The 72,089-nt window shown below is 39.3% G+C and overlaps 1 protein-coding gene across 2 annotated transcripts; it reads left to right on the forward strand.

The window, feature by feature from the left end:
- The first annotated feature begins 24,339 nt into the window (after positions 1-24,339).
- LOC149844579 (uncharacterized) lies at positions 24,340-32,403 on the forward strand. Of its 2 annotated transcripts, none has more exons than XM_089994875.1 (7): positions 24,340-24,951; positions 26,411-26,551; positions 26,666-26,779; positions 26,868-27,041; positions 27,307-27,422; positions 27,528-27,637; positions 32,188-32,403. In XM_089994875.1, exons 1-6 carry the CDS (start codon positions 24,451-24,453, stop codon positions 27,613-27,615), a joined length of 1,134 nt encoding a protein of 377 aa, XP_089851001.1. In that variant the 5' UTR covers positions 24,340-24,450; the 3' UTR covers positions 27,616-27,637; positions 32,188-32,403. The 2 variants fall into 2 exon arrangements, with proteins under 2 accessions (XP_089851001.1, XP_089850998.1); XM_089994872.1 differs by lacking the exon at positions 32,188-32,403 and adding an exon at positions 27,681-27,937 and having other exon boundaries at positions 24,341-24,951; positions 27,528-27,609.
- Positions 32,404-72,089: the final 39,686 nt, after the last annotated feature.

A 72,089-nucleotide genomic window follows, 5' to 3' on the forward strand; every position in this document is an offset into this window, starting at 1 on the left:
GTAATGGCTGGGTTTTGGGTAGGGATGAAAATGAGTCGGTTCCAGGATGATGGTTTTGCAATTTTTGGCTGTTCCGGATCGGACCGAATCTGACTCCCCCACGTATTTAACTGTTCAGGATTAGAACCGTTTGCATCCCTAGTTTTGGAGCCTTTTTTTGAAGGAAAAGATGAATTTTATTCAGAAAAAAGGATCAGAAAGCAACTACAGTTGAGGGCTCAACCATGGGGTAAGTCGGCACAATTGCTAAAAATAAGCCGAAGCCACAATATATCGGAGGATGGACGCAGGCCTTTGATCATGTAGAAGACATAAGATTATATTTAACAACTTGCTTAGGAGTATAGAAGACATAGGTAAGAATCTAATAAAATTTTGTGATTCTCAGAGGTCCATACCTCTGATTAGGAGCATGAGAAAAGTGTCTGTAGCAAACATGATTGAATTATCTAATCTTCAAACTTGTGTCCTACCTTATTTTGCTTTGCAGACACTCGAGTGTGAAAGTGACTAAAAAAAATGCTCAAGATGGATTATGGTAGCCGAATTCGATTTCAAGGAACTTTAAATCTGCTGCTTGAGGGATGGTTGGTGCCAAAGAGAATCCTTTTTTTCTTTTGGGGGGGAGAAAAGATTATTCAATCATATTAAATCAAAACAGAGAGAGGTGTGATGAGATATCACGTCCCGTTCAGCGATTACATCAAAAGAAAAACATGACAGCTCCTAACTAGGAGCATTACCACGCATCCGCTCCTTGACCTCCCAATGAACCAAAGGGAATTATTTTGAATTGTCCAAATTTATTTGGTTCTCCAAACATGTTCCAAGGGCTGCCATCACTCTCCGATTTGCTCTGGGTACGTAACAAATTTATGACTCGGGATCTGTTTCAAAGAATGGTGGTGCCGCTCTCAGGAGTTTGTGTGATGTGTATGAGAGAATCTGAGACAGTTGATCATTTATTCATCTCATGCAGGGTAACCATGAAGATTTGGAAGCAAGTAGTCTATTACTTTGGGAGATGTAAAAGACCAAAGGGGGTGCTTGGCTTGCTCATTGCTTTGGTGGGGGAGGAGGGCTTTAGAGAGAAGTCCATTCACAAAGCTTGGTTGGTGGCTTTCCAAACCACTATTCGCGAGATATGGGAGATTAGGTGTGGAATTTTTTTCCAAAATGTTATGATTTCTGATGAAGTTATAACTTGCTCTATTTTGAATGAGATTCGGGTCTAGGTTCTTGGGATTGCACGAGGTCAAAATCATGAAGCATTTCAGAGGTGCTTTCATGCAGGTTGATGGGTAGGACCAGATCTGGCTGGGGTGGCTCAAAGTGAACATCTCTATATATCATTTTTACTATAGGTTGGAGAATTGGCTAAGCAATTAGAGATAGCGCGGAAAACAATTTGTACTTTAGTGTTTTGAGCAGTTATTTCAGAGTGCAAAAGTTTGGAAGCATATATCAAGTCTAATTCCAAAGGAAAGTAAGGCAAGAGTCCTCAAGACGGAATATATATTAATGCTTTAAAAAAGAAATACAAGAAACACAAAGAGAGTTGAGCGCAAGGCAACCAGTGGGTTTTGGTGAGGATTGTCCTCCATTGACAACCATCAAGAAGGTGCTCTTGGGTTGTGCTATCTTAGTGGTAGAGCCGTAGAGAGGAAGACTTGGCTGCACGCATGCATCGATCATGTTGGTTAACTGAATGACAGGTGTTTTTGTTCATCTTTGTAGTTTTGCATATTTGTTTGATTCTCATTAATAAGATAATCTCTCATCTTGTCTTGTGGTTGTCTGCTTATTTGATTGTGTTTGTGTGATTTATGTTCTCTTTAAAGCTCGATTGGATCCGAACCTCATACCAATCTTGCGTTTGGGCCTCAAAACCACAACACAACAATATAGTTGCTGCTACAAACAAGATGTTGGAAGGGCATGGTGCTCGCTTCCAGGAGATGGAAGAAATTATGATCAGTTTAGCTTATAGCTTTGATCATTTCTTATGCTGCTTGGTTGCCAAGAAACATAACTATTTATATTCCTAGCTGTTTGGCAAGATTTGAGGGATTGTAAAGAGGCCAACTCTGGAAAGATAAGCCCCTAGATTGGTTACCAACTTTACATTGAAAATTGTTTTGTCATGGAGGACTTGGCTAACTAAAACAATGCACTCTTGTATGCACCAGGCTCTCTGGGATTGATCGATTACCTTTATAGCAGAACCTCTTGAAACGATTGGCTAATACCTTGCTATTATCTTAAAGATTGAGCCCAACAGGGATACAGGTTGATAATCCAGATGTCTTCAGCTCTTGCAAGTTTGGGTATCAAGATTAGGTTTGAGTTTGCAAAAGCCTTCAAGATTACCCCCTTGTCATGAAATTTACTATACATTTATTGCCACCCTTTAGATTCGACCAGAACCACTTGTAAACATCAATCAGAAAGCCATCCAGACATGGAGGCTTGAGTGGCAAAAGCGACCAGAACCTCTCCCACTTGGAAAACATCTTGGAGGCTTTATTATCATCCTTCGACATTTTACCAGTCACTCAGACTAATGGGACTATACTGATTCTTCTTTTTTCTGACGCACATTGGAAGAAGAATTTGGTATTGCTATCACCCCATCTCAGCCAATTCATCCTCTATCTCTGCCTACAATTCCTTTCTTCCCTAAGACGCCATTCCTTAGCTAGCGACACAAGCTGCTAAGTCCTATCCAATAGCTACTAAGGATATTTCAATGCCATTTGAACTCAAATCAAGCAGTTTCTCTTCCCATGACCGGATCGATTGAAATCTTACAACCCCATTCTCTTTAAACCATGCTCGGATCTTTTTCTACAAATCATCAAGCGTCAGGTATAGCTGATATGCACTCCAGTTCCCGTGCATTGGATCATCTTGCCTAAGATGAATCCACACACAAAGTTGTAGAGAAATTAAGATAACAAAAAATATGCGGAAGCAATATAGGATCTAACAAAGGCACAATCAAATCACAACACAAGGGTTTACGTGGTTCGGTCAACACGACCTACATCCATGGGGCACGGAGAGAATAATCCACTATAATGAAAGTAGAGAGTACAATGTAGAGAGTACACCGTCCAATAGCTTGCCCAAAGTTAAAGATAATAACAACAAAGAAATCACAGGAAGAAATGAATACAAGATTACCTCTCAGGTGCACAACTCGAGTCAAAGCCCACACCACAATCAACACCTCTCTCTGAGGATCAATGCGTGGTGACGAACCTTCTTCCTTTTTTTTTCTTCTTTCTACTCTCTCTCTCTTACTTCTTCTCTCTATGCACACTGCACACAGCCACTCTACCCTTCTCCTTTCAGCACACAGCCTCTGCACCCCTATTTATAGATGGCATAAAGTCTTCTAGATATGAACCTTCTAGAAGTGAGCCTTCTAGACTCAATCCAGAAACCGAAGGGGTTTTAACCCTTCAACTTCCTGCATTAATGGGAGTTAGGTGGCTATTCCACTTCCCCACATCATTAATGATGGATAGGGTTGACCCTTCAACTTCTCCTGCATTAATGAGAAGTGAGTGGCTATTCCACTTCCCCACACTATTAATTAGGGATAGGGCTGGACCTAACAATCTCCCCCTCCAGCCCAAAAGGATACTCCAATTCAACTAATCAACTGAAGTTCATGCCGACCAATTGCCGACATGTATTTTGTTTCTCCATCGGTAAGGCCTTTGTCAGCATATCTGCACCATTATCATTTGTGGAGATCTTTGCAAGATGAAGCAAATTTTTCTCAAACACGTCTCGGATCCAATGGTACCTGATATCTATATGCTTTGACTTTGAGTGAAAACTCGGATTCTTGGCGAGATGAATGGCACTCTGACTGTCGCAGTACACCAAGTACTTGTCTTGCTCAAAACCCAACTTCATCAAGAATTTTTTCATCCACATCATCTCTTTGCAAGCTTCTGTAAGAGCAATGTACTCTGCCTCAGTAGTAGACAAAGCAATACACCTTTGCAATTTTGACTGCCATGACACAGCCCCCCCCTGCAAAAGTGAGTACAAAACCAGATGTGGACTTCCTCGTATCAATATCTCCAGCCATATCTGCATCTGTGTAACCTGTCAAGACAGGTGATCCACCACCAAAGCTTAAATAAACTTTGGAGCTCCCTTTGAGATATCTAAAGATCCACTTTACTGCTGCCCAATGCTCTTTTCTTGGATTTGCAAAGAATCTACTAGCAACACCTACTGCATATGCGATGTCTGGTCTCGTACATACCATCGCGTACATCAAGCTTCCGACTGCTGAAGCATAAGGAACTTTCCTCATTTTCTCCTTTTCCTTGTCACTTGATGGACTCTGCTTCGAGTTCATCTTAAAGTGACCTGCAAAAGAAGAACCAACTGGCTTTGCATTGTTCATACTGAACCTGTCCAACACCTTTTCGATGTATTTCTCCTATGATAACCATATCTTCTTGGTTTTTCTATCACGAGAGATCTGTATGCCCAATATTTTCTTTGCTGGCCCCATGTCCTTCATTGCAAAGGTCTTACTCAGTTCCTTCTTAAGCCTGTAAATTATAGACATATCTTTTCCAAGGATAAGCATATCATCAACATATAACAAGAGAATAATAAAATTCTCACCGAACCATTTTATGTAGACACAATGATCTGCAGCCGATCTATTGTATCCATTTCCAGCCATAAATGAATCAAATTTCTTGTACCACTGTCTTGAAGCTTGCTTCAGCCCATACAAGCTCTTTTTCAACCTGCATACAAGATTTTCTTTACCTTTGACTTTAAAGCCTTCTGGTCGCTCCATGTATATCTCCTCCTCCAAATCACCATGGAGGAAAGCAGTCTTCACATCTAGCTGCTCAATCTCCAAGTCCAGGCTAGCAGCAATACCTAGAGCAACACGAATAGAAGACATTTTAACAACAGGAGAAAAAATCTCTTCAAAGTCAATACCTTGCTTTTGACTAAAGCCTTTCACAACCAATCTAGCTTTGTACTTTGGTTGAGAACATTGTTCTTGAGTCTTCAACCTGAAAACCCACTTGTTCTTCAAGGGCTTTCTGCCTTCTGGTAGTTCCACCAAATCATAAGTATGGTTCTTCTGCAATGCATCCATCTCATCGTGCATAACTATTAGCCATTTCTCTTTCTGCTCACACTCTTGTGCTTCCTAGTAACTCTCTGGTTCACCTGCATCAGTAACCATCACATACTCATGTGGAGAATACCTTCTAGAAGGTTGTGACTCTCTGGAAAATCTTCTCAGTTGGGGTTCTGGAAGAGGTTATTCTCTAACTTCTTCCTGCTCAATATGGCCTGCAGGTAAATCAACATCCGCCTCTACATCATCTTCCTGCACTGTTCTTCCTTCAACTTGTGCCACTGAAGGAGTAACTGGATCTAAGTGGATAGATCCACCTGCAGAAGTCTGAATTGACACCTCTTTCTTGATATCTTTAAATGTCTGGTCTTCAAAGAATACCACATTTTTGGATCTGAATACCTTCTGCTTCTTTGGATCCCATAGCCTGTAGCTGAATTCGGCATCACCATATCCCAGAAAAATGCATCGTCTCATCTTATCATCAAGCTTGAACCTCTTTTCCCTGGGGATATGTGCAAATGCACTGTATCCAAATACCCTCAGGTGCTTGTAAGACACATCCTTTCCTGACCATACCCTATCTGCAACATCATTTGTTAAGGCATGAGCAGGAGACAAGTTGATCACATCAACTGTTGTCCTTAAGGCCTCGCCCCAGAATTTCTTTGGCAGCTTGGACTGTGCAAGCATACACCTGATTCTTTTTGCAATTGTATGATTCATCCTTTCTGCAATTGCATTGTGTTGTGGAGTACCTGAAAATGTCAACTCATGGCGAATTCCATGAATTTTACAATATTCATGGAATGGACCTGTGTACTCGCCACCATTATCTGACCTGATGCATTTCAGTTGTTTTTCTGTTTCTCTCTCAACCATAGCATGGAATTACTTGAATACATCGAGGACCTGATCCTTGGCTTTCAGAGGGTATGCCCAAACCTTCCTGGAGAAATCATCTATAAAAGTAACAAAATAAAGTGCACCACTAAAAGTTTTTACATCAGTAAAACCATTAACAATTTTTGTTCTCAGAGGACCACAAACATCAGTATAAACTCGCTCCATAATGTGAGGTTTTCTATGAAAGGCATTTCTAACAAAGGATACTCTATGTTTTTTACCAGTTAAGCAATGAACACATGGGTTTAGACGTGTACCTTTTAACTCTGGGAGTTGCTCCCTCTTAGCAAGAATCTGCAAGTCCTTCTCACTCATGTGACCTAATCGACCGTGCCACAAATCAATAGAAGAGTCCTCAGTTGTATTCAACGGTCCCTTGCATATCTTGCCTTGCATCTTGTAAAGAGTACACCATCTCTTTCCTCTGGCGTGAACCAATGACCCGCTGCTGAGTTTCCACTGTCCTTGGCTAAAAACACTGCTTCTGCCCTCTTCATCAAGCTTTCCTATTGAAAGCAAATTCAACCTCACGTCTGGAACATGTCTGACATCCTTGAGCACCAACATGTACCCAAGACTGGTCTAGAGATGAATATCTCCAATACCTACAATTTCTGACATTCCTGTGTTTCCCATTCAGACAACACCAAAATTACCGGTCTTGTATATACTGAAATATTCTCTCTATGGTGTGGCATGGTACGAGGCTCCTGTGTCTATGACCCAATCTGTATCCTGACATACACAAATACATGAATCATTAGTAGTAGACAAAATCACAAGCTCACCTTCAACTGTGGCTGTGGTATCTTCTTTGGTTTCTGATGATTCTGTGTCTTTTCCTTTTTTCTGATTTTTCTTTGGCTCTTTGCACTGATTTTGGAAGTGTCATTTCTTTCCACAATTGTAGCAAGTGATGTCCTTCCTTGACTTGAACTTGCTCCTATATCTGCGGTCATTTTTTCTGTCCTTTGACCGACCCCTGCCTTTGGATGAACTCACCATCAATCATTCACCAGAATCCTCATTCAGTGATAGTCTTCTCCTAATTTTATTGGAAATGAGCGTACCTCTGACCTCTTCCATATCCAATGTTTCTTTTCCATAAATTATGGTTGTCACAAGATGCTCATAAGATGGTGACAATGAGGTTAGTAACAACAAAGCTTTATCCTCATCTTCAAGTTTAACATCCAGACTAAACAGACCAGCAATAATCTTATTAAACACACTAAGATGGTCAAGAATGAGAGTGCCTTCCTTCATACGAAGACTATAAAGTTGTTTCTTGAGGTGTAACTTGTTGGACAAGTTCTTGGTCATGTAGAGGCTCTCTAGCCGCAATCACAATCTCGCTGTTGTCCTCTCTTTCATCATGTCACACATGACTTCATCTGATAGACACAACTCAATCACACCAGCAACCCTCAAGTCAAGATCATCCAATTCATCATCGGTCATGCTTTCTGGCTTATTCGCCTTCCCGACAAGAGCCTTGTGCAACCCTTGCTGTGCAAGAAGAGCTTTCACCCTTCTTTGCCATAAGGAAAAGTTTCCTTTGCCATCAAACCTCTCCACCTCAAACTTAGAGCTAACTGACTTAGAAGACATGATTTTCCACGAACCTGCTCTGATACCACCTGTAGAGAAATTAAGATAACAAAAAATATGAGGAAACAATATAGGATCTAACAAAGACACAATCAAATCACAACACAAGGGTTTACGTGGTTCGGTCAACACGACCTACATCCACGGGGCACGGAGAGAATAATCCACTATAATGAAAGTAGAGAGTACAATGTAGAGAGTACACCATCCAATAGCTTGCCCAAAGTTAAAGATAATAACAACAAAGAAATCACAGGAAGAAATGAATACAAGATTACCTCTCGGGTGCACAACCCGAGTCAAAGCCCACACCACAACCAACACCTCTCTCTGAGGATCAATGCGTGGTGACGAACCTTCTTCCTTTTTTTTCTTCTTTCTACTCTCTCTCTTACTTCTTTTCTCTATGCACATTGCACACAACCACTCTACCCTTCTCCTTCCAGCACACAGCCTCTGCACCCCTATTTATAGATGACATAGAGTCTTCTAGATATGAACCTTCTAGAAGTGAGCCTTCTAGACTCATTCCAGAAACCGAAGGAGTTTTAACCCTTCAACTTCCTGCATTAATGGGAGTTAGGTGGCTATTCCACTTCCCCACATCATTAATGAGGGATAGGGCTGATCCTTCAACTTCTCCTGCATTAATTAGAAGTGGGTGGCTATTTCACTTCCCCACACCATTAATTAGGGATAGGGCTGGACCCAACAAAAGCTCTACCTTGCATATCGCTTTTAAACAACATTTGAAGGTGGGGAAAGACGGAAAGATTCTATTTTTTTTTTTAATTTATAACTAGAAGAAACTGCACCCGGCACAAAGACCTGGTCGTGGTGGCTCAGCTTGCCATACCTACGGTCATTGTGGCGACAACGTAAGACTCCAAGGCCAGGACCCCTACTCTAGGGGCCTATGCATGAAGATTCTATTTGAAATATAAAACATTGAATCTTTTCATGTTATCTCAAAAGAGAGAAATTTGTGTATATAAAACTTGAGCACGATTTTGTACATTTTTCACATATATAAAAAAATTTCTCCACCTGAGACTGCGTTTGGAAGTTGTCAAACTTAAAATTTTGAAAATCCACATCAGATGAAAAGCATGGGACACACAACTATGAAAAATTTCAACAGCATTTCTCTCCACATCTCTAGTTGGAGAAGTTTTTTAATATGTATGAATGATGATATTGTACAAAAACAAGAAAAACTCTCTGGAGTCTGGCATGAAATAGCATAAGAAGATTCTTTTAAAAACATTCTATGGAGATTTTTTTTCATTTTTTCCCAAGCAAACATAACTTAATAAGTTACAGAAGGGTTCTACAGTCCTATCAAGAGAGCAAAAGGGAAATTTTTGTAAACGCACATGAAGTTTTGGAGATAATAAAAAACAAGCCTAAGTTTCTGATAGTGTTACAATCACACTTGACAATTTTTCATGGTTAATTTAAAAGGTCTACAGATCTTTAAGATTACCATTAAATGTGTGCTAAAATTACCATTTTACCCATTTACAAAGCATGAGAGAAACTGCTATGAAGAAGATTGCACAAGTCACACGACTAACTGAGGATCAGAATAACAGACCTGGAACCAGAACTAGTGCTATATGAACCTTCACAACACGAACCCATAGGACACAATGCAGTCTTGCTTCCTGCATTTCAAACCCCATTTGCTAATGCCAAAATACCCCTCTTCAATCCAGGAAAATTGGTGCATGGTTCCTTAACGATTGGTTAAAATGTCAGCAGAAAACTTATTGTTACAAATTAACGACAAAAACTCGACAGACAAATAAGATAGCCATAAGAAAAAATTATACAGTGAATTTGAAACCCTACCTACAAAATGCCTCCTCCCCAACAATCTTTGATCAGATTTTGTAGATAGCTTGACTTTCCTTGGTTCCCTCTGAATACCAAATATACGTGATAACTCGGACCAAGTTATAGAAGCATCACTTAAGGGGGTTTTGCTTCATTGTACAGGGTTTAAATTAACAAAAAAACTACTGAGATTCTATTGTTATGTGGACCAAATAAAGGCAATTTTAGGGAGCAGTTTTTCATGCTCTTTTTTATGAAAGAGACCCTCTTATATTAAAAAAAGAGGTTCGCTTTCCCAGGGGATGAAACAAACATCTCTATAAAAAATATATGATTCCGCCCACATAATAAATGGAAAAAAAGTAGCTTTCCTATCAAAATGGGTTTTCACCTCCCACCATGGAGGGACACTTTATCTCTTCGGTAGAGAAAGTGCCTTTCCTTGGTTGGGAGTGAAAGAAACACCCCTTTAGGGCCCCTTTGTCACACACATTCAGGGCAGGACCATTTTTTTCCTAGATTGGGCGTAGGGGTGTCAGCTCGAACCAAATCCTATAGGGTCTGGGTATGGTGATAAATAAGAAGACCAGATTAAGACTCAGGTCAAGACCCAAAGGTCCGATTAATACATGAACCCCGGAATAGTTTGTGAAATTTTATACCCGACCCGAGTTCCGATTAAGACCCACAATGTTCAATGTAAAAATGATAAAAAATATGGTTTTACTCGGTATGGTCTGAGTCTGGTTCATGTAGTTCTTATCGGGCTCGGGTATGGTTTCTTTTACGGTGAATCCGATTAGGCCTGGGTCCGGACCTGATACCATACCCAAAAATCAAGGTCAAGTCTAGTTCCACCTGGGTCCAAACCAAACCTGACCTGTTGACACCCCTAATTTAAGGTGAAACAAATGGGAAACCTTTAACACAAAAGAAGAAGACTGTTTTAAGGGTATCTAATAATTTTAACCTATTAAATTAACTTGGGTCAGTGATAACCTAAGTTAAATTAACATAAATGCTTTTTGTAATTTACAGAACATAATCTTAGCATGATTTTGATGATATCAAAACTTAGGTGCCTTTTTTATTATCACTAAGATTTAACATGTTTGCTAAGGTTTCAAAGATTCAGATTCTCATAAATGAGAGAATGAATCTCATTTACACAAACAACCAAACATCAGAAAATGAGACTCTTTGCAAATGAGAGTCGTTTTTCGATTATGTGAGATTCAGGAAAATTATTTAAGACCTCACGTGATTCTGAATCGTATATCTCCAAAGTCAAACATACTGGGCATATTTGGTTGATGTGATTTGAAGTCATGATTTCAAATCACATATTCTACCATGTGATTTGATCACATGAGAGTCACTTTAAATGTAATTTCAAATCACATTCCTTCTCTTATTTGCACCAGATTCCAAATCACATGTTTGGTTAGTTGTGCAAATGAGGTTCATTTTCTCATCTGCATGAGATTTTAAATTACATTTGAATGCAAAAAAACATACCTCAAACGTAAAAGTGCATGAGATGACATTTCCCTAAACTCTAGACCCTAAACACTAAACTAATGTTATGCGACGTTCTTTGCTCTTAAAGGAAACATAGTAAATAATAAACCCTAAACCAGTAATCGCTTAACGATTGAGCAAACCTAAGTACAAATAATGGTAACTTTATAATCGCTATACCTAGTAATCTCTATTACATGAATCACTATATATAATAAACTCAAAATTAGTAATCGCTATACGATTTAGCAAATGTAAGTATAAATCATGGTAACTTCATAATCACTATACCTATTAATCGCTATACTAAGTAATCACTATCAAAAGAATCACTATAAATAATAAACCCTAAACTAGTAATCACTATACGATTTAGCAAATGTAAGTACAAATCATGGTAACTTCATAATCACTATACAGAATAATCACTATTACAACAATTGTGATACATAATAAACCCTAAGCCAGTAATTGCTATACGATTTAGCAAACGTAAGTATAAATCATGGTAACTTCATAAATCATTGTTACTTCAAACGTACAAATCGTTGCTTCAAACGTTCAAATCGTAGTAGAAATTGCACCCTACATAGTACATATCGTTGTAACGTTTGGAATACATAAGTAAAGAAAACTTGTACGATTTTTCAAACTTAAGTTTATGTAGTCTTGTCAATTTTTTAGTGGCACTTTTGTGTTACACTTATTAATGAAAGAATTATATAATTACAACAAAGAATGATAGATTTACAACATAGAATTATCGGGATACACAAATCACATAATATGTTTATTCACTAGCACTTGATGACTCAGATGGACATACAATTCGTCTCTTTCTTAATCTTGTCAACAAAAATAGTATGCTTCTATGATGAAGATGATAGCTTGGACTCTAAGAGAGAAAACTCTTTCGATTTTTTTGGCTTTTCTCATATTTTTGGATTTTTAGAATATTTTGATCTTTTTGATTTTTTTTTTTTACTTTTTTGAGGTTTTTGATTTTTTTTTTGGTTTTTTCAAAAGACTATTTTACAAAATTCAAGTTTTGAAGGCTTGCCTCGGGCCGTGAAATGATGACCTCTGCAAGAGATCTTTCCTCCTTCATATCATTATAGTTCTGCCCTGACTTGTGATTGTCTTATTTTGAGCATGTTGATCTTCTTTAGAAGAAGAGAAGGAAGGACTTGGATTGCTACACAACTTCTGAGGTTCAAGGCTGAGTTGATGCATAGGGAGAGCTAATCCTATGTCTTTTGCCATGAATAGACCTCCTATTGAGAAGATGATGGTAGACCCCTTCAAGATCCATGATAGTTTTTCCTTTCTATCCTTTTTCTGTTTAAACCCTTAATTTTGTAGCTTAGACCTTGGGTTTCCACTTTGGGCGCTGCTGGGAGAGTCTCTCTTATACTTTGTTGACTTTTTCCTAAGCCCTTAAAAGGTTGGTACCCCATGCACAAATCAATTCTCCATTCATTGACACATTTTTTCACATGTTGATATAGGGAGTGATTCTTAAGGTGAGACTCATCTATCATTTCTCTATTTTTGAAAGCCTTGGGCATTTTGGAGTGGTTTATGATTGACACTTGGCCCAAACTGGTTGGTGTTATAGTCATGACCTTGATGAGCTGATTTTTTCTTTTTTTGGTACCTATGAGTCTGTCCCTTGAGTTTGAACAATGTGGGCAATATAGAAAAATTGTCCTCTTCTGTTATGGATGGTATGATTGTTGTTGGGTGGGTCTAGGAGAATCACACATATCCGATGGTCTTCCCATGAGATTTCTTTTCTTTTATGAGGAATCTATCTTTCTTGTACCCTCATCCCTCTTTGGTAACCTATTTATGGAGTCACAAATAGTTGCTTAGGACTAACTTTGCATGTGAGGGATCAGAGAATGTAGATCACTGAGTTGGCAGGTGGTTCTTTCCCAATGACCTTTTATGAAATTCAATTCTCCTTTTTTTCACAAGCTTGGAACTCCTCTTCTGTGTTGTGATTGTGGGATAACTCTTTAAAGATGTCTATGTCATTGTTTTCATGATTCTATTGTTCCTTATCGACAAACAATTCACCACTATCAATATTATCTTGTATGATGTACCAGAAGATAATGCATTCTTCAGTATCATAACTCACTGCTTTATGATATCAACAATATTTAGATGGGTCTTTACCCTTCATCTGTGGTGGGTCTGACACTTTTGACAATTTGCCTAGACCATCTTATAACAGAAGATCTAGGACCTGTGATTGTACTTGTTTAAACTTTGTGAACCTCTATTCTCTAGTTCATTTCATGTTTCCACCATCCTCACTTTCATTTGAGTTTGCCTTCTTTGGGGCAATTCTCTGGTTGCCTACCTTCTGACCTTGATTGTCATTTTTCTTGGAAGTCTATCTTGAGGTTTGAACAATATTGACCTAACCCTTGGATGAGTCTAATTTCTTATAGATGTTGTCCCTGTTGTGCTTTAAAAACTTATCATCCGCTCCTCTCATGATGCTTACCTTAAAGGCAATAGCCTTCTTGATGAGTTCGACATAGGTTTCATATTTAGTCATACTTATAGATCAGAGATTATGAGAAGTTGTTCATAACTATGACCAGAGCTTGAGAGTCAGAGATTGACTCATTTATTCTATTGGTTGTGGATTGTCATCTATTGATAATCTCATTGACACTTTCCTTATTTTTCTATTTTAGATCATACAACTAGCTTACGGTGAGGAGGGATTCAACGTTAAAGCGAAACCACTCCATAAATCGGTTGATGACTTGCTTGAACTCCCTAAAATTTTGAAGGTTTAAGGTGGCAAACCATTCCAATGCCTCTCCCTTCAAACTTCTAGAGAACCAATTGATCAACTACTTATTATTGTTATGATATTTGGCCATTCTTCCCATTAACAGGGTAAGGTGAGTCTTTAGGTCCCTTTTCTCACTAAACTTCAAAAACTTGTCGGGAGTATCATTGTCATCATCATCCCACCCCTCAGATAAAAAGTCCTTCATGAAATATTCTTTTCGATCCATATCTATATATCTCATTCTGGTGCTGAGGTTCTAGACCATGTCTTCTAGAGACTTTATTTTTTTGTCCAACTCTAACAATGTGGTTGGCTCAGACAAGACGAGTTAATAAGGGTTTGTGGAGTTTCATTTCTCAATTAGACACTTGGGACTCACCCCATTGGTTGTAGCTCGTCATATTTTGAGTCCTGGTCTCTCTTATCCATCATGTAAATCTGTGTCTCTTCATGTTCAAATTTTTCGACTCTTCTAGCCCTTTTTTCTCCTCGTGTCTGTTCTTGGTCAAACCTTCCTTGGATCTCTCTCATTCTCTCATCAATCTTTTCTATGCTCTGTCTTGCCTATGCTAGCATGTCCCCTTGTCTGGATTGAACTTTGAAATATAAGGTTCTAAAAATTTGCCTTTTGGTAGATTCATTAGTGCTAGAGTTGTTTATCTCGTAATCTATATGAGGACATTTATGAGATTGGTGAGGGTGCCTCCCTTTGGATCAGGCTTTAAAATGCAAGGTCATAGAGATTCGTCTTTTGGTTGACTCATTTGTGCTAGAACTACCTGTATTGTAACCCTCATGAGAACCTTTATGAGATCGATGAGGGTACTGATGTGAGTTGGATCCAGGGAACATCACAATCTTTTCCCTTTTTTGGCCATCCATATACCCATCAAGAATGTCGGTATGTGTCATTTCTTCAGGATCCTCATCGAATATGATGTTTAGCATCATATGAGATATCATCTTGTATGTGGGATTCTCCAAAGGTGGTTGATTTGGATTTAAAGTTTTTATGTTTTGGATAAGGTATTCATTTTACCCCAAGCAATTGATTCACACAAGCCCAAACAAACAATGCGAGATTTTCAAAACCAATAGATACTCTAGTTCATCTTAAAGTCAACTTCACGGATCTAGTAAGCTTCTTCTGGTTCTATGAATTAGTACCACCGATATACCCAAGCTCACTGCTTAAGAGCACTAGTGAGAGGTTGCATAGATTCAAATGATAAGACATGAGATTAAAAAAAACCCAATAAAAAACCCTAAGAGGAGAGAGGATAAAAAAAATGAAGAGCATATATTCAATCAAAGAAGGTCTCAATAAAAAAGAAGCTTGCTTGAAATTATATTTTCCTCATTTTTAAGTGGCATGAATTTTGTCCAACAAGTGTTTCAAAAATCTAAAAAAAGAAAAACCTGGGACAAAATAAAATCTACAAGAAAGGACATAAGATAGTTGACAGTGACCAGGGATGGTAGAGCTCTGGACAACAAAACCTGGTCGACAATTGAGCCTGAGATGGCTAATCCTCGGATGGCTAAGCCTAGGACAACTAAGGTTAGAAGACAGAGCCTAGGACAACTCAGCCTCAGACGACATTACTTGAGAGGACAAATTAAACCTGGGAGAGGGGTCTACAGATGGTACTGTGCCTGGGATGACACAACCAGTAGAAAGAGAAGACGACCGACCCTGCTTGGGATGACATAGCCTGTAGAAAGCGAATGGCATAATCTGTGGATGACAAAGGTCTAAAAGACAAAAGGGGTTTTGGACGTTTGAACCTAAAAAAACCAAAATTTGAAGGTTTTGGGCTTGTTAAGTATCAAATCCTCCTGACAATGCACTTTTAACTATGGAAAGACAAAAAAATATGATGTTTCATCGTGATTGCTAAAAACTCTTGATAAAAATCTATAGAAGAAAAGATTGGCTGACTCGAATTTCGCTAAAATCTTTTTTGAAAGATGTGGGGACATCGTTTGCAAGCTCAAACCGTCCTTTGCCTGATGGAAAGGTAAAGCAAAGGCACATTAAAATTTTGGATGTAGGATAAAGATCAAATATGTATAAGTATCTAGAGAAGACCCAAAATAAAAGAATAAACTGATTAATTGACTTGAAAGATTACCTTTTTCATACTCTAGGGTCTGTTTAGCTTTTTAGACTCTTTTTGGTTCAGAAAAGTTATTAAAAAAGGTCAACTGCAGTCGCATATTACTTATTCCAAAGACAAACTAAACCAATTCTGGCCTATTGGACTATGAAATTTTGTGTATAAAATCATCGCTAAAATAATAGTGAACAGACTGAGAGGAAGCGTGGAGCGTATCATAAGCCTCGATCAACAAACATTCTTAAAGGGTTGCAACCTGCATGAAAGTGTATGTTGGCCCATGAAATGGTGGACTCGATGCTGTCTGGTTGCCTATGGTCCCCTGACAAAAAAATGCCATATGGTTGCCAGGGAACACGTTATTCTGCATATTTCGAAAGAGTGCACGACAGTTCGATGGAGGCATCTATGTTGCTGGGTTCCTCCAAAACCAGGTTGGATTCAAGCAATGGCTTGCGGTATATTTCACACGGCATGGCATTTTGGCTGACCACACGGGTCACTTACTTAGACTGGATGTTGTTCTTTGTGAGGCAGTCTATCAGTCAAGGAATGATGCATTGGGCCAACATTCTCAGACTGGTGGCTCCCAACTCCAGAATCATTTTAGAGAGTGGTAGGGTGGATCTGATCGTCTAATGTTAATCAATTTCTAGAGGGTAAGCTCCATACTCCTCTCCTTCCTTCGAAGTTGTCCACAATTTTGTATAGTTTTGACAGATTTTCTGTATGTAAAAAGCTAAATATAATTCTAATCTGGTTCTTGGCCCAAGTTGGCCAAAGGGGATTCAAAAAATCATGGAAAAACCACCCCCTGACTGGTTCCCTTTGGGGGAGGATGTATAAAACCAAAGTTTTTTTTTTTTCTTAATGCAAGCTGGGTAGGTGTTCGCTTAACACCAGTGGCACGCTACAAGGCTCTTTGAAGCTTTCAAGTGGAAGCAGATTAGGTCATGCTGAACATGAGCGTTTTTAATTTGCTCATGCCGACATCGTGGCCATTCAATTTGCATTTTAAAAAGCTCAAAAGTCAACAAAACCACGTGGCATTCATCCAAAATGCAAACAGACGGCCACGATGTCGGTATGAGAAAAAACGCTCATGTTCAGCATGACCTGATCCGCTTCCCTTTCAAGTAGCACATAATTGGTTCAAGCAGGCTTAAACAGTATATACAGTTCAAACTTATTTCCAACAACAAATGAACCTACAAACTAACCAGGGGCTCACATAGGTACTGAGTAGGAGTGTCAACGGGTCTGGTTTACCCAGACTCGAACCAAACCTTATAAGGTCTGTGTATGGTGATAAATAAGAAGACCCGATTAAGACCTGGGTCCAGACCCGAAGGTCCGATTAATACATGGACCCGAGTATAGTTTGTGAAATTTTATACCCGACCCGAGTTCTGATTAAGACCCACAATATTTCAATGTAAAAATGATAAAAAATATGGTTTTACCGGATATGATCCAGATTTGGTTTATGTAGTTCTTATAAAGTCTGGGTCTGGTTTTGCTTATAGAAGACCCGATTAGACTCAGGTCTGGACCCGATACCATACCCGAAAATCTGGTCTAAGTCTGGTTCCACTTGGGTTCGAACCAAACCCGACCGGTTGACACCCTAGACACGAGACAATGTGTACAATATAGAAATTTGGAGAGCAGAACTATAAATACGAGGGGTATGATATAAATCTTTTGAGAAAAATGAGTACTGGAGTACAACTATAAATACACACATGAGAATGTACGACTACCCAATACCAATACAAATCGGTTCCACTCATCCCCAAAGTCATCTGTGTCTTCGTGCCCCTCGTTGGGATTTCATTGGTGCAAGTTATGTTGATCAAATCTAACTGCGATGTGAAATATACCGATCATTTAGTGAAGATTGACACTTAAATCACTGAAATTTAACTTGTGTTGATCCAAAATTAGTATAGGAGAAATCTCTTCCTCCAATCCTCTCAAACCTGATCACAAAAGAGTTAGGGAAAATCAAAAGAGAATTTAAAAGAAATTTGAGGAAAATTGAAAGTAGGTCATTGAGACCAGTGTTGTGAGAGGCGTACGCCTCAGTACCTGAAGCGTACGCCTCAGAGGCGAGGCACACGCTCAAGGTACTGAGGCGTTGCTGTGATGCGCCCCTCATCAACCTCCGACCAGTTGTGACCACCGACCACCTGAGTTGCTGTGCTGCAGATGCTGCTCAGTCTTCTCCGACCACCGGCATATCCCTCGCTTCCGTACCAGCTGGGCGCGTGGTCCTTCTCTTATTGCCTCCCCTCCCACCGCTTCACTTCCATACCAGTTGTGAGAGGCGTACGCCTCAGAGGCGAAGCGCAGGCTCAATGCCTGGCTTGGCCTCATCGCATTTAACAACCTTGATTGAGACCCTCTTTGCTAATCTCCAAAACTCTCCCAATGTTTGCTTTGATATATAGAACCCTTATTTATACTTAGCTGATAACGAGAATTCTTACCCAATCATGCTTTCCTCAAAAGGGAGAAGCATGGAGGAAATTGGCTTCTCATATGTGAGAAGTGTGTTTCCTATATTATAGGAAGCACGTGCTTTCCCACTTTCGCCTTTATGTGGTGTGTTTTTCATGTTAATATTTATTTTTTTCGCTTTTCACTCACCTCCTTGTTTCCTTCACACATCTTAGGTGCTTTCACAATCACTTCCAAACTAATCCTGCTTGATGCTTCCTACTACTTCTTAACACTTGCTTCTTTGCTTCTGCTTCATGCATTACTTTTCAGATCTGTTTTGCTTCCTAGTAACTATAGTATTAAATGAGACTAAATAGATTTGGATATGTTACCAGAGGATGTACATCTTGCATTGGTATTTGATACACCCTGGCATATCGCTTACCAGGTGTACCAGTACCAGATATTGGTAGGAAACTCGTATCAATTACTTGAGAAACATGCACCATTTTTATAGAAAAACATTTCAATTACATTATAAATGAGTATAAGTTCATTTATATTAGCATTTTTTCATACAAACAATTTTATTTTATAGACATTGTTTTACCTAAGATTTTTAAATATTATAATTTATAAAAAAAATTTATTATATAATAATGATTTATTTACATATCATATTTAAGTATTCTAATTTATAGGTATCTTCATAAAAATATATACTTCCTATCAACTTTTTATAAACTCATACCAACTTTTTTAGAAATTCTATCAATGTTGATTAGAAACTCATATCAATATTTTTTCAAATAAAAACATACCCGAATCATGCCCTCACCTATCTGTATCAGTACTCATAGACAAAAGTTAAAAATGATAAAATATTGTTTTTCAAAAACTTGCAAGAATTTGATTTTTTTTCACAAATCTCTCATTTTTTGGCAAAATCTTGGCAATAAAAAAATTAAAATATATAAAACTAAATTTTATAAAAAAATATTCATAAATAAAAACATGGATTTTTCATGATAAATAGCCTTTTAAAATGTAAATATTGTGTTTAAATCACGGTATTTATGTTTTTCGTAAATCTCACGATATTTTGAAAATCTCGTGAGAATTTGCCGTTTTAAACTTTCAGGCAATTACTCACAATATTTTCCCAAGATTTTCATAAATCTCGTGATATTTGTCACTAGTCTCGTACCTATTTCGGGCAACTAGGTCTTGGACTAAAGGGTGGGCGCATGTGTGTGTGTTTATGTGCGCGTGCACCTGCACTATAAAGATCAATTAGTCTCTACATTTTGGACATGGGTCAATGGAACGATTTGATAAAAATGAGTGGGCTATATTTTATTTCAAAAAATAAAAAGAAAATAAAAAGAGCTGTCGCCTTGAAGAATGAATACATCTGTAAGTGTCATTGGTGACACCATATTTGTCCTTTTTCTAACATGGATAGAGAAATAATTTTTGAATTCAATAACATAAAATTTGAATGCAAAGTTTAGGGTAGCTATCACAACTTGGACTTTGTTTTTGTTTTTTTTATTTATAACCCCAAGAAACTGTACCCAGCACGAAGACTTGGTCGTGCTGGTTCAAACTGTATTACCTGTGATCATCGTGTCATCAGCGTAAAACTCTGAGGCTAAGACCCCTGCCCTCGGGGCCCATGCTGGGTAGAGGTGGCAATTGGGTCGGGTTGGCGGGTCAGCATACCTCAACACGAGCCCGACCCATTTATTAAATGGGTCGGCTGTGGCAAACACGAACCCGACCCATTTATTAAACGGATAACCCAACACGACACGATTAACCCGTTTAATAAACGGGTTGGGTTGGGTCGTGTTAGCGGGTCGGGTTCGGGTAAACGGGTTGATGGGCGGGTTGGCGGGCTGGGTTCGAATAAATGGGTAAACGGGTTGGCGGGCGGGTCGGGGTCAGGTAAACGGGTTGGCGGGTCGGGTTCGTGTAAACTGGTTGACCTGCTCGCCTAACCTATTTATTAAACTGGTCAGCCGGGTTGGCATACCCCTAACACGAACCCAACCCGTTTAATAAACGGGTTAGGTGGGTCGACCCGTTTACGACATGAACCCGTTTAAGCCAAACCCGAACCCGGCTAAGAAGCGGGTGGGCGGGTCCTGTCAGATTTTGCCACCCCTAATACTGGGTGTTGGCTTGTGCAGACGAAAGACGTCCATAAAAATAGAATCTTCAGCACCCACCAAGGCCCCAACCCATTACGCCACCTTCCCTTGGGGCAATTTTTTTTTCTTTGATAGCTCGGAAAAGACTAGGGCTGGAAAACAAGCCGAGCTGCTCGTGGTTCAGCTCACCATGAACTCTTTCGTGTTCGGTTCACGTAGCTGGCGAGCAGAGTCACAAGCAGCTCATTAACAAAAAAAATGAGGCGAGTACGGACAAGCTAAATGAGAAGTTCAGCCATCCTCCCATGTGTTCCAATGGTTTGTGAATGAGGGGACGATGTAGGAAAAATGGGTGAAAAAAAAAATGAAAGAGGTGGTAGAGAAGCCACCCCGTCCTCTCTCTCGTTTTTTTCACATTTTTCCACTATGTTTTTCTCATGCTACACAAACAAGCAAAAATTTTCTTTTAGAAAACTTCTCATATCATCTTTTCCTACGAGAGTTTTCCGCGCTTCCAAACATGCCTTTGGTCGCTTTAAAACTTGTTTTTCTTCTTTATTAGAAGATGTTTGGGAATTTATATGGCCTAGTTCCAAAAACTATTAAGAGAACTGCTTATGCTAAGTCTACATGCAAATAGTTATGTTTTGGTTCAGCTATAGAGTCCATACTTAATATGAATTACCGAGACCCGAATCCATGCACTGCCGGATCTATTTGTACTTTACCCAGATCCAACAAAAATTCAAAGTCAGTATATTTAACAAAATCTTATCAATAGGTCAGATCTACAACAGACATGGCCCATTAGCATCAATGCCACATTTTGGAAGTTAGCCTCATGATGATGACAATGATCTTATTAGCCAATAACCTATATGTGGATCTCCAGGATGCTATGTTGGCATTGGGACCCATATGTAGAATCCACCAGCAGCTTTGACAAGGAGACCCTTTAGGTTTTCCTTACATTATTCATCTTCACCACAAAAATCTACTAGTCTTCCAATTATCGAAGTCTTTTTTTTTTTTGTGAAGGGAATATTGTGTTTTAAGACAAAACACGGGGTGCTAAAATCCAAACATCAGAAACCATGAGCCAACTTTTGACACAAAAGATCAGGAAAAAAGAAAAAATGAGTGTTTGGGTTAACAAGTCTAATGCATTTTTCATCCATCTTTTTTTTTAGATAATTCAAGGGAAAAACTCCCCCCACCACCTACCTCATTTTTGCTGGCCTTCGATTGGTAAAACTCTTGAGGTCCTCCCCGCCCAGGAGAGTATACACAATTAGATCTTGCGCGGCAAGGAACGCCACCCGTGGGTTTCAAACTTGTGAAGTCCAGTCAACTAGGTGACATTAGCAAGTCGCCCTTACCAGATGAGAGGAGCCATTGTGGGCTATTTCATCCATCTGTTGGTAGATGGACTCATTGATTGAACTTTCAACAAGTTTCATAAAGTTCTTTATGGTACCAAATCTTTTTTTGTTCTTTTAGAGTGGAGAAACCATAAATATGATTTCAATGTTTCATTTTAGGCCTAACCCCAGCTTGACTTAAAAACAAAAATTTGTCAGTACAAGACCTGCAAAACAGAAATATAACTAGTTAAAATAAATAAACACATACATTTTATTTAAACTCATTAATAGAGAAAACGAAGTGAAAGTTTCACATAAAACCAACTATTTATTGCACTACATATAGTGAGTGGTAGCTGCCTGACCACTTGTTGAGCCTACCACAAGCCTATCAGGCTTTGGAAGAATTTTTCTTAATTTTTTCTACAATCTGACCATACAAATGTGATCTACATACTTGAATTTATATGCAACTGACTCTTGGATCATTCGATTATGACACTCAGTTAGGTTTTTATAAGATTTAAAAATCAACGGTCTATAATTTTAAAAAATATTCAATGCCTAAAAAATCATCTTTTTTATTGAAAAAACATGATCCAAGTGTCATTTCCAAGGTTGTTAAATGCGATGAGGCAAAGCGAGGTGTTGAGCCTGTTATGAAGCGAGGCGTAAGCCTCGAGGCGTTGAAGCGTAAGCTTCATGATCAAAATAAAAATTCTATATGAACAAATAACTGCACACCTCCATTGATGAACATAAGCATAAACATCATCTCTGGGCGATAGAAACAAATAAAATCAGTCTGAATCGGCCAATTTAGATCGAATCGGCCCTCACCGATTTGAAACAAAACCCGATTCATTACACTGTCCAAAATCTTTCGATTTGGGGAAGAATTTGCTGAGGTCGAATCGGATATCGTTTTCAACAAACAAACAATAAAAAGAGAAAGAAAAAAATCACAAAGCCCAGAAGGTTCCAAGATAAGATCTTCATTGAGCTGGAGATCAGGGATTCTCAGGCAGCCAAATCCTTCTTCAATGCCTCAACCTTGCTCTGCAAATTATCCCGGTCCAACTCAAAACCCTACATCTTGTTGTGGAGCTCATTGATGTAGGAGATGGCATCACCGAGAAGTGATGCCTTGTCCATCTTTGAGACATTGGGGACGACAGTTCGCAGGGCATAGAACCTCTGGTTCAACTTCTCCCGCCTCTGCTGCTCCACCTCCACATGATTCAGCGGCTCCACCCGCCCGTTGGCTGGCTTCCTGCCCCGCTTCCTCAGTTGCTTCTCGAGATCCACCCGACAACTTTCTGCCTCCCGCACCGATGCCTCGAGGTCGGAGTGGTCCGAGTCTCTCCCCGACTTCACCCTGGATGGAAGGATGATCGCAGAGGAGAAAGACAACATTTCGTCTTTAACATTGCCGTTCCTTGACAGCCCAGAGGCCGGCCGCTTCCATTGCAGCTGCTGGCACCACCAACATCGGCTCCAACGAGCCGCCAAAAGCTGAGGTTCCGGCCACCGCGCATCGAAGATGGAAGAGTAACATGATGCATACACTTTTGAAGCGAAGCGCACCTCGACGCGAGGTGTGCGCTTCAAGACTCGAACACCTCACTAAAGCGCCTCGATACCTTAAGCTTGTGCTTCGCCTCTGAGGCGTACACCTCTCACAACACTGGTCATTTCTTGGAAAATCAAACAACCCCCCCCCCCCCTCACACACACAATTGGTAAGGGCCTGACGGTCAGGCTTAAAAGTGGTCAGACAGATACTACTTTAATTATATATATATATATATATATATTGGATTTGTATTTGAATATGAAACAAGTCCAACCCGCCTGTATGTCTTTAAAATACATGTTTTCAACCTACTTCTATCAAATCTGATAGTGCACCATGAAGCAGCTGTTGACGCCATTGGATGGTATTTTCAGCAAAGGTCGATGCTGTTGACCGCTTCAGCAAATGTCGATGCAATGGCCTAGCTTAAACGAGTCGAGCCCGAACATAAGGTGTTTGACTCGGCTCAGTTGGGAAGAGCTCGTCTAAAAATTATACATATTTTTACGTACAATATATATTTTAGGTATAATGTATAAAAATGCATAATAAATAAATATATATGTAACATGAAATGTTTTTAGATGAGTCAGCTCATTTCATTCAAGAACCAGCCAAACTCGATTTCCTTTAGGCTAAACACGAACACAGCCAAATCCAGTGGTAAACAAGTCGAGCCCCAACACGCCCAGTTGGGTTCGTTCATTTACCAGCCGAGAGAGAAGGTTGGCAGGGACCCTACATGAGGACCTGGGTAGCAAGTAGCAACGGGACCCACACTTCTGGATTATTAGCACCCTCATCCACATAAAAAAAGAGGTTGCCAATTGACGCCCCACTCCCTACGTCTTCAAATTCTCACCAGACGCCTCTTGGCGATCTGAGATTCTGATTCACCGTCTATTCAGATTTTCTGCAAGACGCCATTTCCCTCCTCCACCCCCAAACACCCCAAAAATGGCCTCAGTGAGCAGCATAACCCCTCAGAGTTTCTATCACATCACAAAACCCATCGTGGGTAGAACCCAGAACCCCTCAAAATCTGGTTTGAGCTCCTTCCACACCGTCAGAGGGCTCTCAGGTTCTTCCCTTTCACAGCTTAAGTTCCAGAGGAGCGCTTCAAGACCCGTGTTTGGTGCAGAGAAGAGGAATTGGGCAGTTGGGTCTCTCGTTGAAGAAGTAGATGCTATCAATCTGCAGGAAGAAGGGGCCGAGGGCACCAACTTGGTGCCTGTCGGGGGATTCTCAAACGAAGGTGGTCGTCTCTCTTTCGACGGCGGAATCGGAACTGGGGACTCCACGGTGGAGGGGTTCTCTCCTTCATCTCCTTCTTCCTCCAACCAGGGAGGGGATGGTGACGACAAGATGGTCGATAGGGCCATCAACGCCGCGATAGTCCTCACCGCGGGCACGTTTGCCATCACGAAGTTGCTCACGATCGATCACGACTACTGGCATGTGAGTGATTTCATGTTGGTCTCTTCTTTCATTGCTCAATTTCGTCGGAATTCTGTTTTCTGAGAGTTTTGACGATGTTGGTAGCTCCTAGTTTTTTAATACAATTGGGCAATTTTATTGAGAGATTTGGAATCGAAAATCCCTGTCAGAATTGTGATTTGGGTTTTGTATGTAATGGTATTTTTGTTTAAATTTATTATTCTGCTGGGATTCTTTTTACTTATTGGAAAATGGTTTCTTTTTTGTTTTGTGGTTAGTATGGAACTGGGGGGACCTTAGAAATTGCTTGTAATTGGTGAATTTGCGTGAATTACAATACCAAAAGATAAAAATACTAGACTTATTTCGTTAAATTCTTGCTTTTTCTGGGGAGATTATTTGGTTTATATCTGGTTCATAATTTTCAGTAGCTTAAATACGAGTCACTGGATAGGTTTCAGCGAGAACCGTCTTCTTCGCTTATGTATTTGGGGTAATGGGATAATTTCTATTTGGCATCGGGAGAATTGGTTGTTGTCCCTGAAAATTGTATTATTTGTTGTATGGGGTGATTTTAACATTACTTGTTGTGTTGCATAATCTGTGTTGATGATCATGATTTTTTGCCTTTGTTTGTTAATCTAGAAACTGTCATCGAGTGGATGAAATTTTCATTAGTAACTAAGAAAACTAAACATTTTAACACTATGGGGATTCATAAGTTTCAAGTAAACTATTACTTGTTGTGTTGCATAATCTGTGTTGATGGTCATAATTTTTTGCCTTTGTTTGTTAATCTAGAAACTGTCATCGAGTGGGTGAAATTTTCAATAGTAACTTAGAAAACTAAACATTTTAACACTATGAGGATTCATAAGTTTCAAGTAAACGATTAGTGGGATTATTCATCTGGGAACAGATTAAAATCACGTTCTTTGTTTAGTAAACCCAATCTGACTTTGAAGATGAAATATTTTAATGCTAACAATAGTACATATGTAAGTGCACAAGCTTTGAAAATCATTTTGTTTACTTGTTTATGGTCTTTGTTTCTAGTATGGGATAATAAAGATCAAAAGCTTTAGACATAATTTCTATTGCTTACCCAGATACCCTTCTTCTCTTTAGTCCACAAAGCATATTGTTAGCCGAATTAATATTGTCCTTTATCATGCCATGCTGTATCACCATCCATCACTCCTTGTTATGCCCACTTTCCAATTATGCTGTTGTGATATCTAGACTACTGGTTGTTGCATATTGTTTCTTTTGCCATTATATACTTGTTTTGAGTTCCTAGTCCTTTTGGTTCAACTCTAAGAAAGGTGAGCATTTACTTTAATATTGGAATCTCTAGAATTATCCTCTTCTCCTTCACTTTGGTATTGTCTTCAGTAGAGGAAAAATATTGCAGTTTGAGCACAGCGTGTTTAGTTCTTGCTGTGGTCTCTTAACACTTTTTTCCCTCTTGAAATATCAGGGATGGACTCTCTATGAAATACTAAGATACGCTCCCCAACATAACTGGACTGCATATGAAGAGGCTTTGAAGACAAATCCAGTTCTAGCAAAGATGATGATCAGTGGAGTGGTTTACTCTCTTGGGGATTGGATTGCTCAGGCACGACTAATCCTAAGTCATTCATGTATTATGTTTCTCCACTTTTTTGTAGATTAAGGAACATGAGTAGCTTGTTTCTAGTTTCTGTTTTCTTACATTATTCCAAAATTGCAGTGCTATGAAGGGAAGCCACTCTTTGAATTTGATCGTGCTCGCATGTTCAGATCTGGCCTTGTTGGATTTTCCCTGCATGGCTCTCTTTCACATTATTACTACCACTTCTGTGAGGTATTTGAGGCTTTGATGTTTTCCATTCAATACATCTGAGTTCCTTTTGTGGCTTGTAATTAGCTAAATTTTGGATTACTTTGTTCAGGCACTTTTTCCATTCGAGGACTGGTGGGTAGTTCCTGCAAAAGTGGCATTTGACCAAACAGCGTGGTCAGCAGTTTGGAATAGTATTTACTTTGTTGTAGTAGGATTCTTGCGCCGTGAGTCTCCAGGAAACATATTCTCTGAACTGAAGGCAACATTTTGGCCCATGTTAACTGTAAGTTAATGAGTGTCTTCAGTCTTTTGAACAATGTGATATTCTAATCAGAGCCAAGGAGATCCAATGTTGGAATTCCTGTAGATGGACACCCTTTTCTTAATGATATAAAAAAAAACTATTTTTAGGAAAAAATAGTTAGACAAAATGAAATAGATCAATTTATCTTAGGCCAATTTAGGCATCATGTTTTATAATCCGATTTGTGTTTGCTGCAGTTGGATATGCATTTCTAGTGACCTTCTTGCTAATTGTACACGTGCAGGCAGGGTGGAAGCTGTGGCCTTTTGCCCATTTGGTTACCTATGGTGTCATACCTGTTGAACAGAGGCTCTTGTGGGTGGACACTGTGGAGCTGATATGGGTGACCATACTATCCACGTAAGTTATCACTGTCTTTTGGGAATTTTAGTAATTCTTTTTTGGCTAACTAATTGTTTACGAATTTGTTCTTGTTTATTATATTTTCTTTGGATTTGTATGCAGCTATTCAAATGAGAAATCAGAAGCAAGAATCTCAGAGTCATCATCAGATCCAAATGACAAAAATTCATCAACCATTTCAACGGTATGAATAATGATTCTTAAGCTTCTTGGTGAGGTCTTTGACTATTACTTATATTTTTCCTTTTCCCCTAGGAATGAGCTAGGAACCAGCTGCAGCAATGGAGAAACTACTTGTTTTCGTGGCATCCTCTAGCTCTCATGGTGGCCTTATGTACCACGTGAACTTGCAGTATCCATGCAGTAATGCATCTCTGCTGCCAGCAATGTGTATATTCTGTAACATTTAGCTTTTCTCCCTCATCCAAAATTATATGCAGCAGCATATTCTTCTGATCTTCAGTGTATCAGCTATGATTTATATGCTGTCAATGATTATTTAATTAGTGCAATTACAGAGCAGAGTTGTTATCTTCTAGCAGTCACAAGACTTTTCGAGAGCTTTCCTGTTCAGAGATTCTCCCTTCAATCAGGAATTGGAACTCAAATCAGCCTCTCCTCCTCTGTGTATCTATCTTAACCATGTTGGGATTAAAGTGTTCAGCATTTTCGACTCCTCCCTATCATGAATTGCAGTATCCTTATCATTTTATTATTCCTGTAGGATTGATGTAAGAGGTTCTGTGCATTTAGACTTGGTTTTCTGGGTCTAAATCTCCTACTGGAGTTTGCTGTTCTTTTTCTGAGAGTTTGTTGCCTTGCCAACTCCAGAGTCCAATCATTAGTTCATCTCTCTTCCTAGATAAACCTTTTGAGCCAAACTGGGTCCTTTCAGCTTGCATTGCGGAGTTTTCCCCTCTCAAATGTGTGTCATTGAGGTTCTCAAAGCACATCGCTGATACCTGTTATAGGTCTCTTAGCAGCTGTTTCAAGTTTTTATCATGTCACACTTGATGAGATGGGCAGTTGGTGATAGGCATGGCCTTTTCATATTCAGGTACTTACATGGAAATATCAACATTGCAAAGTGTTGAGTTTTGTAACATATGGTGCTAACTTTATAAGTGAACCTGTGTCTAAGTGTGGGGAATTTTATTAGGTCTCTGTATGTCAGCGTGCATTCATCACATTTGAGAGGTCACTGCATCTACCAATGGCTATGCACTACCGCTAATGCATCAGTTTATCCAGTAACTGATTCCTCTTCCAAGTACTGTAGTTTATGTTTTACCAGTTTTCAAAATCGTTAACAATGAAGGAATTCAGACCTTGCACATGAATCAAGAAATTGGTAACACATTCCCACAAAGGTGCAACATCCACTTAAATCCTTTTATTGTTGGTGTTCATGCATCAGTTCTGATTACCAGGTCGAGTTCGGGTTGGGTCTTGTCAGACATTTTTTTGAGTCAGTTTAGTTAAATCCAGATCCAGCCCAACTTGAGTCAGGTTCAGTTTCGGGCTTTGGTATAGCTATAATTGAAGAATCATATGGGTTTAGGTGCAAATTGGATCAGGTCCAAAAGTTTTAAGTCTTAAGTAGACCCATTTTTTTATTGGGTTTATCAATTAGAACCAGATCTGGGTCTGGGTTTTGGTTTGGGTATGGCTGAAAATTGCTGACCCTTATTGGTTAATAGGTTCAGGTAAAAATGGGTTGGTTCTAAACGGGTTGGGTCCTAGTTTGATTCATTTCGGGTTGGGTCTAGATAATACTACGATTGTAAGCCTGTGTGGGTTACGTCGAATATAAATAGGTGGATTTGCTTTTAATGCAAATAATATTTTTTATCATTTTTACATTGAAAAATTGCATAACTTAATTGGAACTCGGATCAGGCCCGAGCCTGGCATGAAATTTCACTAACCATACCCGGCTCTATATATTAATTGGACCCTTCAGGTCCGACCTAGATTCTAATGAGGCCTTCTCATTTGTCACCAAAACTTGACCCTATAGGGTTTGGTACGGGTCGGTTCCAGGTCAAGCATGATGTAATGTGAACATACACAGTTGACATAATTGTGATGCATATTTAGTCACTTAGATGATGGGGGTACAAACAGATGGGATACAGGCCCGATCATGCCAGGTTTGAATCTGAATGTGGATTTTGTACACATGGTTCGGGACCGTGCCTGATCTCAACAATATCAGATAGTTTGAGGCAATATCCAGATCCAATTGGGAACATTTCAAGTCCAATTCAAATATAAAAAATAATCTGAATAGGTAAATCCCGGTCTGATGGTGGTTATTTTAAGAATATGTGCTACAATAAAGTGTTAGATAAGGGTCGAGTATATCCAAACCTTTTGCACCCCAACTGTGTCTTAAGTTAGGTCACAGGTACACACCATTTTGGGTACGAGTCCTTATTGACACGAGCGGCCATACTCGGACATGCTGACATGGACACCTATGCGTAAATCATTAATTTAATATTTTTCAATAAAATATGCCTTTTACTATTAAAATATAAAAAATAAATTATATTGACTAAAATAAAAAATCGGAGGCCTTGTGTCTTATTTTTCAAAAAATCTTGGACTTTCGAGTCGCGTCACGTATTCTCGTGTCCACAAAACCTTTGGACAAGCATCATAACTTGGCTCGTGCACCAAATTAAGGTTGAGGCCTTTCTTACACGTGGAAGAAAAGCAAAGCACGAACTTAATTTTCAGGGTTTACCGATGTGACAGACTCATTCCCCTTTGCATATGCACATTTCTCTCTCTCTCTCTCAAATCACAGAGACATCTCTCTTGGATGCACCAAGGAGAATATGGCGAATGTGGCAGTCGGAAGAGGTAAGGGCCACGGATCCACAACCTTCTTCGTCGTTCTCGACTACCTCTTCCTCCTCATATTCTTCTGCTTCCTTATCTTCTTCCTCTTCAAGATAGTGGGTGTTTGGATTTGATCCTCCCATCATTCTCTGCATCTGTTGACGATCGAAGCATAAGGATAACGATGACCCACCATTCTTTTAATGTGTTCCTCTCTCCCGTCACCTTACCGACAGATATCACGAGGTCTCTCTCTCTCTCTCTGTTGGTGGTTATTGCCAAATTCGAGTTTTTCATGGAAATTCATTGTACTAATCTTCATTCATACCGAAATCCTAGTTTGATATGCTACGATGGCCGTTAAAAGGTGATTGATCTGTTTTTTGTCCTCGATTTCTTTTGTGAATTTAACTATTGGTTTTTTGTTATCGTGAGATTTAAATTCTAAGTGGGGAATTCTCTGTGGTAGTAGTAATTTTCCTTAAGGCGGTGTTTGGATGCAATCACTTATCCAGATGAACGGGATAAGGTGGGATCTTCTATTATAGATAACAATGCAATTTCCCAGCTTATCGTGTTTATCTGGTTATGTGGGTGCACCCAAACACCCCCTAACTGTGCATATGCTTTTCATGTCCGGGGAATTGGACAGTTGGTTACCCACCATAAGGATTTTCTTTGCATCTCCTTTTGTTATTTTCCTGAAAATGAAGTTTTGTAGTGTTTGGAGATGCATGTGGTTGTGAGATTTTGATTATTGTCCGGTTGGTCGATTTGGATTTGCTGGTGATTGGATCAGTCCATGTTGAACCATTACAAAGGTTTATAATGGTCCAATTTTAATTTCTTACCCATGTATGTGAAGGAATTTTTGTTTCCATTGTCAACTTGATGTGACCCCAAAATCAAGATCAAATGAGGATGCGATACATTTCTAGAATTGGCTGTCTTGATTTTTTTTTTGGGGGGTAACACCAAATCACTTCAATATAGACATTATCATAGATTGTAAGCACAGCATAAGATATGGTGGAACGGTAAGAAATTGCCTTTGGCTCCCTTTTAGTAGGTATTTTGTACCACTCCTTGTGATACTCATGTGGGACCATAAAAGGAAACTAACTTATTGGTATGGCTCACCCCAAATCCTGAAGGGATGAATTTTGGTCATTTGAGAACATTTTCCCGTTTTTTAGCTTCTTGTATCTTGTGATACGTATCTCAGTTATATTGCATGGATGGTTCACCGAAGGACGAGTGAACAGATGGTTGGGAAGATGCTTCCTTTCTGTATTCTCCTTAGGTATCTTTACACACTAGGCTGTTTTATTACTGAAAGATGCACACATGAATTGGAGGCAACTTTATCCTAGTAACATATTTCTAGTATAGTCATGATATTCTGGGGAATTAGGATACTATGTTTTCGTATAAATTACAGGGCACACTCATCGGGACAATTTTAAAAATAATTCAAAAGAATAATGTATAGTAAAATTTTCAATGATTTAGACCAATGTGAAAAAGTTAACAGTTCCCAAGAAAAACAGTGATATTTAAATTGCATAGAGAACATTGGAATATTGTTACAAAATTTTCAAGTTTTTTTTCCCAAATCAATTAGAAGGCTGGTTTCTAAATCCATGGACTGAAAAGATTTATTTAAATGATATGCCTATGATTTTTAAAAGAAATTTCTGGAAGAATTTTGATGCTATTCTTGCTGCTGTTTTTGTAGATTATTCTGCAATTTTTTTGTGAGATGTTTCCCTTATGAGCTTATGTCTTTCGACTTTGCTATTCCATCTTTCAGAAAAAGGAAAAAGAATAAAGATCTGTGCAAAAGTAGTGTTCTCTGATACACATTTTTGTGACTGTTTATATGACTCTTTTATATGATATTCTCTTGCAGCATGTGGATCCTTTGGACCATTTATCAGCCATCTTGTGATCCTTAGTATGTCTATTCATGAGTTCTTGCACGTCCATCTTCTGGGACCTGCATGCTAAAGCAGCTGGAGGATGGGATTATGTTTATGACTCAATGGCAATATTTGAACTTCTCTTATGCTGATGTATGCTTCTGTAACCTGTTAAGTTTATCATGGAGATTTGAAGGTTCTACATGGAGTTTTGATTTTCTTATTGGTCAATGGCAATTCTCTAGCTGAATAATCCCCTTGCATTTGCTTGGTCCGCTTCAGGTGAAATGTGCACACACTGTAGGTTTAGATGAAAACTTCAGCATCAATCTTCAAATTTTAGGGCTCCTTATATATATATATATATATATATATATATATATATATATATATATATATATATATATATATATATATATATATATGCCCTTTTAATTACGAGACCTCGAAAAATGGAAAAATTCCTTTTATTAGGAACAAATACAAGATTCGTCACTACAAAAAGGATAATGGTAACCCCACCTAACCTATAGTAATAGAAATACATGTCCTACTGAGACAGATTTGTAAATCCTCTTGACTAGTAGGCCCTAACTCACCCTTCGTTGAAAGATCGATTCATTCGGATCGACATGAGGGTCTAACTACATTGCATTGCTAGAATCCATGTATATTTGAAACAGGTTGACCTCTTTGCTCTTTCATGTTACAATCCTCTTCCAACTGAGCCTCGTTCCAGACAATATAGGATTGGTGCCAACAATTCATCATGGAAGAAAGAACTCACCGAGCCAGGATCACTAACTAATACTAAGATGATAGAAAATAACTGCCTTTACTGTATACTTTTCCCAGTTTCATTGCTATCATGGGCCTTGCTCGATTGATCAGATCATATAGATATTCCTTTAACATAGGTCATCAAAAGTACCTCAGACGACCCAACAAAGCACGAAAAGCAGGATCTTTCAGAAAATTGATTCTTATTCGAAGAGTGCATGACCACATGGATAAGCTCACACCAACCCATCAATTTGGGTTTTCCTTGGGAGGTATCAGGAAAGAATTGAAATGTAATATTGATTCATACAGAAGAAATTGATTCAAACACTGTACCTATGGGATAGAGATAGAGCATGGGAAACATAGTACTTTTGATTGAAAAATCAATCTAATTGATTTCATACCCTGGTATCCTACTAGTAAATTAGTCTGGGCCGATTTGTCGAATTCTGATATTATTGCTCGATTGAGGTGGATATGCAGAAATCTCTCTCATTATCACAACGGATCCTAAAAAAAAACACAGTATATATAGGGTTCATATTGGGTGCCTTTGAAGGCACCGAATTATATATAATTATTGAGTTGAAAATAATATATTTTAGTTTTTTTGATCTACAAGGTTTGTTTAGTGGCAATTGAGTTTTGAATCATATGATGGTGACACATAAGCAGGTTTTTTAAGGGCTTCAAAAAATGAACGGTTTACAATGCACTAAAATTTCATGACTCAAAAATCATATTTTTGGATCGAAATAACACGAACTAAGGCGTGATCCTTAGCAAACAAACGTTACAAACCTTTCCAAACACATCTATGTGATTAGATTGAGTTGCTAAAGCTTGAACCTATGATTTTTAGTTCAATAGTTCCGTATAATTTGGTGCCTTCAAAGGCACCAAATACTAACCCATATATATATATATATATATATATATATATATATATATATATATATATAGGGATAGCATTTTCTATCCTCATGGGTAAGGAACCCTATATATAGGATAACATTTGCTACTCTCATGGGTAAGGAACCCCCTAGTTAGAACTCATGGGGGGGGGGAGGTTTTGACAAAATCTGACCTCATGGATGTGCTCAGCATGATCAAAATAGTAGAAATCAACTCTTGAATTATTGTTTTTGGACATAAAAAACATGTTTTTTGAGGTTTGAAAATTTGATACATTGTAGGCCATTGATTTTTCAACCCTCATAAAATTCAACATATATGTCAGAAAAACATGATCCAAAGGTCAATTTCTACTAAACTTAATATGTAGATCACATCTTGAGGATCAGATGTATAAAAAAATTGGAAAAAATAAAAATATTACATTTTTCACTAAGGGTTCCTTACCCATTAGTGTAGCCATTATTATCCGATATATATATATATATATATATATATATATATATATATATACCACCTCAAAAATTTTGTGTTCATGACACCGCCACCACCACAAAAAGGTGGAACTATTGTTTTACATGAATCTGATCATGAAATCCAATTCCTTCACTTCTACCTGGCATAGCAGTGGGTTATACCATTTAAGTGATTTATGATATCAACACACACAAACACACACATACATATATATATATATATATATATATATATATATATATATATAGAGAGAGAGAGAGAGAGAGAGAGAGAGAGAGAGAGAGAGAGACCTACTAAATGCGCACTGTGCTAAATGAAACATGCTAATGGAGTTCCAGTATTTTTTTGAAATTCTGACTGTACAGATGTGATCTATATGCTTATTTATATGGGGAATCAGTTCTTGGAGCATTTGATTCTTATGCATGGATAGGTGTTTATAAGGTTTCAAAAATCAACAGCCTACAAATTTCATAAAATTTTAAGGCTCTAAATACCATTTTTTACATCCAAAATGCATGATCCAAGTGTTGATTGCTAGTAAATCAATCATGTTGAACACTGTTAAAATGTATACTCAAAAACCTTATTGTAAGTATAAATATATATACTTATATACATAGAGATACGTATACATATGTTATACGTATACGTATCTCTATATATAAGTATATATATTTATACATTTTTCTCTTTTTACCCGAAAAGGGTATTTAAGTCTTTTTACATTTTGCGCATATTCCATTTGGAATATGCTGTATTTTTTTCCTTTTATTTTTGTAATTCTTTTTATTTTATTTTTTCCTTTTTGCATATTCAAAAAGGTGCATTGGGGGTCTCCCCAATAGAGTCGTTGGGGAGCCCCCAACGGTCACAATTGTGACCGTTGGGAGCTCCCCAACGACCCCTTTGCGGAGCCCCCTCTTGCACCTCTTCTTTCTTGTATAAATAGGGGTGTTCCCCCTTGTTGTAAAATAAGCTTGAGAGTCTCAAGCACTTGCTTCCTTTTTATGAAATACATGCATTATTGCATGTTTATTATTTATACGCTTTTTTGCGTATTGTGTTTAAGTGTTGTGAGACTGCCTTCGTGCACTTCTTTTTTAAGTATTTATGCTTGTATGCGTATTGTCTCTTCGTAGACAATTTTACATGGTATCAAAGCTCGGTTGGTGATTAAGGATCGTGGGATTCTTCTTTTTTCGAGTGCCTCGAAAACCGTGCCTTCGGATTCTTAGAAGTTGAAGTGGTGGATCTTGCTTCTCAAATATTTTAGAAGGATCTTGTGCAAGCTAGAAGTTGAAGCATTGTGTTGGTACGCCTCCTTCTCCTTTTCTTTACTCCTTAATGGGTGAAAAAGAGTCTCACTTCGCTCTTGGCTTCAAGTTGAATGAGTCCAACTACCATATTTGGGCCGGGAACATGGAGGCTCACATAAAATGTAAAGGATTATGGGGTTATCTGCAAGGCACAATTCCGGAACCGGAACCCAAAATAACCGTGATGGACGGAAATGAAATCAAGATTCTTAAGGGAGAGGAAAGGATCAAAGCTCTTGAAGAATACTCCAAGAAGCACGACGAATGGGAAATGAAGAACTTCAAGATTCTTTCTTGGTTCTTCGCATCCGTCGAAACAAAGATTAATGCCAACATTATCAAGTTCAAGAAAGCATCGGAAGCTTGGCATTATCTCGAGAAAATGTATACATCAAGAGATCTATCCCATAAGTATTACCTTCAAAAGAAGGCCCTCTCCCTTACTCAAGGTGAAATGTCCATGTAATGAAATGGTGGTCTTCAACAAATGCACAAATAACTCACAAACAAGTGTCTATTGGAGACACTACAAGCATGACCCTTGAAAGGGTATAAAGGGAAGAACACTTGAAAAATAAATAATACTTTATTCATGAACAAAATGCTTAAGAAGCATGGTTGTATACATTGAAGGGGTTCACCCCTATATATACAAAACAATGGGAGAGAGAGGAGAGCTCATTTTGAGCTCTCCAAAAAGAGACGTTGGATTCCAACGTCTCTTAATATAGCTGTTGGACAGCATTTATTATTATAGCTGTTGGACTATAGTCCAACAACATTTATTATAGCTGTTGGACTACAGTCCAACAGCTACTTGCACAGTCAAGTTCCAACAGGAACTTGACTGGATCAAAATATCTAGTTTCTATTGAACTAGATGCTAAAAAAGAAAATAAAAAAATAGAAAAAGAAAATAATAAAAGAAAATATAATATATATATATATATATATATATATATATATATATATATATATATATATATATATATATTGCAGTTTACATTTTGACACTCCCCTTCAAACTTACGGTACAATGAGCGAAAGTTTGTTTAAGAGGAAGTGAAATCTGGGAGCAGCGAGAGGCTTGGTGAAGAAGTCTGCTAATTGATATTCTGATGTAACATATGGCAGATCAATGGTTCCATGTAAGTATTCCTCTCTGACATAGTGACAGTCCATCTCAATGTGTTTAGTGCGCTCATGGAATGTCCGGTTGCTTGCAATGTAGATCGCACTTTTGTTGTCACAGCACATCTTTGAAGCTTGCGTTGCTTTAGCTCCCATATCTGCTAGCAATCGTCTGAGCCAAACAACCTCCATAGTGGTGGTTGCCATGGCTCTGTATTCAGCTTCGGTGGAGGAAAGAGAGACTTTCTGCTGCTTCTTGCACCTCCACGAAATTAAGGTTTCACCTAAGAACACACAAAAACCAGTAGTTGAGTGTCTATTATTGGGATCACCTCCCCAGTCAGCATCAGTATATGCAATTAAATTTAATGAAGATGAAGCAGACAAGAAGAGTCCTCGTGAAAGAGAGGATTTTAAGTATCTAATAATACGCAAAATCGCTCCCATGTGCACGGAGGTGGGAGCATGCTGAAACTGACTAACTGTATGAACCGCATGAGTTATATCTGGCCTAGTAATGGAAAGATAAGAAAGAGCTCCAACAAGTTGTCTATAAGGAGTAGGATCATCAAGAAGTTCTCCATCATCAATTTTCATTTTAACATTGACAACTTCTGGAGTGTACTTTCTTATCATCTGTAATTCCAGACCTGGAAACGATATCAAGAGCAAATTTAGATTGAGATATCAAATACCCCCGAGGGGAATAAGCAACTTCAATGCCTAAAAAATATCTTAATAAACCTAAGTCAGTCATTTCAAAGTGAGTTTTAAGAAGAGATTTGATATTTGCAACTCCCTGTTTGTCGTCTTCGGTGATGATCATATCGTCCACATAGAGAAGAAGAATAATGATGCCTGCATCAGATTTCTTAACAAACAAAGCAGTGTCAGTTAAACAAGGTTGAAAACCAATATCAAGCATAACATGACTAAATCGGTCATACCAGGCTTTTGGAGCCTGTTTAAGACCATAAAGAGCTTTTTCTAGACGAAGAGCTTTACCCTTAGGGATACTAATACCAGGTGGGGCTTCCATGTATACTTCTTCAACGAGATTCCCATTCAGGAAAGCATTTTTGACATCTAATTGAAAGATAGGCCATGTTCTAATGGAGGTCAAGGCTATTAAAGTTCTAACAGTGGTCATACGGGCCACAGGAGCAAATGTTTCTTCATAATCGATGCCATACTCTTGGGCATATCCTTTTGCTACTAAACGGGCCTTATATCTTTCCAGGGTCCCATCACTTTTGGTTTTGACTTTGTATACCCACCTACAACCTATAGGTTTCTTACCCGGAGGAATATCTTGTATCGTCCAAGTATTGGCCTTTTCTAGTGCATCCAATTCTATTTTCATGGCTTCTATCCATTCTATATGATTTTTGCTTGAGAATAGGATGATGGTTCAACATATGATTGTATTAATGTAATGGCGGCCCTATACGTGGGTGAAAAAGATTCATAAGACACAAATTTTTCTGGAGGTTTAGAGATTCTAGACGTTCTTCTAGGTGGGACTTCAGAGTATTTTTGTAATACACATGGAAGATTTTGCTCTCTACGTCTTGAATATCGTAGACTAACATCCCTATGGATTTGCTCTTCATTATCATCATTTTCAACAACAATAGGACTTTGATCATTGTCAAGGTCATATCCAACATCACATTCATTGGATTTTGAAGTTAGATCAATTAAAAACGAGTATTCAGTGATATCCTTGGATTTTTCAAATTCAAAGAAGCTTTCTTTTTCCAAAAAAGATACATTTCTTGACACATATAATTTGTCATTTTGAAAATCGAAACACCTGTAGCCTTTTTTATTATCAGCATATCCTAAAAAGGCACATGGGATTGCACGAGGAGAGAGTTTATCATTTCTGTTGGTGAAAACAAAACATTTGCATCCAAAGACTCTTAATCTAGAATAATCTGGAGTTAAATTAACAAGCTTTTCTATTGGAGTTGTATTCTTTAATGAGGAAGATGGCATCCTATTAATGAGGTAGGTGGCAGTTAGGACCGCTTCAGCCCAAAAACTTTTTGGAACTTGATTTGCAATTAGCAATGTCCTAGTAGTTTCCATAATGTGCCGATGTTTGCGTTCGGCTGGGCCATTCTGTTGTGGAGTGTGTGGACATGATCTTTGATGTGTAATACCATGTAAATTGAGATAGTCTTTGAATTCGTTGGACATAAATTCTCCCCCTGAATCAGTGCGAAAAACAGAAATATCATTTTGAAACTTATTTTTAACCATTTTATGAAATATTTGGAAGTTAGCAAAGACATCAGATTTATGTTTAAGAAAATAAATCCAAGTATGTCTAGAAAAGTCATCAACAAAAATGACATAATATGTATAACCACCTTTGGAAATAACTGGTGCGGGGCCCCAAACATCCGAATGTATTAACTCAAGTGGTCGTGAGGAAACAAAAGTTCTACTAAGAAATGGTAACCTTTTCATTTTGCCAAGAATGCAGTCTTTACAAGAAAAATTTTCAGAATTACAAAATTTTTCCAAACTTGGAAAATATTGAATTTTAGACATATGAGGATGGCCAAGCCTTTTGTGCCATAAATCCAATTCTAATTTCTGAATATTATAACAAAATGCATTCTTGGGTAATTCCAAAAAGTCCATGTAATAAAGTCCTCCTTCTCTATGGCCTTCCCCAATCAGCTTCCCTGACTGGCGATCCTGTACCCAACAACCATGAGAAGAGAAGGAGATATTACATCCATAATCAGATATTTGCGAGATAGATAAGAGATTCAAATTAAGTTTAGGGATATATCTAACTTCTGGGATAAAAAATCTTTTGGATTTTTGAAGATTTTCAAAACATCCTATTCCTTTTACTTCGAGAGATGTGCCATCGGCTGTAAAAACCTTTGACACACTTGAGTCATTTTTAAGACATTCGGATAGACTATTAACATTTGGGGTCATATGAAAAGAAGCACCAGAATCTAAAAGCCAAGGAAAGTTACCTGGACCGGAGAAAGATGCAACTGCCGCTCCAGTTGAGGCTTCGGTTGAGGAGGATACCCCTTTGAGAAGAGGTTGAAGGATTTCCATCAGTTGAGCCATAGACACAGGTGCATCTTGATCTTTTGACTCAGATTCAACAGATGCAACTCTTTTTTCTTCTCTTCTTTTTAACTTTGGACATTGAGGCCTATAGTGCCCCGGTTCATGACAATGATGACAAATAACTTTTCTTTTATCAAAGTCGCCGTTTTGCCTTCCAAAATGAGGCGGCTTGTATGTACGAGTATGATTCCCTGGTCTAGATACAACTAAAACGGAGTCATCATCAACTTTTGGAGTACTTTTTCTAAGTCTATTTTCTTCCATAGTGAGCTCTTCTATAGTATCAACAATAGAAGGAATTTTTCCACGATGTAAAAGGGCCGATTTGGTGGATTCAAACTCCGGCCTTAGACCATTTACAAATTGATAGAAATGTTCCATATCGAGTTGTTTTTGGCGAAGCTCGATGTCTTCGGCACAATGCCATTTGGGCTCAAGAAGAGCCAACTCTTCCCAAAGTTCGGACAACTCATTATAATATTCTCGAATAGTTTTATCTTTTTGAGTCATTGTCCGAACTTTATCTTGTAAATTGCATACATGTGCAATATCTTTAAGGGAATACATGTTTTTGAGGTATTCCCAAGCCTTATCGGCATGCTCAAACTTAGCTAGACTAGAGCATTTTTTAATGTCTATGCTATTGATGAGCCATGACATAATTTTTGCATGCCCTATCCTCCATTCTTTCCATTTCTTTTCATAAGTGGCTAACGCCTTACTCTTCTCTTCTTCCGTTAGAGGAACCTCTTTATCACCCTCTTTCTTGGTAAGAGATAGTTTAGGTTCCAAATCAGAACCATCCACTATACCCCATAAACCTTTTCCCCAAATGTGGTGCTTCATAATCGAAGCCCACATTACATAGTTAGTATCATTTAGCTTCATAGGAATGATGGTGATCTTATCATTGTCATCCATCTTTTACAAGGGTAAGAGAGGAATAAATAGGAGGAGAGAGAGAGAAAAATAAAAAGAAAAGAAAAAGAGTAGACAAAGGAATAAGAGAGGATACAAAACCATTTTTTTTTTGTAGCACAAGTTCGCCTTTCTTCAAACAAATCTTCTTGAGCCAAGAACAAGGTGATGAAACACCTTTTGTAAATGTGGCACGGAAATCGAGGCGAAAGCACTTCAAGATCTAAGGATTTCGTAGCTCTGATACCATGTAATGAAATGGTGGTCTTCAACAAATGCACAAATAACTCACAAACAAGTGTCTATTGGAGACACTACAAGCATGACCCTTGAAAGGGTATAAAGGGAAGAACACTTGAAAAATAAATAATACTTTATTCATGAACAAAATGCTTAAGAAGCATGGTTGTATACATTGAAGGGGTTCACCCCTATATATACAAAACAATGGGAGAGAGAGGAGAGCTCATTTTGAGCTCTCCAAAAAGAGACGTCTCTTAATATAGCTGTTGGACTACAGTCCAACAGCATTTATTATTATAGCTGTTGGACTATAGTCCAACAACATTTATTATAGCTGTTGGACTACAGTCCAACAGCTACTTGCACAGTCAAGTTCCAACAGGAACTTGACTGGATCAAAATATCTAGTTTCTATTGAACTAGATGCTAAAAAAGAAAATAAAAAAATAGAAAAAGAAAATAATAAAAGAAAATATAATAATATTAAATAATATATATATATATATATATATATATATATATATATATATATATATATATATATATTGCAGTTTACATTTTAACAGTCCATTAGGGAATTTTATGCCGACCTCTCCTCCATTTGGGATGAGCTTTCCATGCTTGAACCAAAATGGAGTGAAGAGGCAATTGAACTCCGCCACAAGCAACTTGAAGAAGATCGGTTCTTTAACTTTTTGAATGGGTTAAGACCGGAATTTGAGCAAATAAGGTCATCACTTCTATCCTCATTTACTCCTCCATCTCTTGAAGATGTTCTCACCAAATTAAGTGGTGAGGAGACTCGTATGAGTTTATGTAAACAAGGATCAAATGTCCTTGTGGTTCCTTGTAATCATGAAGAAAACAATGAGGTCAATGCCGTATCAAGATCCGGAAATAATGTAAAGACCTATCGTCCTTCTTATTTCAAATTCCAAAATCAAGGAGGAGATGGTGGACAAAGAGGAAAGAGGGACTATAGCAAGACTATTTGTCACTTTTGTAAGGAACCGGGGCATATCAAGCCCGTATGTCCCAAATGGAAGAGGCTTCTCGCTATGGCCACCACCGGTGTACCACAAAAGGAAGAGGCATCATCAAGTGGGTCACTCTCGTTGAATCAAATAGTAGAAGCCCTTCAACCTCTTCTCAAGGGAGCTGCATCCGGTGCCGCCGTGTCTACCTCTTCCATTCCAGGTAAAGTCTCTTGGCTTTTGGACTCAGGTGCATCTTTTCATATGTCCCAAAACATGTTTTCACTTTCTGATTTTTCAAAAAATGTTTCTCCATCCTTTGTTTCCACTGCGGATGGAACCTCTCTTGAAATTAAAGGAATAGGTAATTTTGAAACTCAAGATTTTTCCATTCCAAAAATTAGATTTATACCTAAACTTAACTTAAACCTTCTCTCTGTTTCTCAACTCTCGGACCATGGATGCGATATTAAATTTTCATGTGACAAATGTTTAATACAGGATCGCCGGTCCGGGAAATTGATTGGGGAAGGCTTTAGAAAAGGAGACTTATACTATATGAAATCTCTTCAAGTTCCAAAATCATTTTGTAATGTTGCCCGGAACAAAGATATAAACATATGGCACAAAAGACTTGCTCATCCTAATGTCACCAAGTTATCTTATTTACATTTTGCAAAGGATCTATGTAAAAGTTCATTTTCCTGTAATGATTGTATTCTCGGAAAAATGCAAAGTTTACCTTTTGAGCAAAGAACTATGTTCTCATCTAAAACCTTCGAAATTGTTCATTCCGATGTTTGGGGACCCGCATCTGTTGTTTCAAAAGGAGGCTTTTCTTACTATGTTATTTTTGTGGATGATTTCTCCAGGTATTCATGGATCTATTTCCTAAAGTACAAACATGAAGTTTTTACATGTTTTAAAACCTTCCACTCAATGATCAAGAATCAATTCAACAGTAATATAAAGATTTTTAGAAGTGATTCTGGAGGAGAATATCTCTCCAACCAATTTAAAACATATCTTGAGGATCACGAAATTATTCACCAAAGGTCTTGTCCTAAAACCCCTCAACATAATGGATTGGCCGAAAGAAAACATAGGCACATCATTGAGACCACTAGAACCCTGCTTATTTCTCAAAACATTCCTAAGAACTTTTGGGCTGAAGCAGCCCTCGCTTCTGTTTATCTGATAAACCGCTTACCATCTAGAATATTAGGAAAAATATCCCCTTTTGAGATCTTATATAAACTTGAACCTGATTATAATAGGTTACGTGTTTTTGGGTGTAAATGTTTTATACTTACGGATAAAAATGACAAGCTCTCTCCCAAAGCTATCCCCTGCGCCTTTCTTGGGTATTCCGAAACTCAAAAAGGGTTTCGTTGCTATGATATTCAAGATGATAAGTTATATGTTTCTAGAAATGTAACGTTTTTAGAAAATGAGAGTGGATTTGAAAAAAATGTTTCTCAACAAGAAAATTTTGATTACTCATTCCTTTTTGATTTATTGGCTAGTAATGATGATATATCTAGTGATGATGATGTATCATCAAATCACGATGAGGAAAATGATGGTGATGTTGAAGAACATAACCCTCTCAATGATCAAGAAAACAGGATTTCAAGTGATCCGATAACCTACTCCCGTAGAAACCAAGACACCTTTAGAAGTGCCATTGACCAATATAGTGAGCTTGTACCTACTCTCGATCACCGAAGATCTGAGAGGAATAGGAGACCGCCAACTCGTTTTGTCTCTTTTGATTCTTTTTCACCCTGGTATAGGGCTTGTCTTAGTGCCATTCACTCTTATTTTGAGTCAAAGAATTTTGAAGAAGCTAAAAAATGTATAGAATGGCAAGAAGCCATGCAAAATGAACTTAGTGCTCTCAAAAGGGCTGAAACTTGGGATTTCCAAACTCTACCCATAGGAAAGAAAACTATAGGATGTCGATGGGTTTTTAAAGTTAAAACTAAAAGCGACGGATCCCTGGAAAGGTATAAAGCTCGCTTAGTTGCAAAAGGGTATGGGCAAGAGTATGAAATTGATTATGAAGAAACTTTTGCTCCTGTAGCCCAAATGGTTACAATTAGATGTCTCATTACTATTGCATCTATTAAAAATTGGAACATTTTTCAAATGGATGTGAAAAATGCTTTTTTAAATGGTGATCTTAACGAAGAAGTGTATATGGATGCCCCACCAGGCATGAAGATTCCTAAAGATAAAGTTCTTCGTCTTCGAAAGACTCTCTATGGTTTGAAACAGGCTCCCAAAGCCTGGTATAACAGATTTACCAGTGTAATGTTGGAAAATGGTTTCTCCTCATGTTATACTGACATTGCTCTATTTACTAAAAAATCTAAGGCAGGGATTGTCATATTATTGCTCTATGTTGATGATATGTTAATTACAGGTGATGATGTTCAAGGAGTCAAGGGTATTAAGTCCGTCTTGACTTCAAAATTTGAGATGTCAGACTTGGGTTTTCTGACATATTTTCTTGGAATTGAGGTTGCCTATTCGCAACGTGGTTATTTTCTATCTCAGTCTAAACTTGCTTGTGAGATTATTGACAGATCCGGGATTTCTGATGCCAAAGTATGCGAAACTCCTGAAGTTGTGGGAGCAAAAATGAAAATTGACGATGGTGTTCCCTTAACCGATCCTACCCCTTACAGGAAGTTGGTAGGTTCGTTAATGTATCTTAGTATTACTCGACCTGACTTGTCATATGCTATACACATCGCCAGTCAGTTTCAGCACGCTCCCACAACCGTTCATATGAGTGCTGTTCTTCGCATCATCAGATACTTGAAGGGCACAGTAAATAAGGGAGTATTTCTATCTTCTTTTTCTGATTTAAAATTACTTGCTTATACTGACTCAGATTGGGGAGGTGACCCTAGTAACCGTCACTCCACCACTAGTTTTTGTGTTTTCTTAGGTGAATCTTTGATTTCATGGCGATGTAAAAAGCAACAGAAGGCCTCTCTGTCATCCACTGAAGCCGAATACAGAGCCATGCCATCCACTACCATGAAAATTGTATGGATTCGACGCCTTTTGGAAGATATGAGAGTGCCTATCAGAGAACCAACAAAGCTGTGCTGTGACAATAAAAGTGCAATCTATATTGCCAAAAACCACACCTTTCACGAGCGAACAAAGCATATAGAGATGGACTGCCATTATGTCAGGGAAGAATACTTGAAGAAGGTCATTGATCTACCATACGTGACGTCTGAGTATCAACTTGCGGACTTCTTCACAAAAGCTCTTTGTTCGCCTAGATTTCATTTCCTTCTTGACAAACTTGCGGTTATCACACCGTAAGTTTGAGGGGGGGTGTTAAAATGTATACTCAAAAACCTTATTGGAAGTATAAATATATATACTTATATACATAGAGATACGTATACATATGTTATATGTATACGTATCTCTATATATAAGTATATATATTTATACATTTTTCTCTTTTTACCCGAAAAAGGTATTTCAGTCTTTTTACATTTTGCGCATATTCCATTTGGAATATGCTGTATTTTTTTCCTTTTATTTTTGTAATTCTTTTTATTTTATTTTTTCCTTTTTGCATATTCAAAAAGGTGCATTGGGGGTCTCCCCAATATAGTCGCTGGGGAGCCCCCAACGGTCACAATTGTGACCGTTGGGAGCTCCCCAACGACTCCTTTGGGGAGACCCCTCTTGCACCTCTTCTTTCTTGTATAAATAGGGGTGTTCCCCCTTGTTGTAAAATAAGCTTGAGAGTCTCAAGCACTTGCTTCCTTTTTATGAAATACATGCATTATTGCATGTTTATTATTTATACACTTTTTTGCGTATTGTGTTCAAGTGTTGTGAGAGTGCCTTCGTGCACTTCTTTTTTAAGTATTTATGCTTGTATGCGTATTGTCTCTTCATAGACAATTTCACAAACACATCTATGGGGTTGGAATTGCAAAAAAGCAACAAAAATCCAATAACATGTTTAGTTTAGCACTGTGCCCGTTTAGCAGATTCCCATTTCTCTCTCTCTCTCTCTCTATATATATATATATATTGATGTCAACATTTTATGATAAGTTTTCTGTCCTTGATCTATTTGTAGTAATTGAAAACTACAATCAAGCGCAAAACTTCTGTTTCTATTGAGGATTTTTTTTTATTGCAGAGGAAACCACTGGTTTTAGGATCGGTGGGAGGAATTCACATTTATTGCCTCCTTTCCGGGATCCTATGATATAAATTCAAATCAACCCAGGGTTTATGGACATATGTCATTGTAAGAAATAAAGTCAAATCAATGAGTGAGGGATCTACTCATGTCTTTTTCCTCTGCATTCATTCATTGCTAGATGACTGGGTTGGTACCTTAAGGTGGACCTATGCAACTTCCATTTCCTTAATCCTGATTCCTGAGCTTTTTGCAATTGTTAGGATATAAAATGGGCTCAGATCCATAATTTAATCTAGTCATAAATGTCTCACGACTTTTTAGCATGTGACATTGAGATGTCAGTTTGAGTTGAGATTCACTTAAACATGGATCAATTTGATAATGCTGTTGTTTCTGAAACCCTAAAACTAGGATGCATCTTGGTATTGAGTTGGTACAGTTGTGGAGGACCAGTAGGTTGTAATGTGGAAGGTTTATCTGTCATAACTGACAAGTTTGCTCACAGATAGAACTATGAGTGCCAGCAAAGCGAGGCGTAGTTTATGACAGTAGCTGTATTTTAGCATAATATGAATTCATGGTGAATGCAGAATGGTTGATGTGATGCAACCAAGTCTAACAGTTGCATCTCCCAATGAGGTGTGCTAACTGTATCAAATCCCTGTTCTTTACTTTCTGAATGTTCTTGTGACAATTCTTAGAAGCAGCTGTCTAGGAATATGCTTCAAATCATCAAGCTATCCTTTTTGGTTGTTGATTTTGTGAACTAACCACTCTTCTGATTTCCCTTTGAACCTCCAGTGTTTCTTCATTTGAAGAGGAATTAAACTGGCAATAGGACTTGACATATGCTGCTGATATTTTACTTGGTTATGAAGTTTTGTTTGCTTGTTTTGACCTTAGTTCTGTTCCATTTGGCTATTTAGACCTATAGCTCATTATACGCGTACATTAAACACTTCTGAAGTTCCTTGGAGTGATTTTGCTTCCTCACTTGGTGAATTGTCAAGTCATTTTTGAAGGAGTTAATGTATTTTACCTGGTCTTGATAATTATATTAACTTGTTAGATTTTTGCTTTACTTCCATGTGGTTGTTGCCTATGATAGCCAAGCAGTTTTAGATAATTTTTGGAGAAAAGGGAAAGGATGCCACTAAACTCATGCATAATGTTAGCATTTTCAAATTAAATGAGTTTAGTGGTGTACCTCAATGTTCAATCCTACTAGGCTAATAGCCTGTTATGCCTTCTATCAGCAAGCACCCATAGGGCTAAACATTAAAAGGGGATACCACATATGGGTTTTTGCTCGATTACTCCCTTTCCCTGTATTCTTCTTTTCTGCTTTTGAGTTGATTTCATTTAAAACTGAGACTTATCTGGTTAGATGGGTCTAAATTCATGCACAATGAGCTTCATTTTTTAGTCAGGTTCATCCAATATGAAGCTATTATTTCCTTTTCATCAAGATCCTAGAATGGAGTGAAGTACTGAACTTAGTTCCAGCAGGTTTTCTTCACACACACACACACACACACACACACACGTGTGTGCACATGCGTGCACACACACACACACAAATACATATTTTTTAATGTATAGTGTTAGCATAAAGTTGGTCATCATGTATTCAGTCTGTTCGTACACCTAACTTTATGAATTTCCATGGGATCTGCTTGCACGTCTTCATAGAAACCAATGGTCTTCTAGAATGAAATTTCATTGTCAAATCCTGCTATAAAAGCAAGGGCCTGCACAGGCATTTCCGAAATTGTATATACTTCAGTCAATCATCACAGTGCACTTAACACTTGAGTTCTTCTGGGATATGCCGCTATAGTTTGGAAGACACCAAGCAAGAGTAAGATGGAAAATTCCTAATCAAGTATTGCTACTTTAACCATTAATTTCAGGAGATATGGTGCTCTCCCAGTGCGTTCCATCCACAGTGAGACTTATCATTGCTTTTGTTTTGTTACATGGCCAGCTAATCTTTGGAGTGTGCAAGTGAAAAGTTACATAATGTAGACTGTTAGCTCTGATGCCTATAATTTCTGTAACATCTGGCATTTAAAGGAAAATGCTGTTGATGCATAAGCAATTAGAAACTTCCAGAAAGATTTCTGCTTATCTTGTGCCAAAGTTTGGTTTAATGTGTTCCATAAAATGAAAATGAAGAAAAAGTACCGGTATTCATTGCCAAAATGGTTCTTCATCTCTTAAATGTGCAGCATTAAATCTCCCCTTTTCTGGGGTAATGGTTTTGTACCTTGTGCTCTCTTTAACATGCTGCATTAGGTAATTTGTTGGTTCATCGTGCTTTATAACACCTTGTACATTTAGGAAGAGAGCCCATGATAAATAAATGGAGAACTTTGTAAATAGTGAGTAGACCAAGGAGGTTTCTTAGGTGCTGGATGTGGTTCTGTTGATAATGAATTTTGGACTTTCCCTGTGAAATGTTTTATTTTGACTGTTGTGGTAGCGGAGCAGACCAGCCTAACAACTTAGCATATAACAAGCCATACAATCAAAGGAAGCAGATCAGGTCATGCTGAAAATGAGCGTTTTTGCTCATGCTGACATCGTGGCCATCCGATTTGCATTTTAAAAAGCTCAAAAGTCAACAAAACCACGTGGCATTCATCCAAAATGCAAACAGACGGCCACGATGTCCGCATGAGCAAAAACTCTCATTTTCAGCATGACCTAATCTGCTTCCACAATCAAAAGCTTATTCAACAAAGCTAACACCTATCGGTATACACTGAGCAACACTTGAAATACTCTGCTGGCTTTATCTGTTACAACAGTGACCTCAGAGTGCTAACAAGACATCGGAGATTCCACACTAATACCATTACCTATCTGCTAGTCAAGTTATTTTTTTTTCGCCGATCAAGACTGACCATTGCCAATAGGAACTCACCCTCCAACAATGGGAACTTCAAAACCTGGATTGGGAAAAAAAGTGTCATCATTTCCTGGAATATGACTAGGGGTCTGGTAGCCACTACCACCATCTCCAAGCCCTCCAGTGCCAGGCAAAGGGGTCGTTGGCAAGACTCCTGAAAGCATTGGCTTCATGTACCGACTAAGACCAGGAATTAGGAAGCTTCCATCCTTGTAGAAATCTGGCTGTTTCATATTAGCATCCTGAAATGACTTTGTTGGAATCTCGCGGGTAGCTGATGCAGTTACAATATAGGAGGCAAGGAAGAAGGCAAGGAAGACAGAGTTTGGCAGCCATTCTTAGCAGCTGGAAAGAGGGAGAACTAGATGGTTTGGGTTGGGGTTCTCTGAGGCGTCAGGTGTTATATAGAGCTAGAATTTGGGAGCTAGAAACACGGGGAGTTAAGAGGAGATGCCGCCAAAGGGCTATGATTTTTCAGAGAGAGAGAGAGTTTATTCTAAGCCTGAAGTATATGGTGCCTTGAATGTGCATAAAAAAATTGTTGGTCGAGTAGTTTCTTTTATTGAGCGAATGTTTAAAGAGATACGTTTTAGGCAAGACTAGCGTCCTATCTTTTCTCTCTGCTTCGCCTAGTTGCTGTAAGAGTTTTACTGCATTTATCAGTTCTAACTGCTTGTAACGGCTGTTTAATACTTTATCTACCATGGAAGATGAAGAAAATTCAAATAGTTGCACTAAAAGCTCTTTCGGTTATGGAAGAATACAATAAGAAAAACTACATGGCTTCCTGTTTATGGATCTTTACACTGCAGATTTCTGTTACTCTGGTCCCAATGAGCAGCGTTCATTGAAGACAACACTAGGAACCATTCTAGACTGGCAGAACCTTGCAAAGAAACACTCCTACGGAAATTTTTGTAACCAAGTTGCAGCATTCTGTCTCAAACTTGGAACATATCTATTGGCTTAAGAACACAGGGACTTTGGTGGTGAAAGGATGCAGTCTCAGTTGCTACAGCTCAGTGGGGGGGTTGGCTTGATATTGTTTGATCATTAAATACTGAACTACTGGTGCTTGCAGAAAGGACAGAGTAATTAGTGTTCATGCATGCAGAAGCATAATAAGTTTGGGTGGCAGTTATTAGTCACCACCATATCATGTTCAGTAGCAGCTGCCTTGGTGGGTAACTTAACCAGCTTGGTCTGTGGGGTTTGCAATGCATGCTTGGACTTGGTTGACTTGAGCTTGTTTTTGTGCTGGAGCCTGTTTTTGATGTTAAGCATTTGTTTTGTAAATTTCATAGGGTGGTAGTCGCCGTGCGGTTGCCTAGTTGGTTAGCTTGAGCGTCGGGATATCTGGATACCCTGGATGTCATGAGTTCGACTTCCCCTGGGATCAAACCTCCCACGGGTATGGAGCAACACTGTGAGGCTAGTCTGTGTTTGCTATCATGGATTAGGGCCACTTAAAACTTCATCTTGATGGGTTCCTCATCATCGGAATAAAGAAAAAAATCATAGGCTGGCAAAGAAAAGAGATAACCCTAATTTTGTGCTTTTATGTTCAAGCTTTAATGGATTTGGCTTATAATGCATCGTAACTGATTGGAGTCTAATCACAATCCTAGAACCGGTTGTTCATATGTAAAGACAAAACATTTAATGCACTTAAAGTAACATTGAAGATCTCTCTCTCTCTCTCTCTCTCTCTCTCTCTCACACACACACACACACACGCACACACACACACACACATATAGTATCTATCTATGCATATAACAAAACAAACTATTTGTAGGCAGGGATGGGATTTCAACTCACGCCACTTCCAAGACCAACAACCTACCCATTAAGGTGGGACCTTTCTTTATAACCATGAATAAAATAATACGTATATATAAATCCTAATTTCTTTATATACCTATGTGAACCAAGCCTAAACCCTTGTTCAAGCTTGGCCTCATTTATTTTTTTGAACAAGTTTGAACTGAGCTTAAACCGGTCGAGCCCAAGGTAGCTCAGCTTGTTGTGCATCCCTATTTGTAGGCATCAGGCTTGAAAGCTATTTCTAAATAAGACTCTTATGTCTTATTGGTTAAATGTTCTAGTCTTCTTTTCACCAACCAAACCAGGCTGCATTAACATTTTCTAAAGTTTTAAACCACAGTGGTTACCCATGTGGTCAGCGGTCAGTGGGGTCCTGTTTCAAGATGAAGACCTAGGATCAAATCCCGTTGGAGCATGGGGCTGCTGTTGCTTTATAATGTTTGGGGCATGTAAGGCTGGGTGGTTGCATCCTCAACCCAGAGTTTTACCTCGCAGAGAGGCAGGCCCGTTAAGTGACCCGGTTCTTGGTGAGGTTTTTCTTTGTCATAAAAAAAGTTTTAAGTCGTTCCAAAGAAAAAAAATGTGAAAAACCAGCAGACAGATCAGCTTCACAGTTTCTGTATGGGGCTTTGGGCTAGCAATCCAACATCCCAATTAAGTGGGACTAAATCCGGATTTAAAATGGGGTAATGCCGTATCTGGTAAAAATGAATTAAAAACAACAGGGTGATATCTTTACAAGGACTACTGGATTTTATCTTGATCTGAATTCAAATGAAATTTGACCTAAAATACTGTTCTGAATCCTAAATATAATTAATCCGACTTAGGAGAATAACAAAGAAAGAGACAAGGCTTTACCTGCTAGATTGACTTGAGGTTAGATTTACCTTGGAATAAGGTTTGTGCATAAAAGAAAGCTTTGAGAGCATTGTACTGTTCGGGCGTGATCTGAGGCATGGCGGTATCACTGGTAGCAGCATTTGCCTTTTGGGGCTGTGTTGGGATATCCATGTAACTGATAACATCGAGATTTGATGTGGCTTAATTTTTTGCAATGGTCACACTTAGGCCTTGTATTTTTCTGATGCATTGAGCCATATTTTTTAACCTCTTTCGGGTTCACATGTTGAGTCATAATTTTACCACCTTTTGACTCAATAGTAGTAGCCAACATGATCTATTCGCGTTATGATGGAGGAAACACACACATCTCTCTGTCTTTCTTCTTAAATAATAAACGCATATGCCCTCGAAACAGATGGAATAGGCCATGAGAAGGATTTGACTTCGAATAGGGTTGTAGCTGTCATTGAGGCACATCAAGAATTGCATCAACATATCTCGTTGCTGCATTTCTTGAACTAACTTCATGGCCCCGCAAGAGCAAATCAGATATGTGATATAAGAAGCGACTTCATCCCACATGCCTTGGAGCTGTTTAAGATTAATTATATCAAACTGAATCTGATAAATGCCGGGCACACTGCACTGAAAAAAAATGGTCATGAAGCTCATTCCAAACGCCGAATTCTGTGTCTGATTAGATGACACTGGATGACAGGATGAATTCAAAATCCATAAAAGAACCATGTTGTTACACCTTTTCCAAGCTGCCAAAGAAGAAGATGAAGCGTCGGGCTTTGAAATGGTTCCATTGATAAAACCAAGTTTATTTTTTGAGCTCAACCCCATGCACTTCACACGTTTTCAGGTTGAGTAATTCTAACGGTCAAGAGTTGTCCGAGTGATGCAGATCTGATCGGAAGACTGTAGGAGTGTTCTCTGTTATGCTGACGATACAAACAACAAACACGAGCACTAAATGAGCAGCAAATGTGAGTGACAATAAACACGAGAAGAACAACAAACATGAGCAGCAAATAAGCAAAAAAATATTTCTCCAGTATGTTCTCTCTGAATGACTCTTGTCTTTAAAGGTTACAGAAATCAGGAGAATGGTAATCTCGATTTTCTATTGTATATCAAAATATATGTTACACTGTTACAACGTGTTTATATGTACACGATCCCATGATTTTAGGGATGAATAAAGAGAATCTTTATCTATAACAAAATTGGTAACTTAAATTTACAACCTGATGAGATAAAATCGATAAGGCAACTGCCAAATACAGATCCTAATCGATTTTATTCCAACATCCATGGTACTGAAAAAAGCAAAGAAATCCAGCGTTTCAGATGAAACCGTGAGCTTCTATATTTCAGTCCTTTGCCAACTTAAGACATGAAATCATCAATTCTCGAATTAGTTTTGCAAATTTGAAGCATGCTTGTCAATAAGTCGAAGTAAAAAACATACCAACGGGGCTCGGCGTGATTGGTAGGACTGGGCAGTTCACGTCTCCCTGTGGTGGGACGTTGCAGGTTCAAAACCACAGTAGTTAGTTGAATAATAACTGGTGGGGGTCTGCCAAACCCCAACTTGCCTTTAAAAAAAAAAATCCAAGTAAAAAACACTCACACATGGAAAAGAGAAAAAAAAGTAAAAAAAAAAAATCAGATACAGACTACCCAACAATATGTCATAATAGTAACAAGATAGACTAAACTTTTTGGAGAAAGATGACATTTTGATGTTTTGCAGTCTTGAATATAATGTTAAATGGCCCACAGGCCAACGCGGCTGACTAGGCTTGCTTTACAATAGCAAAGCTTGTAGGGGTGGACATCGGGCTGACCCACCAAAAGCCCGACCTGAATGTTATCTGTTTCAGGCACACAAATATTTAGATTATATTTTATAATATATATATATATATAACTCCTCTGAGTCATTCTCAAACTCTGTTGACTCGTCCGAGTCAGCTCATGACTCGGCGAGTTTTGTACAAAAATGAGTTGTACTGGATTTTGACTCAGCACTTAGACAGTCAACAAAGTCACTGAGTTGATCGATCGAGTTTAATTTTAAACCTTGGTTTGAACATTCACCTTGTTCTCCGTGTTCTTATTATCTTTTCATATAGCATTTCTTTCGTTCAAGAACATGCACATGTTAGGATGCATGTCCAGGTATGTGAACAGAGATAGTGATGGATATGTGAAATGTGTATTTAGTTGTCCTTGTTTTTAGGATGCATGTTGTCACTGATGAAGATCACCTTCCATATGGACCAGATGGTCATAACGATTCACCAGTGCTCACTGGATTCCCTCTTCCTTCGAGTTGGGGTTCACAGAGCTCCTAAATGCCCGGCTATGTGACACTAGCCAATCACATAACAGCATTGCATAGGGCCGGCAGCAATAGGTTGCAGGCCCCACATGGAATGTGGTCACGTGATTGGCTGCACTTAAGCACTCCCCCTTGACCCCCCTCTCCCTTTCTTCATAATTTATCTTTGGATTCCTCTGCTTCAGATTTTTAGTTGTCCAGTATAATTCTCAACTACAACATTTAGTTTCATTTGATGAATCTTACTTTCTTAGTTTCCTTATATTGCATAGAGCCACCATAACTTTTAGAACTTGCATTTATTTGGATAAGTAGATGTGCGTGAACGTACGATTGTGAGAAGGTGCAATAAACTGTTGCCATCAAAATTTGTGTTAAAAAAACCAGATTTTTGGCTTAGAACCCAACGTGTCACCCATATGGTCTCGAGCTTGTGGATAGGGAGGTCTCCACCTGTTTCTTGTTTGAGTCGCCGCGGTGGGTCCCACTTTCACAAGGTGAATAAGGTAGGGATCATAGTGACAAACGTTTTTATTGGCATTTTCTGGTTTTTCAAAAACTTGTGAGACATTGAAAAACAAATCATAAATCTTGTGCTTTTTTGGCAAAATCTTGGCAATCAAAAAATTAATTAAAAAATATAAAAATAATTTTTATAAGAAAATATTAATAAAAATTATTTAAAAATAAAAATACATGATTTTTTTTGTGATAAATAGCCATTTAAAACGTAAATATCGTGTTTAAATTGCACTATTTATGTTTTTTCATAAATCTCACGATATTTTGTAAATCTCACAAGAAATTGCCATTTTTAACTTTCAGGCAATTTCTCGTGATATTACCGCAAGATTTTCATAAATCTCCCAATATTTGTCACACTGGTAGGGATTGAGGGGGGGTGGTCATGGAAAGTTAAGCTGTCAGGACAACAATAGAGGTATATCCACAGGCTAAGACCTATTCGTTGATCATAAGTGTAGTTTATTTTTGTAATAAACCAAGAGAGAGAGAGAGACGAACTATAACCATCAACATTACGAAACAGGTTCAACCAATATTGAACCTGTCGGAAAGCCAAAAAAGGCCCAAACATGCCAAGGAGCCCAAAAAAGAAAAGAAAAAGAAAGAAAGAAAGAAAGAAAACAAGATACAAATACAGTTAGACAACGAGCATCACCCTGGATCATGAAGGGGCCATGGAGGCAGATTGCGCTGAAGATCAGGGATGCTGATGCGCAGAATGGCGTACACGTCTGCCAAAATAAGGTTCACCAGTTTATTGAACACTGCCGAAATATGCCAGAAAATAGCATTGTTGCGGGTCATCCATACGGCCCACCAGGATGAGAGAAGCCAAGTTCGTCAAATAATCCGCCATTTATTGCAATGACAAACTAGCTATGGACCCCACAGCAAGTCGTTGGCGAACGATTCCTGACACACGCTGACCGCCGGTTTATTCCAGGTCACCTTAAAGATGTTTTGAAAAATAATGCATTCCCAAAAAAGGTGAAGCGCAAATTATTTGGCCGTCTCACACAGCACACATTTACTCGACAGATGGAATCCGATTGATTTGAGAAAGTTGTCAGTCTGCACTCGATTGTGTAAGATTAGCCATGCCAGGAAACGTGATCGAAGAGTCGGCCCCTTGCCCCAGATCAGCTCACTGGGAACTGATCCACCCCAGAAGGAAGGAGAGCTAGGTAGCATTTTTTTGAGCGAAAAGATCCGTTCGGAGCAAAGTTGCATCCAAAGAACTGTGACTATGAGTCAACATTTCCATTATTTGAAAGAACCGTGAACTATGCTTGGATCCATGATCGACGAAGCTTTGACATTGTTCGCTGACGCACGCTTGTAGCCCCCACCAATGATTCCACAACCCCGTATTTAGCTAGAAGAATGCTTGCACATGTGGACCCAGGTTGGTGCGCAAGCCAGCTCTGCTTTACGACGAGCATCATACTCCTTAGCCTGAGATCCTTGATTCCCAAACCCCCCTTATATAGAGAAAGTCGAAGGGTGTCCCACCCTATCAGGCAACACTTGTTGTTGGGGCCTCGCCCAGACCATAGAAAGTTCGCCACTACCCGAGCTAACTTCTTACTAACCCCCATAGGCATCAGAAACATATACATAAAAAATTCTGGCATAGCATTTAAAACGTGCTTGATGAGAGTCAGTCTACCAACGATGAAAAAGTAGGAAGCTTGCCAGCCCGATATTTTATTCTGAACCCTTTGAAGAGTAGCGCTCCAGGCTGTCGTTGTTACATGGCTGATCTGAAGCGGTAGACCTAGATAAGAAAAGGAGTTTTCCGATACCGAGCACCCGAATATCCGTTGGCCCATGGTCAACATTGACAGAGGGGCATTTACCATGAACAGACAACACTTATCATAGTTTATAGATAGACCCGACATCGATAGAAAAAAAAGAAGGGCAAGCTTGAATCATAACATTTGTTGGATGGTAGCCCTTCCGAAGATAATTATGTCATCGACGTAGGTCAGGATCTGAGTACGACATTCTTGTATACCGAGAGACTCAATTAGACCACACTCCACTGCCCTCTTAACCAATACCACAAGGCCTTTAGAGACGACGTTGAAGAGTAAAGAAGACAAGGGACATTCTTGTCGAAGACCACGACCAAGTTTGAATTGTTTTCCCTTGACCCCATTGATCTGAATTTGTGGCTGGGCATTGGTTTCAAGCTCATGCACCCAGCTAGAGAAGCGCCTACTGAAGCCCAAGTTCACCATGTTGAAAAGGAATGACCAATGAACCGAGTCGTAGGCTTTATGAAAGTCAAGATTAAGAGTGAAAAAAGGTCCGCTCTGATCTTGAGAGAATGCAACACTTCAGTGGCCAAAACGAAGGAATGTTGAATTCTTCTATTAGGAATGAAGGCGAACTGAGCCTCCGAAAAAATCCTAGAAGCGACTGGCCGAATCCTATTAGCCAAGACCTTGGCGATAATGCGATATAAACCCCCTAACACTAATATAGGGTAGAACCACGAGATGTCCGATGCGGCTTCCTCCTTAGGAATAAGCAACACAATGGCTAGGTGAGAATGAACCGTCAATCGGCCATTGCGATGAAACTCAACGAAGACACTAATAATATCATTCTTAACGCATTGCCATAATATGCAAAAGAAATCCACCGGATACCCATAAAATCCTAGAGCCATCCACCCCGACAAATCTCGCACCGACGAGAAGATTTCTTCTTCGGTGAACAACACCTGAATCGACTTGGAGAGTGCCTGATCCATGGGCAAAAATAATGTTGTACCTATATAGCCACCTGCAGCTTGGCTACAGGAATATAGGTTAGAGAAATAGTTGGTGATAGTATGGAGTACCTGATCGCTCGAGAAGGAGACACCATTGATAAATATAGAATGAATCATATGTCTTTGATGCCTATGAGATGCAAAAGAATGAAAGAACCTTGTGTTCCCGTCATCTGCTTTAAGCCAAGTCACCATTGACCGCTGCTTCCAGCGAATCTCATCCTTTAAATGCCAAGATTGCAAAAGAAGAGTTAGCTCCGCCGATCTAGCATTTAGGTTTTCCATCTCTAATGCATTCATAGAGGTCATAGCCAAGAGAGACTGATTGATAGACGACAACTCGCGCTCTCAATCCTCCATATTTTGGAATTTGCTTATTTTATTAGAGATAAGCCAAGATTTGATGTCGTAGGATAAGGGAAAAAACTTAACCATGCATTGTGTAGCCGCCCAGTCTGCATAGCAAGGTCTACTCCATGATTGTTGGACTAACAACTCGAAACCCGCCTCCTTAAGCCACCATTGCTCAAATCTGAAGGATCTGTTGTCGGTGAAGCCTTGGCCCCATCGAATAACAATCTGACTATGGTCTGAGATAGATGGTGGAAGTAGGCAACATAAAATGTCATTAATAGATCAGCTCAGCAGATTCGACGAAACAAGCACCCTGTCTAGCAAACAGAAGCACGATCTAGATCACCGATTGGTCCAAGAGAAAGCTTTACCTACATGGAGAACGGGGTACAGCTGATTCATCTGAATAAAGTTTTGGAATCCCCTCATTGAAGCCGAGTAGGAAACCGAAATGCTTGAGTCAATATGTGACAGAAGGCAATTGTAATCTCCCATGATATATGTTGGTCCTCGAATGAAGTAATGACCCTATTCAAGTTCGACCAGAACTCCTCCCGATGACTTTGGCAGTGAGGACCGTACACCATTGTGACCACAACTGGTGCCGTCTTTGACGGTAGGGAAAGAATGATGGATATGAAAAATGCTCCTTTGTCCATCTGTTGTAAGGCTAGAGAATGTTTTTCGAGGATAAGGAGGCCTCCCGCATATTGAATCGTAGGCTTGAAGAAGAAATCTGCACTATGCCAGATTTTGGAGACGATATAACTCGAGATATCCACCATCTTTGTTTCACAAAGTGCAATCAGATCGGGCTTTTTTTGTCGGATCCAACTCGCTAGGAAAAGATGCTTGGAGGAGCAATTCAGTCCCCGAATATTTCAATATAAGATCTTCATAACTGGAAGTCCGAAAATCTTCGAGGAGTGTGGATCCTCACATACTGCCTAGAAGAGACCCTAGACTCGCTGGATGGAGATAGCGAAGGCTGACAACATCTCCTTATTGGGAGACCACCCCGCTTAGTTTGAGATAACCCCCCGACCAAAGGAGATTGGGGGCTGACGTTAGTGATACGCCAGTCATCCACGACCAAGGTCGGTAAAAGATCCTCGATCGCGGCCAAGGACTCACGCATAACAAAATCGACGCTGAGTAACTGGGGTTGGGGAAGTGCTAGGTCGAGCCATCGAGCGGCTTCATCCATGAACATACCCATAATTGATGAAAGATGACCACTCATAGAGGGTGAACCCGCACACGGTGGATAGACCGAGTTTGGGGAGCCCCCTGGCCATCAAAGTCGCCCTCCCTAATGAAAGAGGTGTTCTCCAATGCAGACAGAGCCCTGCAATACACGACTAACAGAGGAGTACTTACGAAACTGTTGGTGACCAAGCGAAGCGGACATACGATGCTATTGTCTGTGATAGACAAAACCAAAGCTGAAAGGCCATCAACTAGCCTACAGAAAAGATGTTCCAGACCGAGACTCCAATAATAGGTGACATATTGGTTGATGCAAAAAACAAAGCCTCCGAAAGATGAGACCTCTTATGTGGGAAAGGCCCAATCTTAGACCCTTCAATGATCATAGCAAACAAAATTGAAGATGCTGCAACTACAGAGAGGCTGAGAGAATCCTTTGCCGCCATGGCGACCCCTGACGGACCCCGAAGCCCATCAACCTCAGTGTAGGGACCAACCAAATGGATCCACACCATCGAAACCCGAGACATAGACCACCAGGATTTCCACGACTGCAAGCATCTTCCTGACCGAGGCAAAGATGTCGTGTCACACCTGCCAGTCCACTTGGTATCCTACCCGACTTCTCGGGTAGAGTGTAGACTAAGAGAGAGGTTACCCAAAAACACGCTTCCAAAGCCGCCACACGCAGTGATCCCGATAGACAAAGAGGAAAAGAAGATCCCCCAGAAAGAAAAGTACCTCTGAACGATGAGCCCAAAAAGGATGAGATTGCAAATGATGATGATGACGATCTCTCACCCCGAGGCTGCCAAAATCCCCATGCCGACACAAAGGCACAGTCACCGCCAAGCTTTCGAGGTAGCCCGTACGCGAATGCCCCCATAGGAGAGCATAATGATGACTGTGGACAAAGAAAAACCCTGCTCGCCCACGTGGACCCCACGTAGTTGGTAAAGGCCCCCACCCTAGCCCTTGGATACCGTACGACTCGATAACCGAGTGGCCAGTGTGGTCACCAAAACAATGAGAGGTGAGAACTCGTCATAGGAATCGAGGAAAGGCCGCCTGCCTTACCTCTTGCCCATCTCCTCGGCAATCAAAAAAGGTGAAAGAAGAGAAATAGTACCTCCACCAAATAAAAAAAGATGAATTAATCACAGGCACCCCAGAGCACGCAGCTTGCACCCCCGAGCTCCGCCAAATAGAAGAAGACGAATTAATCGTAGGTACCCCAGAGCACGCCGCATGCACCCTCGAGCTGCAAATATCATCGGAAGAAGAGCCCTTATAGACGGTGGCAACACAAAAGATAGGTGGACCCGGCAAAGCAGAGCAGGAACCGACCCGACCCATTAGGGAGAGTGAACCACTGGGACGATAGCGACAGAGATGGTTGAGTCTGAAATGCTTTTCTGAGAACGACATCGGCGCGGCCGACGACAGAAACGTCAGCACCCAAAAGGACCCGATCTTGATCCCCATAAATGACAATGAAGGATCTTCCAATTTGTCGATCTGGACCCAAGGCGCGAACGATGCTTTGCGAGGGAGGTGCATAACTTGCGAAGAGGCCCGTCCGAAGGAGGAAGGAGAGACTACCGCCCACGAATGCCTGGAAACTGGGTGCCGCCTTGACCTGAATACGAGGCACAATGGAGGCAGGCACGACGCTTGCGAAAGTTGAGAGATAGGCAACCTGCACACCACCAGTCACCCATCATTGCCCGGGGAAGACCAGAATGAGAAAGCTTTTTGGTGAAAGACCGTTGCCAGGTTGCTTTCACTTCCTACCAGCCCCGATCGGCGATCGAACCAGGAAGCCTACAGAAGAAAAAGGAGCCCGTAACATGGTGCCAACAGAGCAAGCCTGAAGGGATTCCACCCTGACGGCCCGCAAAAATCGCCCAATGTCACGAGGTAGCAGCGATTCTGCTGCGAGACAGGAGGCGAAGATGTCCAACAGGGAGAAGAACACACAGAAAGATAGGCGAAAAAGGAGGGCAACAGAGGCACCCTGGCGACGTAGAGTGAAAGTGAGCCCCCAGTTGTTCAAAGCCTCTTGGATAGAAGATAGAGCAAACTGGTTGACACACAAGGGGTTGGTGGCGCATAAGCCTCAGATGAAGAGGGATAAGGGAGGCATGGGTCACAGCCAAAGACAGAGAGAGATCTGACAGTGTGGTGATAGTGCTCTGACAGTGTGGTGGTGGTGCTTGACGTCTTAGTGGAGGCACCTCCGAAGGCATGGTGGTGCTTGACATGGTTGGGATTCAGGGGACATCGCAGTGTTGCTCATTGTCTCAAGCTCGGGAAGGAGAGGGAAGGAGAGAGAGAGTCACCATTTCCGGAGTACCTGTGCTAAAGACGTCCCCAAATTGTAAGTCTTCCTCCCACCTCAGAGCTAGAATGCGCTGGCCTACCCCAAACAGGAACTCACCAAAGAACATCGCTGGAGGGAGAGAAAGAGAGAGAGGCGACAGGAGGCCATCCGGTGGTGGGATAGGAGGTTGTTCGGTAGAGCAGATGAGCAACAGGAGGTTGTCCGGTGAGGCAGGGGCGACAGGAGGTTGTTCAGTGAGGCGGTGGGAGGTGGAGGGAGAAAAATGGAAGGTTGTTCAAACTAGCCAAGAGAGGGCAACGAGAGGTCATTCAACAGCCAACAGGAGGTCATCCAACAAGATGACAGTCGAAGGCCAAAGATGGGCGAGTGGTGAGAGAGGAGAGGGGAAAAGAGAAAGGGAAAGAAAGAAAAAGATGGGTAGGTTAGAGTTACACACGAACCAATCAAATTAGTACATCAAGATGGCGGGTGGTGGCCAAAGATGGGCGAGTGGTGGGAGAAGAGAGAGGGGGGGGGGGGGGGGGAGATGCGTAGGTTAGGGTTACACATCGAGAGAGAGAGATTTTGGATTAACACTAAAACCTGGGAAACTATTTTTGTTGTATTGTTGTACTAATAGAAAGAGTTAAGGATGGCGCGGGGCGGGGGACAAGGCCTCCACCCCCGCCCCACCTCAAGATTAGAACCTCCATCCCCGCACGGGGATGGATTTTAACCTCCACCCCTGCCTTCATCCCCATTTCATGTGATCCATCCCCGGTTCAAACAGGGATGAGGCAGGGCGGGGCTATTGCGGGGAAAAGTGGCGGGGACGGGGCGGGGTGGGGAAAAGTGTATGTCCATCCCCCGCCTCCATCCCCGAACGGGGATGGATTTTAACCTTCGTCCCTGCCTTCATCCCCGTTTCATACCCTTCATCCTTGGTCCAAACGGGGCGAGGAGGGGTGGGGCCCCACTTTCCCCCGGTCCACTGCCATCCCTAAAAAGAGTGAAACAAACTTTGAGGTAATTATTTTAGTCTTGTAGGCTATGTTGGTGTCAGAACAAAATATGATCATCCTCTTCTTTGACCGTGAACTTCAAATGTTTCCACTACTACTAGTTCAAGTTCATGAACTTGGCTGCATTTCTCTAAGTGCCAAACATGCCCTCAATGATATTGTCGTAGCCTAATTTTTCTTGAAAAATTTACAAAACAAGCTTAATTTCTAGCGTATTTATAATTACAACCTAACTTTTGAGATATTAAGAGTACATGCCTTGTTAACAAAACAATTCTCAAAAGTTAGGTGTGTGTTTGTAATATTTCAAAAGTTAGGCTGTATTTATAAATAAACCAAATGTAAAGCGTGTTTTTGTAAATTTTCCATTTTTCTTAAATAAGGGGCATGTCAATGGTTGATCAAATGTTGTTAAATGTCATATCATGGCTACTGATTTCATTAAAATCCCAAAACGTGGCATGATGCATATACATATTTACAAGTGAGACATAAATATTTTAGCAAGAAAGCTTCTCATACCTAAGGGTGGCAACGGGTTGGGTTTACCCGGACCCGACCTGTACCAAACCCTATAGGGTCTGGGTATGGTGATAAATAAGAAGACCCGAGTCTCAACCCGAAGATCCCATTAAGACATAGATTTGGGTATAGTTTGTGAAATTTTATGCCAGACTCGGTCCCAACCCAAGTTTCAATTAAGGCCCGCAATTTTTCAATGATAAAATAATAAAAAATATTATTTTATCAGGTATGGTCTGAGTCTAGTTCATGTAGTTTTTATCAGGTTCGGGTACGGTTTCTCTTATAGTAGACATGATTCAAGCTGGGTCTGAACCCGATACCATACCCAAAAATCTCTGATTCCACCTGGGTCCGAACCAAACCCGACCTGTTGACACCCTTATTCATACCTGGGAAAGAGATCAGGTTGGTATTATTCAATATCACTAAAAATTGGTGATATTGAATATGCACCACACATTGCGTGTTCTCTGCTGTGGACCCTACCTGAGGAGATGGAGACAGGAAACACTTCTGTCAAGAGGAATGGCAAAATGTGTCCCTCTGTGTTCCCACCACTAGTTGTGGATCACGAGTGTGGACACTTGTTTCTCTCATATTCAAGGTCGGCAATTTTTGGAAGAGCAGCAAATCACTTTGGGAAAGTGGCGTCCAGATCAATGGTGACAATTATGGCTGCCAATGTTATGTCAGTACTAACTTTTTTGTAGTACAAGGACCGTGGGATGAAAGCAATGGACGGTGATGATGTCAGATTACTTTGAAAGATTATCTGATCTGCTCACAATTTTTGGTGATGTTAACTATGGTTGGTGAGGATGCATTTAATTTCTTTGTTTTTGTTTTTGTTTTTGTGGGCCTTCAAATGCTATTGCTTTTTTTCTTTTTCTTTTTTTTATATGGTATGGAGAAACCACCTCCAGAATCAGAGACGATCGTTATCCTGACAGCGTAAACCAATGGTGCATCCCTCAACTCCTAGGGGAGCTGCCTTTGTTTGGAAGGAGTTGATCACATGGGAATTCGAACTCGGGATAGGGGATATAATCTCCCTATAACCGAACTTGAAACTATGTGGGCAACGACCCCCTCGCTCAAATGCTATCACCTTTCATTCTTTCTAAGCTAATGCCCATATGCTATGTTTTTTTATCTTATACTAAAGCACAACCAAGTTTAACAGAGCTTCAGTTTCTTTTTAGCATTTTCATCACATTCAATAAATCTTTTCAGAGCAATAAAGGATGTAAATAAGCAACTTGGGTGTGTATATATAAAATATAGGGAAATAAAAACCTACAAAATGGGCACGGTGCTAAATAAAACATGTTATTGGATTTTTGGTGTTTTTTGAAAATTTTGACCATACAGATGTAATCTATACTCTTATTTTTTATAGAAATTATTTCTTAGAGCATTTCATTCCGATGCATGGATAGATTTTTATAAGGTTTAAAAAATCAATGACTTATAATCTTCATAAATTTTCATTCAAAATGCATGATCCAAGTATCGATTTCTAGTAAATTAATGGGATCAGAATTTTTAAAAAATACCAAAAATCCAGTAGCATGTTTAATTTAGCACCCTGCTCATTTTGTAGGTTTTCACACACACATATATATATATATATATATATATATATATATATATAGAGAGAGAGAGAGAGAGAGAGAGAGAGAGAGAGAGAGAGAGATGCAAGGGTTGTTCACTGTTGCCATGAAAACATGTTTTGATGAGCTTTTATGATTAGATATCGAGGGAGGATCAGGTGCATTGGTTTGCATACTTTTAATGTGCTGCTGCACCTGATCACCCTCCATCTTTGAGATATAGCCTGTCAGTTGTGGGGCCCTAGCAATGATCACGTACAACAGCACTCTAAAAGTGTGTTCTCCCTCTAGATATCGGGTACCCTTTGACCCCTGGTATGAAGCACTGGGCCCGTTCTCTGGCCTTGTGATCTTGCCCGGGTTTGGATAGGGTCAAAATGGCAACTCAATGGATTTCAGTGAGGTCCAGCATGTTTGCTAGTCGGGCTTAAAGGGCTCGGCCTGAAACCGATAACATTTGGGTCGGGCTTTTGGTGGGCCAGCCCGATGTCCACCCCTACGGGCTTTGCTATGGTTAAGCAAGCCTAGTTGAATGAACGCTTGTCTAACTGGTTACTATTAAGACTTGTTGGGCAGTCTGTATCTGATTTTTTTCTTACTTTTTTCTCTTTTTCGTGTGTGCACGTTGTTTGCATGTAAAACAATAGAATCACCCTATCTGCAGGAATTTGCAACCTAATTCTAGAATTGATGATTTCACTTCTAAGTTGGCAAAGGACTGAAATATGAAATCTCACGGTTTCATCTGAAACGCTGGATTTCTTTGCTTTTTTTTCAGTATCGTAGAGTACGATAGTAGTAGTACCAAGAGTCTCAATCAGAGGGCACTCTGGGATCCTTACTGTGCATCAATATCAGGGATTCAGGAGTGGGACAGTTTTATTTTTTAATTTTTTTGAAAGGCAAACAGTCTTTTTTGAAGTTGACAATATCTTCTATCTCAGTCAATGTCAAGATGGTTTTAAGCAATGTTGTCAGTATCGGCCAATAGGTATCGTATTGCCAAAAAATCGATACGATACTGACCTGAATCAGCTATTTTTAATAAATATAAAAACAGTTTAAAATTAAATTTTAATATTATTTTAATGGTTTTAAAATGTGTCATGTTCTGATTGACACCTAATATTTTTTAAGATTTTTTTGCCGATTCAAAAAGCTACACTTGAGTACCAGTATCGGCCTATACACCTGAATCGTTGGCCAATCCATACAGGTCCGATTCTGACACTGTCAACATTGGTTTTAAGCACATCAGATGTGGAATTCTCAACCAGATCTTCACATGCAACCCAACTAACTTGGAGTTCCAAAGGATTATTTTATTGACAATATCCTTTCATAGGTTCGGCAAGCCCGAACATAAATAACCAACACTACAAGAAAATTGTTAATTAGCGACGGAAATTTGCGACGGATTTTTTCCGTCACTAATTAGCGACAGATTAGCTAGAGATATAATCTGTCGCTAATTCGCGACGGATTAGCGAGGAAACAACTTTTATCGCTAATCTGTCGCTACTTAGCGACGGATTAGCGACTGCAATTTTTTGTCGCTAACTTTTATTACAAGAACACCATTTTAGCGATGGATTTAGAGAGAGAACTCTGTCGTCGCTAATCCGTCGCTAATTAGCGACGGCGTAGCGACATAATATATTCCGTCACTTTTTTGGTATTTTGATTTAGCGACGGCTTAGCGACGAAATTTTTCCATCGCTAAGCCGTCGCTAAATGTCGCGTAAATCCCTAATCCCATCCCTCTTTCTCTTTTTACTGTTTCGCTGTCTTGCTCCCGCCCGCCGCCCTCTCCCTCCCGCCGCCCGTCGGCTCTCGCCACCGCCCGGCCGCCGCCGCTCGCCAGCCGCCGCTCCCCGTCCACCGCTCGCCAGCCGCCGCTCGCCAGCCGTCCACCGCTCGCCAGCCGCCGCTCGCCAGCCGTCCACCGCTCGCCAGCTGCCGCTCCCCGTCAGCCTCCCGCCACCGCCCGGCGACACGCAGGTAATCACTTGCATCTTCTTCTTCTTCTTCTTCTTCTTCCTCCGATTCCTCATCTGCAGCCTCCAGGTCATTATTTTTGAAGTTCATATGATTACGAAAATTGGGAGAAATTCGGGGTTTGGTTGATGTAGGTTTCGAATGATTTTTAAATACATACTTTTGTTTGGGGTTTTGATTTTTAGTGTTTCGATTTTGGACATGGGTGAACGGTGAATCGGTGATGGCTTGATGGGGCTTTCCAAATATATAGGAATTTTGTTTCTAAACTAATTTGATTAATTTGTTGTTACTTGTTAGTTGCTGCTTGTTAATGATTCATGAATGATAAAGTTAGAGTTTAGAATTTTTTGCACAGTTTGTCCATCACATTTTCAGTTGCTAGATGGGATCTCAGTGTCATGTAGATGGCTATATATGTTTTTTTTTTTCTGATTTCTTGAAATAGTGTTGCTAAAAGAATATGTTTGGGATTTTTATGCATCTCATTGCAACAGATTCTTTTGGTTCAGTTACTTCAGTTGGAGTTTTTTTTTTGTTTGATTTGAGCATGTGAATATGAAGATGTGTGATGTCTGTGGTTGGTTGACTAGGCTGTTTTTTTTGTTTTAAATGTTCTGTTATAAGTTATGACCCGCCTGTAGCATATAAGCAGGTGTCCGCTTCGAATTTTCGATGATGATTGTATCATCAGATTGAAATTTAGATAACGGTTTTCCATGGTTGGATTGGGATACAACTGAATCCACGTATTTATTCAGATTTTGGTTCTGATTTGGGCATGATTATAGCTGTCAGTTTCAGATTTGGTATTATTCTTTTCTCATTCATATCCAATTCTGACTAGGCCACATCCTATTGGCCGAATTTGGTATTGCCTACATCAGATCCAAATCTGACCAGATTGCGTCCCTACAATCAGAACTTTATAGTTTTTCACAAAAGCAATGCTATAACTGTGGAATAATAGTAAGCATCATGATAGAAGGAAAACATTTTTCTAATTTCATATGCACGAAATAATGGATGGTTTGATGATCTATCACTAACTTTACCTACAAATTTCCCATGTGAGTTAGTAAGATTTGAAGAAGAATAAAAGGCAGCTACTGACTTTGACAAAGTGTTGTAAGTATCGTACCGTATCGTACGATATGGTATGTGGGAGAAGGGGCAGTAGGGAAGAGGGTTTAGGGTTTGTGGGAGAAGGGTTGAGTTATTGTTAATACCAGCATGTCCTCTTAATTCTTGTTATTTTCTGTCAGAGACCTACAGGTTCTGCACCTTTCTGAAATTTCAAAAAAAGGTGGTTAAGTCTTTTTTAATTAACTTAAAAAATTGTATAAACAGAGTTCCTAACTTCTATTTTGATATTTATTTCATAGAATCATTTTTTGCTTTCTAGAAATTGCAGAAGGGTCTCTGATTTTCCTATTACCCCCTGGAGTGCCATTTTGCTACGAATTGCATGAGTTTTATTTTTCAAAAATAATAGCAAGTTTAGAAACTCTTGTTGCATGCGTAAACTAGATTAGAAAAACAAAACATTTGTTTGATTATTTTGTGAATATTTTTTAGAATTACTAGTTTATAAAGAATCTTTTAATCCTAGTATTTATCTATGTTTAGGCAAATGACAAATAGAATAATCATGGTTTTAGTAAAGCCATCAATATCGAACTGAGATATAATTGATTGTGGGTTTGGATCTGATCATATTTGGGTTTATTTATGTAATTAACCAATCCTATGCGATAAGGTATCAATTGCTATGTCAGGGTAGAAATCACAATCCCTCCACATGTGAATTGCTTCTTCTTAATTCATTTTTTCCATGATGTTCAATGCTTCTTTTTCACTTTATTTCATCGCATTTCATCATTAGATATATCATCAACAATTTAGTTGTTTTTTGCATTGCATAAGTGTTTGTGTTCCCTAATTAGCTTCAATATTCATTTTAACACAGTGTTTTTTGCAGATTTCTCAACGGAACTCGCTTGTGCCCCGCCACCCGTGGTAAGTAAGTGACAAAAACAATGCAAATTGGGTAAATACCCGTGGTGAGTAAGTGATGCAAGCATATCACATGTTATTTAATTTATTGAATGTAACACTTTATTGTTCACACACTCACTTAGTTGTTGATATCTAGGACTGCTTTGTTGGAGTTCGGAGATCATGCTGAGCATGATTTTAATGTATGAATATGGAAGTGTTCTTATTTTTGGAGTACGGAGTCCATGCTATGCATGGTAGTAGTTAGTGGGATATTGAAGTGTGTTTGCTGCAGGTATATGTTTGACATTTGTTTGATATGAATTATTTCGATGTATTGCAATGTTTGATGTGATTGTATCCATGCTTACATGTAGTTACTTTCAATTTGATTATGTCTTCCATGTGAAATTGTATACTGAAAGCATGCTTCAAATGAATGTATCGTATCATGAATAGTTTGCACATAAAAATATTAAGTTATCAATGCATGCATCATAATTCTTGTGATTGTATGACATCATATATTGCATGATAAATTTGATATTTTCTTCATCATAGCATTCTGATGGTTCTCTTTTAACTAGTTAGGATACTATTCGTAACATCATACGACAGAATGACTGCAAACCGTGAATGGATGTACCGTAGGATAGTGGACAATGAGTTATCGCATGAATATATGGATGGTGTCGACAGTTTTATTGAATTTGCAACGGCAAGTGTCAGTACGGTAGATCCCACAGGTCGGATTAGGAGTCCCTGCAAGATTTGTAAGAATAATCGATTTGTAGAACCTCATGGCGTTAGACATCACCTATACAGGAAGGGTTTTGTGAGTGATTATCAGAACTGGACGTTTCATGGAGAAGAATTTAGAAACAATTTTGATGCACGGGTGAATGTGGTGCACGATAATCCATATACGAATTTGATATTTGATGCTGCAGGAACAGAACTGGGTTATGCTATGAGTTCTAGTGATGTAAGAACTGCCGTAGATGAAGAATCACCAAACGATGCAGCTAGTAGATTTTATGATTTACTTAGAGATGCTGATGAGCCACTTTGGAACGGTTGTGAGAGTCACACTATCTTGTCTGCAGTTCTTCAACTAATGAATTTGAAGTCCGAGTATAATTTGAGTCAATCATGTTTTGACCGTTTGTGCATGATTGTGAAGAGTATGTTGCCTAAAGATGAGAAATTGCCACAAATTTTTTATCGTGCGAAAGTTATGGTCAACGCTCTAGGTATGGGTTACAAAAAGATTGATGCTTGTCCAAATCACTGCATGTTGTATTTCAAGGAGCAGGAAAATGACATATCATGCCCGTCATGTGGGCATCCTCGGTTCAAGCCAAAGACAAGAGACAATGGTAGCACGAGATCAAAGGAAGTTTCATACAAGTCGCTCCGCTACTTTCTTATCACTCCTAGATTGCAACGATTGTATATGTCTTCAAGGACAACTAAACACATGAGATGACATGCAAATAAAGTTTGACACGATGAAAACAAGATCACGCATCCTGTTGACGCTGAAGCTTGGAAGCACTTTGATCGTACTCATCAGAACTTCGCAATGGAAGTGCGAAATGTTAGACTCGGTCTATGTATAGATGAATTTAATCCATTTGGGGGTAGATCAACTCCATACTCATGCTGGCTAGTATTTGTAACTCCATACAACCTTCCACCAAGCTTGTGTATGAAACGTCCAAATCTTTTCTTGTCTCTGTTGATCCCTGGTCCGACCTCACCTGGCCAAAATCTTGATGTATATCTAAGGCCATTGATTGATGAATTAAAAGTACTGTGGGATGACGGTGTTACCACGTATGATGCCCACAAAAAACAAAATTTTAACATGAAGGCCGCTGTTCTATGGACAATCAGTGACTTCCCTGCATATGGTATGTTATCTGGTTGGAGCACACATGGGAGGTTGGCTTGTCCGTACTGCATGGAGGATTTCAAAGCTTTTAGATTAAGGCATGGAAGGAAGCCTTGCTGGTTTGATTGCCATCGTCGATTTCTACCCAGCGATCATCCGTTCCGACGTCAAAAGAATGCATTTAAAGCAGGCACAACTGAAACAGAAGGTCCATCCTCAAGATTGTCCGGCATAGAGATTCTAAGAAGATTGCGATACTTTCAAGATGTATTAACAGATGCCCGCAGTCCTACACCCTTCCATGGATTTGGGAAGGATCACAATTGGACGAAAAAATCTATTTTTTGGGAACTACCGTATTGGCTGACCCTATTGATACGACATAATTTGGATGTGATGCATGTAGAGAAAAATGTGTTTGATAATGTGTTCAATACAGTAATGAATATTAAAGGAAAAACGAAGGATAATCCGAAGGCCCGTATGGATTTAAAATTAATATGTAAAAGACCAGAATTGGAACTCAAAGAGTATAATGGCAAAGTACTGAAACCAAAGGCGAAGTACATTCTCGGTCCTGATCAAATAAAACATGTATGTCAATGGTTGAGACAACTGAGATTTCCAGATGGATATGTCTCTAACATTGCTCGGGCTGTGAAGATTGACGATGGACAGTTATATGGGTTGAAGAGCCATGATTGTCATATCTTTATGCAACGATTGATACCCCTAGCATTCCATGATATGTTAGACAAACCTATATGGGGGGTATTGTCTGAGTTGAGCGGATTTTTTAGAACATTGTGCGCATCGGAGGTCGTTGTATCAGATGTAAAGAATCTCAAGGACTCTGTCATCACCACTGTTTGTCTGTTAGAAAAGATATTTCTGCCAGCATTTTTCGATGTTATGGAACATTTGATCATACATCTGCCATATGAACTAAGGGTTGGTGGCCCTGTGCAATATTGATGGATGTACCCATTTGAAAGGTATATGTTTTTTTATATTTGTCTCTTTAATGACAGATATTTAAAATTTGAAATGTATATTCTTGTCAGATGCATGTTCGACCTAAAAAAAAAGGTTCGTAATAAAGCAAGAGTAGAAGGCTCTATTTGTGAGGCGTACACTTTAGAAGAGATTTCAAATTTTTCATTTATGTACTTCGAACCTCATATTCCAACACGTTACACATGCCCGCCCCGTAACGATGATGGAGAACAAGTAACTGTAGCTGACAAGCTGTCGATATTTCAACCACTTGGGCATGCATTTGGTAGTTGTCGATCAAGGCTATTGACAGATCGAGAGCAAGATGCAACACACATCTATATTCTTTTTAATTGCTCAGCGATCGACCCATACATCGAGTAAGTATATGTATATGCAACTCAATTATAAATCCTTTTATGTTCTATATGTGGATACATGGCTCGGTAATATAAGTATTTGTGGTTTGCAGACGATTTGATCTAGAGTTGCAAAATGAAGTTTCACATCTCACTGATGCAGAAGTACAAAAAGAGCGTGAAACTAAGTTTGTGGAGTGGTTGAAACAGTTGGTAAAGAAGCTAACATAAATTTTGTACTTATAAACAACACTAAGTTACTTAATTGATCGTGATCACAATCAT

Source organism: Nuphar pumila, chromosome 2 (assembly GCF_984573655.1).
Source record: "Nuphar pumila chromosome 2, dmNupPumi1.hap1.1, whole genome shotgun sequence".
In the NCBI taxonomy this organism is placed as follows: domain Eukaryota; kingdom Viridiplantae; phylum Streptophyta; class Magnoliopsida; order Nymphaeales; family Nymphaeaceae; genus Nuphar; species Nuphar pumila.

What these genes read in the sequence shown, in the direction of transcription:
- LOC149844579 (XM_089994875.1), top strand. Translation starts at nt 24,451, where the DNA reads ATGGCCTCAGTGAGCAGCATAACCCCTCAGAGTTTCTATCACATCACA. An exon ending in ATTACTACCACTTCTGTGAG is followed by an intron (nt 26,780 to 26,867) that starts GTATTTGAGGCT and finishes TACTTTGTTCAG; the next exon opens with GCACTTTTTCCATTCGAGGA. An exon ending in TGGGTGACCATACTATCCAC is followed by an intron (nt 27,423 to 27,527) that starts GTAAGTTATCAC and finishes ATTTGTATGCAG; the next exon opens with CTATTCAAATGAGAAATCAG.